This window comes from Lissotriton vulgaris, chromosome 5 (assembly GCF_964263255.1).
Source record: "Lissotriton vulgaris chromosome 5, aLisVul1.2, whole genome shotgun sequence".
NCBI classification, from domain to species: domain Eukaryota; kingdom Metazoa; phylum Chordata; class Amphibia; order Caudata; family Salamandridae; genus Lissotriton; species Lissotriton vulgaris.
Genome location: NC_141693.1, coordinates 793,924,412 through 793,996,500, shown reverse-complemented (window position 1 = coordinate 793,996,500; position 72,089 = coordinate 793,924,412).

Sequence of the window (72,089 nt, the reverse complement as noted above, 5' to 3'; positions counted from 1 at the left end):
TCTGTATCAGTGTGTCTGTTGTTGTGTAAGCTGGTACATGGGTTGGTAAGTAGCTACTTAACAGTTTTTATGGGTTATTGATTATTTGCCTGAGTATTTGTACGGGTGCCTGAGTGTGTGTGGATGGGTTGGAAGCTCGTGACTCTGTGCACAGATGTGTGACTAGTTGATTCACTGGGTGTATGGGTTCAAGATTGCATGTGGAAACAGCTATATTACTGGGTGAGTGTGTATATGGGTGTGTTGGTGAGTGAATGGAGGTCTCAGTGGTACATGTAAGTAGCTACATATGTATAAGGCAGTTTATGTGTATATAGATATTTGTATGTGACAGTGAGTGATTACGAGAGTGGCTGTATGGATGAGTTTGTACTTGTATCAGTGATTATATAAGAGAATAAGTATGCTCTACTATCTTTATGAATCAGTGAACTGGTGTGTGTATAACTGTATAAGTGAGTAAATGGGAATATGATTGATTCTTTACATGACTATCTAGACGTGTGGTGGTATATGAATGTCAGAATAGGTTTATGGATGCACATGATAGTGTTGTATTGATGAGTGATTAAATGTGTAAATGATTGTATGGGTGAATGAGTAGATGTGTGTGGAGAATCAGTGAATGGGTATGTAGTAATAGGTGTCTATGGTTTAAAAAATGGTAATCTGTGTTTTAGAATGGGTGTGTCCATAGTTATATTAGGGTGTGAGGAGGTGTGTCATATTATCACATGGATGATGTAATTTGTGATGTCATCAGTGATGTCATTTGAGATGTCCTCAGTGATGTCACTGACCATGCCATAAATGACGTAATGTGTGACATTATGAGCAGTGCATTGTGGGGGCGCAAGTTATAGTTAGCTGAACTAACTATAACAGTGGAATTTCTATGTTTTTGTGCGAGTATAATGTTCAGCTAACTATAACGCCCCTGAAACCTATGGGTTTTTCATTGAATTTCTAAGGTTTTTTAAATGAAAATGTCTAACTATAACTTCTGTAAACCCTATGGTTTTTTCAGTGAATTTCAAAGGTTTTTTAAATGCTGATTTCTAACTACAATTTCCCTAAAACCTATAACGTTTTTAAGTAAATTTTAAATAGACGTGAATACTTTTTGTGGTGAAAACTAACTGTAACAGTAGTCTTTTATAACTTATAATTATGGCTCTCAGTTTTATGGTATTTTCTTTTTGGGCATTTCCTTCTGTATTTATCCATATATATTTTTAATAATTGTATCTGTATATACCTATATATATTTTGGGTTTGTGAAAAAATTAATCTGAAATGAGTATATTTCCACATTTATTTGTCTGATAAATATGCAATCATGCCTGAAGGACCGACGGTTTTCAGTCATATTAACACACTCAGATAAAATATGCACAACCTTAATATTAAAATGTGCATGTTTTCTTATCGAGCATATATATTGCTGTTTAAGGCTCTTTACTAAAATTCTTTTATTGATTTAACCCTCTTACTTTTAGAACGACAGAGCTATTGGCCTGGTAGTCATTATTGACAGCATTTAGAATCACTCAAAAAAGAACCCAATTTCAGTTTTTATCCATATTTTAAAATAAATACAGAAAAGAAAATAAAAAAATTTCTGTCTGTATTTATCTGTAAAAGTCTGTAAACACAGAAAACAGGGAGCCCTATTTATAATTTAACAATGTTTATAACTTTAATAACAGTATTTAACATATAAGTGTAGGAAAAGTGTGATGCAGCACCTATGATACCTTACTTCGAACAACAGCGTTCATGGTTCGATTCCCGGCTCTAGCGGCATGTCAGCCCACCACTATGTCACTGTGGGCAACACCTTGCTTAATCGTGCCGATGCACCCGAGCACCAGAACACCTTTCCGGGGATAGCTGTACGCTTTACAAATGCTGGCATTTTTTTTACTTTAACAGCATAGTGATGACAAATATTAGCACATATTTTTTTTCTTCTATTGTGAACAATATTTTTTTTATGTCTTCTATTTAGATGTTTTTAGTCATGAGAATGGAAATGACACGGTTTGCCGGATAACAGTTTTGAAGCTCTCCAACGTATGTACATATTAAGAAACTAATACGTGTTACGATCAAAATCGAAACCTTTACAGCTTCACATTTTGTAAAGTTTCCCAACACGTGCACAAGTTAAACAGTTAAAACGTGAGCACAAGTAAACTGTAAAACATGACATCTAAATGGGTGGAGCCGCATCTTCCTTCCATAGAGAACACAATAACCAAAAAGTATATAAACCACACCCGTTGTTAGTTTACTTTCGTTTTCGTGAGTTATTTACCCGTGTCCATTCTGTGATGCAGGTTCCCTTTTCTAACGTCAGATTCTTCTTTTGCTGCAACAAAACATATTCCGGAGTTGTAAGTTGTTTGATTATGGCAGAGTAGATATTTATAATACGTAGATATTTGTCAATACTGAAACATCTATATTTAGAAAAAAGTGTTATTGTTTTCAGAATCAGACAGACATTGCTTATTTTCTGGCTCCTTTGAGCTTATATATTGTGACTTTGTATATTATAATATTGACACTGTACTTCACCTCATAGGTGTTGGTGACCTGTAGGCACAAATCCTAAAGACTTATAATTAACATCACCAGCTTCCCGTTGTTACTCTGTTTTTCCCTGGGAATCATATACTGTCAATGTGTACATTATAATATTGTCAGTCACTGTATTCTCATAGGAGTTCATGACCTGTTGGCTCAAGGAGTAAAGGTATACAAGCAGCGTCACCAGCTTCTGGTTTTTAGTTTGTTTCCCCCTTGGGATCATAAAAAATCTGAACATCTTCACCGCTAGAAAGTATTTCATTATTGATCTTCTGTTTTATTCATAACTTTATTTTCCTTTTCTTTTTACTGTAACAACAGTGTCACTCTTTATATTGTAAAAGAGTGTAATTTTGTTACTGAAGAGGAATTGGAGATTTGTGGGTGCCATCTGAAATACAGCTTACTAACTATTATAACTTACTTGATTAGATATTTTTTTAGCGAGCATATTTTACGAAATTGCAGTCTAAAAAAATATAGCTTTTATACATACCATATTTTCTGGCGTATAAGACGACCTTTTAACCCTTGAAAATCTTTTCAAAAGTAGGGGGTTGTCTTATACGCCGGGGTCATTTTATAAGCAAGCGAATATAGCCCAAACCCTATATTTTAAAAGGAAAAGTAGGGGGTCATCTTATACGCCCAGTCGTCTTATACGTCAGAAAATACGGTACTTTCTTACTTTAAACATTTGATAAACCCTACATTTCTGAATGTTATTTTCTAATTTCTATTTTTCTCAGTTGAGGTTCCTACATACCTTCTCCCTATAGAATATATATTATCAGTGCTGTATATTATAATAGTACTGGCCTATATATTCTTTAAAGAGTACGTGATTTGTTAGCGGAAAAGTGTGCAATCTCTAAGCACTATGACAGAAGGTTCCTGAATTCTATAGAATACAAATTTCAAAAAATGAATATGCGTACATTTCTATGTAATATGAAGTAATTTGTGTTTAACTGTTTTTTACTTGTTCTCCTAACCTCAGATGATGTAGTGCGGGAGTGTTTGTTGTAGCACTTCTTTTCTACTTTATCTAAAAGTAACACATACCCTCTTATATTATCAAGAATATGGGGCAACACTTTTACAACCTATAGCAGAAAAAAGGAGGGTGTGGCCACACTTAAGTGGTATTTTAGGAAATTTCATTTTTTTTGTCATCCTTTTGATATATACAGCGTCAGTTTCCGAAGAAAGTTTATTTGTAATTGCTAAATGAAACCTGTTTGAAACCTAGAGTGAAATTTTTGCTGCACAACCACACCTCCCCCTCAGAAAAGTAAACAACACATTATAAGTAAACAGTGCTCCTGGGAAGTATCCCACCTGCAACCTTAATAAAAAGAAGACCACAAGACACTCTGTTATTTTTCTGCTGTGATTTGTACACCCCATGGCAATTATACAAATGGTCCTTAAAATATATAAAAAACTATTGTTACCTTCACAATCCCTGTCCATCACCTTGTGACCACTGTACAGAGTGAATAGTGTTCCTCCCCTCCCCTCTACTACTTTGTTTCTTCATTCTCCTTTGAAGTGCGTCACAAAATGGCTGACCAGAGTAAACCGTTCCCACCTTATAAAAAGCAAACTTGTACTCTGAACAATAAAATGTCCAAGTTGTTCTGCAGAGGAGGAGGGAATGGCTGCCAACACTTCTACTTTTAATGCTTCACAGCCAATGAACATTAAGCTTGGGAAGATCCCGCTTGGAACACGTTACCCAATGAGATGTCCCTAAAACTCTGCGGAGGGGGAAGGAATCACTGACAACACCTCTAATTTCAATGGTTTACAGCCAATCAACATTAAGCTTGGGTAAGTCCTCATTGGAACACGTCAGCCAATCAGATGTTTCACCTACTCCTCAAAGGGGAAGTGATTAGCTGGCAACACTTCTACTTTCAATAGTTCGCAACCAATCAACATTAAGCTCTGGAACCTCCTTCTTAGAACATGTCAGACAATCAGATGTCCCTACTACTCCATGTAGGAGAAGGAAATAGCTATTAACACTTCAACTTTCAATGGTTCGCAACCAATGAACATTAAGCTCTGGAAGGTCCTCCTTAGAACATGCGAGCCAATCAGATGTCCTTGCTACTCTGCGGAGGGGAAGTGAATAGCTGGAAGCTCTTCTACTTTCAATGGTTCACAGCCAATGAACACTAAGCTTGTTGTTAGAACACCTCAGCCAATTAAACATTAATTTTGTTCCACGCACTGATAGAGAACGCGCCCTCCCACATAATATTAAATTTCCTGTAACAAAGTGACACTATCAGTGAAAAAAGTGAACACTGCATTATAAGTAGACCTGGGCTGTAAATTCCGTTCCGCTCACGGAATTTGCAGAATTTGGGTAATTTCGCGTTCCGCAGAGAACTCGGAATTGCCCAAAATTCTATGTTTCGCGTTTTGCAGAATCTTTTGCTTGTTCACGTTCTCAAAATGCGTTTTTGCAAGATATTTCCACCGAGCATGCAAACAGCGTTTGCAAACAGGAAAAAAGCATTGCGAACAAGCAATTCCACGTGTTTGTGGAATTTCTGCATGTTTGCTGAGGTTTTTTACCGTTTTGCGGAGGTTTGCGTAGCACAACTACGCAAATTCCGCCCACCCCTAATTATAAGTAAACATTATTACGCATTATGTTAAAGGAAGGCCGCAATACAACGCATTGTTGTTTTCCCAATATAATTTCCACAGCCTACTGAACCCCCCTCCCAACATGAGTGAAGCCCTGGGGCTGCAGGGGCCCCTGTTATTACTTTTTAAAGAAATACCCCCGGGACCTAGCCCACCCAGGGGCCTCATGAAAATAAAACACAGAAACCTGCAACCCCAGTGCGAATTGCGCCAAAAAGTTTTTTTTTAAAATGCCTTTTTTGGCCTGATGGTCCTTCTGGGACCCCATGAGCAGGCCTAGGGGGTCACGGTGTTTCAACCCTGCCCCTTCTATTGTTTTATATCTTTGTTTCTCTGTTTTCTGGTGACCCGCTTCTACTGAGTCACAAGATGGCTGCCAACACTTCCTGGTTTGGAGTGTTGGCAGCCAATCACAGTGAAGCTTGTGCTTGGGACTTAGGCTCCGCCCAGATATCGAAACTTTTATTTTTTTAATTTCTCAGCAACTACTGAACTGATTCACACCATTTAAAAAAAAAGCTTGCTTTCTGCTCCAAGCACTACCTTTTTGCCAAATTTGGGATAATTTTGTTTAGTAGTTTTGGCTGTAGCCTTGCCCAAAGTTTCCTATAGGAAATTGTTTTTTGACTCTTATTTTTTGATTTTCTCAAAAACTACAGAACGGATTTACACCATTTAAGAAAAAGGTCGCTTTCCGAACTAAGCACTACCGTTTTGCCAAATTTTGGGTAATTCAGTTCAGTAGTTCGGGCTATAGCCCGTCGCAAAATTTCCTATTGATATTACCATGGGCTAAATGCGTTTTGGGACCCCCCTATTTACTCAGCCCCCGCTTGACGAATCAGCCCCAAACTTCCAGGATAGGAGCTGATCCGAATAGACATTTGTTTGGGAGAATTTTGCGAACATTCTTAACGGGCACAAAAGTTATTAGCAAATCAACAAATGCTGTTCCTATGGAAACTAGGTTATAACTATAACCACCTACTGCTGACCGCCAGTATGTAATATATACTTAGTGGGGGCGGTCAGTGTGCATGCTTGCAGAGTAGTTTTTTTTGCATACGTGTGTGTTTTACAGTGATGATGGTGAGGTGGTACGCGCATGCACGGAGAGCAATCTGTTGGTTACAGCGATCTTCGTTTTTCCTTTTAATGCATATGCTGATTATGTGTGACACCATGCAGAATTGTCAGTGAGACATTCAAAAATTAAAAATCTAACAATCTTAAACAAGCCAGTTGGACTCATGTCATGTAGGGGGCAAGATGGGAGGCCTCAAATGCTAAGCAAAGTGAACCCAATGGAAGCATTGGCGATTCTCATGTGTGTGTCCCCCTCCCCCGGCGAGGTATTAGTGTCGAAGGTTGTCACTGTGTCGGATATTAGATCCTTTCTTTTCTTTTATTTTATTTAGGACAATCTATGATTCAAGATTTCAACCACAATAGCATAAGCATTAGCCCTGTGGTTAATCCTTTAGTACCTGTAATTCCAGTGGGTTACCATCTTCTTTGGAACCCCACCACTCACAGTCACCATCACACCTCACTCTAGGTCCTGAAGAAATGCCACTGATCCAGCAGTCGACATACAAAGCGTGAAACTTGTCGACCTTTTAACAGTTACTTGGGCACATTAAGCCCCATAGTGACCCACTAACCCGTGTGGTTTATTATTCTACCAAGGTTACCGCACTATTAAAGTCTCCCAGTGGATACCCTTAGGTATTTTAATATTTTTACATATTTTCACAGCACGTATTTCACTTCCTCCACCCCAGGTTCTAGCCCACATACCCGCACTCACCTGTTCACATTTCTCTTAAAAGATCTCTGTGAAAGTGACCCTTTGAATAGGTGTCCAGTCGGGCATTGCAGCGCTGGCCGGACGAAGAGCATAAGCCCAGTGATGAAACATGAATTCCTTCGGGAAGTGTGAGGGCTAACAAAAGAGGCAAGACCTTACCCTCCCCTTCGGGACTAGTTCCTTGAGACCGGGGATGCACATCTGCCTCTCTTTTTATTCTTTTTTCGAAAACTCTCCCTCTCACTCCTACTCTCCCCTCTTGATGAGTGGGTGATAATATACACCCTACTCTTGGAACAGTGTTCCCCCTTGTAATAGGTATAAGCAGATCAACAAGAGCAGCAAGCATTTCCTTTATATCCCCCTTCACAATGTAATTACACTCAGGTGAGTATTTAGCCAGTGCTATGCTTCGTGGGAAAGGAAGGCTAAAAATGTACCCATGTGGGTTTTTGTCAACAACCTGTGTGCTAAAAACAATTCATCCTGTACTTGCAGCTTACACCAAAATATGCCCCCAAACGAGAATGACTCAATGAATCCGCTGGCGCTGCCCTCAATAAAGCTGCTGTGGCTCGCAAGGGTCCCGCGGTGGTGCACTTAACGGCCGGGCCTTACAAAAATATCAAGAGAGTTGCCCCCTAGGCGAAGTGGACTCCTTCACAGGTACTTGATTTTCAGAGGGAGGTCTTGGTGAGCTATGTAAAACAGTCCATTGCCTGATGCGTTTTCGGATCAAATCCCTTTCTCAAAGGCAGCACGTCAACAGGAGCAGCGAGCACTTCCTTTATATACCCCTTCAAGATGTAATTACACTCAGGTGAGTATTAAGCCAGTGCTGTGCTTTGCGGGAAAGGATGTCCAAAAGTGAACCCATGTGGGTTCGTCAACAACCTGCGTGCTAAAAACAATTCATCCTGTACTTGCAGCTTACACCAAAATATGCCCCAAACGTGTATGACTCCATGAATCCGCCGACACTGACCTCAATGAATCTGCTGTGGCCCGCAAGGGTCCCGCGGTGGTGAACTTCATGGCCGGGCTGGGCGTTACAAAAATATTAAGAGAGTTGCCCCTTAGGCGAAGTGGACTCCTTCACAGGTACTTGATTTTCAGAGGGAGGTCTTGGTGAGCTACGTAAAAACAGTCCATTGCCTGACGCGTTTCGGGATCAAATCCCTTTCTCAAAGGCAGCACGTCAACAGCACTTCCTATATATACCCCTTCAAGATGTAATTACACTCAGGTGAGTATTTAGCCAGTGCTGTGCTTTGTGGGAAAGGAGGTCCAAAAATGTACCCATGTGGGTTCGTCAACAACCTGTGTGCTAAAAACAATTCATCCTGTACTTGCAGCTTACACCAAAATATGCCACCAAACGAGTATGACTCCATGAATCCGCTGGCACTGCCCTCAATGAAGCTGCTGTGGCCCGCAAGGGTCCCTCTGTGGTGCACTTCACGGCCGGGCCGGTTGTTTCGAAAATATCAAGAGAGTTGCCCCCTAGGCGAAGTGCACTACTTCACAGGTACTTGATTCTCAGAGGGAGGTCTTGGTGAGCTACGTAAAAACAGTCTATTGCCTGACGCGTGTTGGGATCAAATCCCTTTCTCAATGGCAGGACGTCAACAGGGGCAGCGAGCACTTCCTTTATATCCCCCTTCAAGATGAAATTACACGCAGGTGAGTATTTAGCCAGTGCTATTCTATGTGGGAAAGAAAGTCCAAAAATGTACCCATGTGGGTTCGTCAACAACCTGCGTGTTAAAAACAATTAATTCTGTAGTTGCAGCTTACACCAAAATATGTCCCCAAACGAGTATTACTCCATGAATCCGCTGGCACTGCCCTCAATGAAGCTGCTGTGGCTTGCAAGGGTCCCTCTGTGGTGCACTTCACGGCCGGGCCGGTCGTTTCGAAAATATCAAGAGAGTTGCCCCCTAGGCGAAGTGCACTACTTCACAGGTACTTGATTTTCAGAGGGAGGTCTTGGTGAGCCTTGTGAAAACAGTCCATTGCCTGACGCGTTTCGGGATCAAATCCCTTTCTCAAAGGCAGCACGTCAACAGCACTTCCTTTATATACCCCTTCAAGATGTAATTACACTCAGGTGAGTATTTAGCCAGTGCTGTGCTTTGTGGGAAAGGAGGTCCAAAAATGTACCCATGTGGGTTCGTCAACAACCTGTGTGCTAAAAACAATTCATCCTGTACTTGCAGCTTACTCCAAAATATGCCACCAAACGAGTATGACTCCATGAATCCACTGGCACTGCCCTCAATGAAGCTGCTGTGGCTTGCAAGGGTCCCTCTGTGGTGCACTTCACGGCCGGGCCGGCCGTTACGAAAATATCAAGAGAGTTGCCCCCTAGGCGAAGTGCACTCCTTCACAGATACTTGATTCTCGGAGGGAGGTCTTTGTGAGCCTCGTGAAAACAGGCCATTGCCTGACGCGTTTCAGGATCAAATCCCTTTCTCAAAGGCAACACGTCAACCCATGTGGGTTCATCAGCAACCTGCGTGCTAAAAACAATTCATCCTGTACTTGCAGCTTACACCAAAACATGATTGGATGTGGGGATTTCTTCTCCTGTTGTCCATTTTAGGTCAACAAAACCAAAGCTGGATCAATGGACCTGAAGATCTCAGGTTGGCAGGCCACAAATATTAGAAAATGTTTTGGCTGCCATTAAAGGATGCCGTAACTCTATCCCTGCAACCACAAAAAAAACGAGCATTTGCAATGCAATAGGTCTCGCATTAGGAAAGTTTGAGCTATTGGTATTGTAAATGACTAATATTTTATGTATGTGTTGGTTTTGAAAATAGCAAAATTAATAGCTTTGTCATTCACAATGCCAATAGTTTTAACTTTCGCAAATGTGACACCTATAGCATTTGTAATGCAATATGTGTTGTATTTACGTGACTTAAATGAATTAATATTACAAATAACAATGTCTTCATTTTTTTAACAATTATTACTTAAATAAAAGTTATTGTGATTTATAATTGCAATTGCTTAAACTTTTGTAAATAACTTTTGTAAAGATTATGTTCAGTGTATTTTATTGTGATGAAAATCCAAGAACAGAAGTGAAATATTAACATCTTTTTGTGACATTTGTAATAAAGCTTGAAACATTGAGAGAACATATTTGAACTAGTTGTTGGTGAATGGTTGCACAGATTGATGTTGTGGTGGCGACGAGTGATGCTGTGGCATTCAGTGATGCTGTGGTAGCGTATAGTGATGTTTTGGTGCCCCGGAGTGATTCTAAGTTGGGGCTGAGTGATTCTGTGGTGGTGCTGAGTTTTTCTGTGGTGGTGCTGAGTGATTCTGTGGTGGTGCTGAGTGGTTCTGTGGTGGTGCTGAGTGATGCCGTGGGGATGCGATAGATAGAGTGAGGGCGATAGATAGAGTGAGGGCGATAGATAGAGGGAGGGCTATAGATAGATAGAGGGAGGGCGATGGATAGATAGAGCGAGGGCGATGGATAGATAGAGGGAGGGCGATGGATAGATAGAGGGAGGGCGATGGATAGATAGAGGGAGGGCGATGGATAGATAGAGGGAGGACGATGGATAGATAGAGGGAGGGCGATAGTTAGAGTGAGGGCGTAGGGTACTGCCCCTAGAGTACCCTATTCCTGCTACAAGCAGCACACAGCATTGATGACACATGAGCTGTCCTGCAAAAAGTGTACATTTGTTGTTCATGAGGATCAGTTTTTGCCCCTTTTCTCTAAGGTAGCAAAAGTGAGAAAGAATGAGAAATAATTAGAGATAGAGAATGTAAGAGAAAAATTAGAAGAGAGAAAGAGACAGAGAGGGAAGGATGACAGAGTGCAGAAAAATATGTAAGAGAGAAAGAAAGAAAAATAAGGCAGAGAAAGATAGGATATGAAAATAGAAGAAATAAATGAGGATAAATAGATATAGAAAGGAGCAAAAGAAAGGCAGTGAAGGAAAAAGATACATTAGAAGAAAATTAAAGGAAGAAAAAACGAAACAGTGAAATGAATGAATGAAAGGAGAAGAAAAAAGAATGACAGAGAACGGCATAAAGAGACAAATAAGGAAATCAGAATTGAGAAAGAGGACAGAAGGCAAGAGAAAAAAGACAACAAGAAAAGGATGTGGTGTAAGGCAAGAAGAAAATGAGTGGTACAAAGGCAAATAGAGAAGAAGTTAAAATAAAATGGGAAAGAAAAAAAGGATATATTATATTTTGTGAGTTATTAATGTCTTGAGTAGATGTTGTTTCTTGCAGTTATTGTAATGATTTAAATAAATCTGTTATATGTATGTGTTAAACAACATCCTATATAGAAGACATGGCCATGATATAAATATCAAAAGATGATGCAGATATTCAAAATACCACTAGTTACATTAATCACCGATACAAGAATATTGATACATTAAAAAAGCGTAATAGGTTATTGTTGTTGGATAGCTAGGAATGTAATTAAAATAAGAATGAACCCGGGCTAAAAAGCATAAAAAGTCAACATTTTTTAAATGTCAGTGTCTTTTACTCTGCATCATGTTTGAAACTGCAGAAAGTGAGAGGTGTCTGCCTTATAGTGTAGAGTCTGCAGCAATTATGATGGTTTTGTCATAAACAGCTTTGCATTTAAAATATACAAGTCCAGACCAGCAGTGCGCAACAACTTTTAACTCCTTACAGAGTCAATAGATTTCACGCTAACAATTTTTTTAAAAGGTCAAAAGAAAAGCCGAGCGCAAACATTTCCTGAGCCTATTATATATTGGGGTACTTTGCGCATCGGGGTTGAATGATGGGGTAAAAATGCGTGAGCTAAGTAGTACTATGCACAAAGTGGAACGAAAGTGTCTATTGTCTATGTCCTTTTCCCATTCAACAGACACGTAATGGGTGTGAAAACTGTGGTGTGGTGAACGTAACCCCAATGATCGGATTGCAACACAAGTATATCTCATGTTACATGAAATGACAAGTTTCACATAAATACGTTCACCATTACATTTTCTTACACAGCCCAAAGAAATTAAATCTCAAATACTGATTATCCACGACAGATTAACAAAATACATATGTCAGTTAATACGTTCCTATTAATACACATTTGCGGGGGGGGTTTGTGTTGGGGCGCGCAGCCGCTGCCCTGTTTGGATTTCACGGTTTGCTGGCCTGGGGGCAGAACGGCTGGTGGGGGTGCTGAGGGCTGCAGGGTGCGTGCCGCAGTGAGTGCATGGGGATAGGATTCGCATGTCCGTAGGGTTGGGTTGTCTTTGGTAAGGGGAGGGGTGAGGAAGCGGCGGTGGAGTAGCGCGCTTTGGGGGCGCTCCTTGCTCCGGCAGGCTGCAGGCATTGTACGGGGGCCTCCGGTTGTTTTGGCGTGTCGGGGTGGGAGGTGTTGCAGGGGTGGCCTTGGGGGGTCCTGGCTTCCGCTTGCGGTTTGCGGGCTGCACGGTTTTGCAAGGACGCTATTTTGTACCTTGTAACATAGATGATGCAGGCCCTTCTTCCACATTCTCGGCAGAAACGCCTCAAATAATTGTACCGGCTTCCGCTTGCAGTTTGTGGGCTGCGCGGGGCTGCGCGCTCTCCGACGGGGCTGTCCTGCTGCTGCAGTTGTCCTCTTGGTAGGCGACCCACGTGCTCGTGGTGCCTTGGCGGGGCTTGCTGGGCTTGCTTGTGTGCTTCCCAGAGAGACAGCAGATTGGGAACGCGTGCGCGCGGCCGGCTCCGAACCCTTTCCTGAGCGTGCGCGTGCCAGTCTCCTGTCTCCTGGGAAGCAGACCCTGCAACTATAGTATCGCGCCTGTGCGATGCATATGGCTTCGCCATATGCATCGCAGGCGCGGTACCTAAAAAGACCAGTGGGGTTACTACAATGTAGTATCAAAAGAAAGCACATTATTTTCACATGTAAATAGATTTTTAATACGTTCAGAGCGCTTTACATAGCACCAATTACGTTACACAAGGACACACAATAATTTTGTGAGGCACGGGGATTTGCCCAGAATCACAGGAGGTTTTCGCGATATTCCCGAGACTCGAACCGTGTTCCCCAGGTCCGAGGTCGAGCGCCCTAGCCGTTAGGCCAACTCCTCTCTTCTTACCACTGAATGCAGGAGCAGGTTAACTGAGTCATGCCTTTCGTTGCAGAAGCAGCATGTACTATCTATGTTTGGGTGATGCTACAATGACCCATGCTTATCACATGTGGTGTACTTGTAGGAAGAAAAAATAAACTTAAGCACTTTCCCTCCCTCGATGCTTTGATGCACCAGAAATGCTTTAATATCAACGGGAGGCAGGCGAGCGTGGGGGAAATAAAAGAGCCAGCGTTTGTCGGGCGATCCGCCCATCCTGCATAAAGAGAAGACTGCGACCTGTTTACTTTTGAGAAGAGGGAGGAACACTACAAGCTGCTCTACCAAGTCGCACAGATGAGAGAGTGCGTGCCCTGGAAGCAGGCGTGAGCACGAGCAGCGTTCTGAGTTGTGGGAGGCTGCTTTCCAGGAGGACAGTACCTGGCCACTGCGAGCGGGTTCGCGCGCGCGTGGCCGGCGCAAATCACCTCCTTCGGCAGAAATGCGCGCGGCCAGGTGCTGTCCTCCTCGGAAGCTGAGCCGGAGACCTAATGAAGGAGTCATACGGGTGCAGGAGGAGCATTGCCTGACCCATGGGTTGTCGAAGGGACGCCCCCTCTCGGCAAAAAAAGTGAAAAAATTGCTGGGTTTGCTGTGCAGCTCAAGGACCCATGTGCTGTGATTGCAGTTGGCCATGCGAGGTGCATGAACTCAGGTTCATAACCTGTGAACCTATTTCAGGATGTCATGGATCCTTATTACACATTCTGTCTGGTTCACTAACCAAATGCTGGGTCCAAGAATACCTGCAGGATTTCCAGCAAGGGCAGATGAGTTTGTCAGGGTCTAAGAAACCCGAACTATGAATGCAAAACTGTAAACTATATAAAAAGGCTGCTTCTTAATGGGCACAGGCTCATCAGCATACCCCCACTGCACACTGCTGAAAGCTTTGCACAAGGAGTTTTGGTCACAGGGAAGAGCATGGCTCTCAACTTTCCTCTTGAAAATGGCAGCAATAGGGAAGTTCTGATACTTCTCTGTAGTGACATGCTTGTGCTACTATACTTTCACAAAATTAAGACAATACACAGAGCAAGGCCATTTTGTTTTATAAAACACTTACTATTTTGTGAATTATCAATAAGTTTTAACCAATTCATCTCTATTGGTTCTTCAAAATGTTTTGAGTCGGTGGACCCAAATTGGAAGGCTGCCAACTCAAAGCTGCGGTTCCACTTCTACCAATGGCATTTCTGTTAAAGAACTTCCTGTTTGGGGCTTACAGACTTATGTTTTGGACCAGATGGCCCACACTTTGAACAAGTATGAGTTCACTACAGACCAATATTTGTGCCACTAGACATCATCTATCACATATAATGAGCATTAAAATGTACGTATTGACATTTGAATCTGTGGAGGAAAAACAGAAAATACAAGCCTAAAAAGAGATTAAAAGAGGTAGAACATCCACTGTTGAGCCTACAAGCTTCTAATTGCACATTGGCAAAACTGACCCAACATAGAATATCATTTAAATGATATAAACACTTGCGTTGCTTATGTGTGCAAGGTGCATTTATAATAGACAGGGAACTTCAAATCCTCAAGTTCCAAAGATGAATTCACACTTGCATTATAAACTGTTGAGAACAACTTTGAGATGCTTGTTGACCTTACCTCAGAGTTTATCAATTTATAAGGCTCAAAAACAACTAGGCACCTTAAAGGGTCTCTGAGACTGGTTAATAACCCTTCCCCAAATATTTTAATAGTCGAAAGGTCAGTTTCTCCTGCTGGGAGCACTTTCTATATTAATTTTTACAATTCATGGAACAAGGATACTGGCACCAATAGTATAGCCACCTTAGATTCCCTCTTAACGTCTGTCAGTCAAAACAAATGTTTTAATCATGAACTTATTCTCATGGGGGACTTTAACATCCACCCATGTAAAGATCTTTGCAGTATAGGCATCCACGAGGGGTGTGTAGGATTAGAAGGCCCACACTTTGAGCACTCCATATCTGTAGAAGAGTTGGAAGACCTGCTGGCCAATTACAACCTCTATGAATCAAACGCCCCTGCAGGAAAACCTAGAACTAATACTTATAAAGGCTCAACTCCAGGGTCTATTATCGATTATATATTTATGACTCCAGGGATCCTGAACAGGGTAATTTCGTATAGAACAATGGTCTATGTGCATAGCGACCATAACCCCATAGTAATTGAGGTGGCATGGTGCAGTATATGGGCCCAAAGCCATGCACCCAGGAGGGAAGGCCCACATTATGTCCGGTGGATCAGGGGAGAAGGCTTAAGTAGTCGAATGTGGTGCCTGACACTTTTTATGTGGAAATCCTACCCAAAATTGATGGACTCATTGAGGTCTGTCAAAATAATACGGCCCCGGACCATGAAATAACGGGGGATTTTGAAGCAATATGTTGCCAAATCTCGGCTGACCTAACGGGCAGTACGAGGCGGGAGTTAACAACCACAGCCGCTGGTTTGACTCAAATTGCTCCAAAGCACACAGATCCTTGATGCTGGCTCTAAAGCATAATCCGAGGGATAAGAAGATCATAGCTTCCCTAAGGAAGCAATATAAGGCAGCCCTTATAACCAGGAAAGAGGAAATTAAGAAAACAGCCTGGGAGAATCTACTGAGTGTGGACATCTTGAGGAACAGTAGACAATTTTGGTCCATTATTAACCAGCCCTTTTTCTCCGAATCGACCATTTCAGATATGGATTGCGTCATTTTGGATGATAAATGGATTACCCACTTTAGTGCAGTATATGGAGGTGGACCCTCGGACTGCACTCTGAGTATACCCGCAGTCCCTGAGGCGCCCCCTCTGAGTTTTAACAAGTGCAAGGTGGAAAAAGCTATTCATGACACTACAAAGATCAATGCCGGAAACCGGTCCTCGGAAGCTTGTTTCCGGTCCAGGGAAGGCATGGCTTGGCAATTCAGGCTGGACTGTTCCCATGAGGCACAGGGTCGGACTGATTTGCATATAGCCATGTCTGAACTGGGGTGGCAGAGTGGGCTAAAGAACGGTGATGGATCAAACCCAGATCTTTTGACTGGGTGTGAGTGTTTGATAGGTTCAGATGCTCTGTCCATCACCACCCCCTTTTGTACCACTACAAAGAACAAAGCGCCGGGCCCCGACGGGGTGCTGGCAGATTTTTATAAACATTCACCAAGCCTCTGGGCAGGAGTCCTGACCAATGTATTCAATGCTGCCAATGGTAACTCTTTCCCAACCACCTGGGCAACTTCCATCATTGTCCCAATTTTTAAGAAGGGCCACTGGGACGACCCAGGGTGTTATAGGCCCATATCTCTCCTGGACTCTGCCATTAAAATCCTAGCTAGAGTCCTATTAGCTAAGTTGAGGGAGAGCATTGAGAACTGCGGCGGGTTGGCAAACATCCAGTATGGGTTTAGGGAGAAGAGGGGAACAATGGAGCAGTGCTCAAATTTGCACCTTTTGATTGCCAAGTACACGGTGGCTAAGGAGGGGTCCTTATTCCTGGCAATATGGACCTCTTCTCAGCCTTCGACCTGGTGAATAGGTCCAAGTGTGGGCCACCCTGTTGAGGATTGGGATAGACGGGGTTTAGTTAGGTTCATGGCTTCCCTTCATCATGATTTGTTTGCTATGGTCAGGGTCACCAGGGAGGGTAGATGTAGCCCCCAGTTTAAGTCTATGTGTGGGGTAAGGCAGGGATGTATATTAGCCCCCCTACGGTTCACCATATATATCAACGGCCTGGGTAGCCACCTGGAGGAGGTGGGGGGAGATGTCCCGCGTGTAGGAGAAGCTAAGATTCCTGCTCTCCTATACGCGGATGACGCAGTCCTCACAGCCCGTACTGGCATTGGCCTCCAGCGCTTGTTGCATGCATTTGGTGCCTTTATGGACGAATTGGACATGAAGGTCAATGCAGGCAATTCTCACACGATGGTGGTCGGAGCCCATAGTCACAAAGGGAAAACAAAAATCTTTAGGTGTAACGGCGAAGTAGTCTCAAGAACAGCGACCTTCCCCTACCTTGGGGTGCTCTTCGATGAGAGGGGTTCGTGGGGCCCACAGGTTAGGGCAAAAATGCCTAGTAGTGGCCAGGTCATCGGCGGCTGTCATGGTCTTCTCAAAGAGACTGGGGGCTAGGCCGATGGAGTCCTTATTGAAGGTATATAGTAGCAAATGTATTCCAATTGCCATGTATGGTGCTTCAATTTGGGGATATGTACGGCTTGAGCCTATACAGAGGGCAGAAAATAGGTTTTTGCTTTCCTTATTGTCAGTCCCAACATCTACTCCAACATACTCAATCCATGCGGAGGTGGGCATGGATTATGTAACAGACAGGCTCAACTTGGCACCGCTGATCTTTTGGTTAAAGACATGGCTCAATAAGGAGTTAACTCTGAATCACTCAATCATGGAGGACGTCATGTCGCTAGACTACTCTAAAAAGATCCCCTGGTTGGAATATCTGAGGAAGTCATTTGCCCAGGTGGGGAGACTGGAACTTTTTGAAACCCCTTCCTGTATTGGAACGTGGATGTGGTCTCAGTTAAGAGGCAGTTTATGATCTTGGCGAGATTAGCCCGCTAGGAAAGGGAACTGCAGAAGCCATCGGTGAGGTCTCATTACATATCAAAAAGCTCGACCTCACTGGAACCCTACCTCAGTATTGTTACAAGGCCTTTCCACAGATTCCTCTTAATTAAGTTTAGATTTAACCTGAACCATTATCATTTGGGCAATTACCAGTCCTGGGCCGACCAGAGTCAGCCCCCCCTGCTCTTGTGACAACTTTTCAACCCAGGATACCATGCATTTTGTCATGTTTTGCCCTTTATTTTCAGTTCCTCACAAAAAACATTTGTTAAAAATTTTGAGGGAGGCTGGTTTCATACAAGCTAGACCAGCTCCTCTTTTCCTCCAGTCTATGAATAATATTTGCACTATATTTTGTATGGGAAATTATTTGGTAGCAGCATCACGTATCAAATCAAGTATTACAACAATAGTCAGTCCCTAATTTCTGTCCATCCCCTGCAGTCCATATTGTTATTTAGTATGTGGTTCTTTGCCTTTTTGCACAAACTTTCTTCTAATAGTTTTTTACTGAACCCCTTGCAGTCCACAATGTTATTTAGTATGTGGAACTTTGCCTTTTTGCACAAACTCTTTTTAATAGTTTTTTACTGAATATACTGTGTTGTAACAATCTTTGTAAATGTATTTTAAAATGTTTAATATGTATGGAATGTATGTCTTGTTATGATTTTATTTAAAATTAAATAAAGTATTTTGACTGACTGACTAACTAGGCATTGTCTATATCTCAGATATGCTTGGCATCAAACCTTAGATGTATCTCAGTTTGGTTCAAATGAGAAAGTGAGTTAAACAGGACAATTGTGAGGGATTGTATAAACCTTGAGGGGGCGGCAAGAATTCAAAGTTTAAACTATGTAAAGTCTGGATTAAAAGCTTTATGATGCCTGTAACTCGTTGACACCCTAGACCTCATTATGAAATCGGATTTGATTTGGAACAAAAACTATTTTTGTCACATAATCAGGAATCAAAAGAAACGAATTGAGCAAACCCTCTACATGTGCTCACAGCCTACTGTAAACTACATTGTGTATTGAACCACGCTTGATTTTTTTAACAAACATGAACCATTGAGTTTTATTAACCAAGTTTATGTTAAACTCCATTCACTGTTTACTCACTGCCCCTAGTGGGTGGCTTCAAGGTAAAAGTCTGGGCCGATGTTTGTGACTATTTTACCGGACAAGATAAGATGCACTTTATAATGTTCTATGGATTTCATGTACATTTGCACAACAAGTTTATTTTACCCAAGCTAAAACTTTGGCCTTGTACTCAGACCAAATAAATATACTTGAGTAAAAACTGGGTTTCTGAATTAAGCTATCCTGGCTGATGAGGCAGGTCTATACAGGGGTGGCATGGTGAGTAAAAGAATGATAGATTTAACCAGATCTCTTGACTGAGGTGAATGTTTTGATTTGTTCAACATTCCGTCTATCAATTGTGTGTCTTTTGCTTTCGCACCTTAAGTGCTCTGGGTATGCCCAGACGTGGGTCCCGGGCTCACTGTGCTACTGGAATCAAGCTATCCTGGCTGATGAGGGCTGAACGCCCAAAACCAGTCCTAGGATGCTTGTTTCCGGGCCAGATAAGACCTGGCTTGGCAGTTAGGGATGGACTGTTCCCATGAGACACACAGTCAAGGCTGATTTGCATATGGCCAGGTCTAAACTGAGGTGGCATGGTGAGCAAAAGAATGATGGCTTTAACCCAGATCTCTTGACTGGGGTGAATATTTTGATTTGTTCAGCATTCCGTCCATCAATTGTGTTTCTTCTGATTTCTGGCCCTAAGTGCTCTGGGTATGCCCAGACGTGGGTCCCGGGCTCACTGTGCCACTGGAATCAAGGTATACTGGCTGATGAGGGCAGAAAGCCAGAAACCATTCCCAGGTATCTTGTTTCCGGTCCGGGGAGAACCTGGTTTGGCACCTTCGGCTGGACTGTTCCCATGAGGCACAGGGTCAAGCCTGATTTGCAAATGGCCAGGTCTAAACTGGGGGGTGGCATGGTGAGCAAAAGAATGATAGATTTAACCCAGATCTCTTGACTGGGGCTGAATGTTTTGATTTGTTCAGCATTCCGTCCATCCCTTGTGTGTCTTTTGCTTTCTCACCCTAAGTGTTCCGGGTGTAGACAGACGTAGGTCCCGGGCTCACTGTGCTACTGGAATCAAGCTATCCTGGCTGTTGAGGGTTGAAAGCCCAAAACCGCTCCTAGGATACTTGTTTCGGGTTCAGAAAGGACCTGGCTTGGCAGTTCTGGATGGGCTGTTCCCATGAGGCACAGGGTCAAGGCTGATTTGCAGATGGCCATGTCTAAACTGGGGTGGCATGGAAAGCAAAAGAATAATGGATTTAACCCAAATCTCTTGACTGGGGGTGAATGTTTTGATTTGTTCAGCATTCCGTCAATCAATTGTGTGTCTTTTGAAACCCTACTCAAACAGCAACCACAATCCTTGTCAGGGCAAGGGACAAGCAAACCCCAAAATAACCTTTGCTCAACCCTCTGGTAACTTGGTACAGATCAGTCAGCCTTAACTTATGTGTAAAGTATTTATGCAGTACTTTAAACAGCAATAAAGTGAAAACAAGAAAACTCCCACACCTATAAAAAAAGTACAATTTAATAAATAAAACAAGACCAAAAGTACAAAAATCCAATCAAAAGAAGTGTAGATATGAATAATTTATTTTAAAGATTTCAGTAAATATAGAGCCAAAAAAGCACCTAGCGTGTATATCTCGTTGTGACGGACTGGGACACAGTTACAAGTTCAGGCTGACCATGATGGAGTGTGGGCTGGCTATAGGGACACAAGAAGACCCGCTGAACAAGAGAACCTTACACTCTGGTTGCGAGCGTTGCACAGTCCCACGTGAAGGATCCATCATGCAGCCAAGGTGATGCATCAGTTCCGAGGAGCTGTGATGCTGGGTCCTTTGTTGTTGTTGAGGATCCCCTCTACGAGGGCTTGTGATACAAAGTCGGGAGTTGATGATGCATTGCGCATAAGAGGTGATGCATCGGTTGAAAACAGCTGAATGTCTGCGATGCAAGAACCTGCTTCATTGTCAAGGCTCACATTGACAAGAGATTTGTGGGTCTACATCAGGGAAACTCTGCACTGCGAGGTCGATATGGAGTCCATGCGCTGGAAGAAACCTTGAAGCAGAGAGAAGGCATCAGTTCTACTCGGGTTGCACCGTACAGCAAAGGTGATGTGTCGGTTCTGTTGGATCCACAGACGGACTAGCAGAGCACCTTCAGCCCACTTCCAATGGTCCAGGACTGGGATGGCACCAATTGGCAGGGGAGGACAGATGGCAATGTCCACTCAATCAATCAATCAAGTCGTATTTGTAGAGCATGACTTGTCACCCGAAAGGGTATCCAGGCATTTGCTGCAGGTCTCAGCTGAAGAGCCAGGTCTTGAGTCCCTTCCTGAAGTCAGTCAGTGACGGTGCGTGTGGAGGTGGAGGGGGGGTTTCCAGGCTTTGGAGGAGAGGTGGGAGAAGGAGCGTTCTCCGTAGCGGCAGCAGTATATGTGAGGGTGAGGTGCGAGGATGAGGTGCACGTAGCGGAGGCTCCATGGGGCTGGTAAAAGTGTAAGCGGTGGTTTATTTATGTAGGCTCTTGGTCATAGAGGGCTTTGTAGGAATATGTCAGCAGCTCAAAGAGGCAATTCTTCATGTCCGGGAGCCAGTGGAGGTGTTTCAGGTGCTGGGTGATGTGGGTTCTCTTGAGCAGGGTGACGATCAGTCTGGCAGTTGTGTTCTGGATCGTCTGGAGTCATAGCATGAGTTTGGTGGTTGTGCTTGCATTGAGTGCGCTGCCGTATTCCAGTTGGCTGGTGATGAGGGCCTGTGTTATGATCTTCTTGGTGCTGATGGAGAGCCACTTGAAAATTGTGCTGAGCATGTGGAAGCAGGCTGACGAGATGGCGTTGACATGATGCTTCATTGAGAGTTTGCAGTTGGGGATGATGCTGAGGTTGTGGGTGTGGTCTTTCAGCATGAGGGTGGGTTTGAGTTATGACGGCCATGGGGAGTCATTCAAGGAGTTGTCCAGGTGCTAGGTTCAAGGTTGTTGGAGCCTTCTTTCCCGGAGGCTCCAGTCATGGGGCCAGCCCTTGGAGTCACTCTGGGGTCCGCGGTTAAACAGATGCAGGTGAAGTCCTTCTCACCCAGGCATGAAGGCAACAAACAGCAGGTCAGCACAGCAGGTCAGCAGTCCTTCAGAGAAGCAGTCAAGCAGGGTGGCAGTCCTTTCAGCAGCACAGCAGTCCGTGTACCTGTCAGAATATCCACAGATCTGGAAATTTACTGAAGAGTCCAGTATTTATACTTGTGCCTTCCTTTTGAATTGGGAAAAGCGACTAGAGGTTTCCCTTTGAACGCCACAGACATCTGACCTTCCCTGTCCTGACTCTAAACTAACTACAGGGGAAATGGAGCCTTTTATTTGGAGGCAGGACACAGCCTATACAAGTGTAAGTAAGGCTGTGCCCAGCTCCACCCTCACATCCTAACAGTGATGGCCCATCCAGGTATATCAAAGCTATCTATTGTGTGTGGCTGTCCAGGAGGAAGACCTAAATCCCAACTGTCAGCTACACCCATTCATGTGACCCGGAGAAGGCGCAGGCAGTAAACGTCTAAGGCATTAAAATGCCAACTTTCTAACAGTTAACAGGCCATTGTTTGACTTTTGAAGAGTATTTAGAGAAACTGAAAATGTATAGTTTCTTTGAAAATACAGTGTGGAAAGAAATTGGTGCAGGATTGCATTATTGTACATTTAAATGTTCACATGTTTCAGTTTAGAGTCTATTGTCTATTTGTATGTCAAATGTTTTCCTTTGTTCTTTGAATTTATCAAAGAGAAAAATGTTATCCTTAATTTGAGACTGTCCAAAAACCTAAACAATTTTGAAAATTCAAAAAAAAGAAACAAGTTAAATAAATAACTTGATCCAAGCATTATGCAGGGGTGGATTTTTTGTGGAGACTTTTAAATAAAAGGGTGGGTTTTCAAACCAGTAGCCAGGCAATTTCGGCTATTCTTACTTGTCTAAAAAGGCCCTACCTGGATACAGTCCCAGGCCCTAATCTCCTTCTTCAACTTTCTTAAAGTGGCATTATCAAAATTATAATTTAAAATCTGACTTCACCATTGGAGAGGGTTTTTCCTTACAATTCAAAGGCACGAAACTTAAACTGATTCCCTGTTCCCATTTGGAAATTATCACTTATTAAATATAATAAGGTAACTCCAATCTTATCCTGTGGGAGAGGCAGGCTTTACAGTAGTGAAAAACAAATTTAAAGGTTTTTCTCTACCAGGATATGTAAAACTTAAAAGTAGATGTCCAACTTTTTAAATACACTGCACCCTGCCCACTGGGCTGTCCAGGGCCTACCCTAGGGGTGACTTACATATATTAAAAAAGAGGTTTTGGTCATAGCAAAGTTGTATTTTTCTGAGTCATAATTACAGTTTAAAACTGCACACAAGCTGCAATGGCAGACCTGAGACATGTTTAAACACCTACTTAAGTGTGTGTCCCCATAGTAGCATTTCATTTACAGCCCAGGGGCACAGGTAGTGTCACTATACTAAGTAAATATATTAAATATGCCAATTGGGTATACGCCCCTTCTAACATGTTTTAAGGAGAGCAAGCACTTAAGCACTACGTAGCCGTGGTAAAGGGACCATGATTCTCAAGCCAGCAAAATTTAAATCAGAAAAACAGGAGGATGGAAATCTAAACATTAGGGGGGAACAGCACCAATGATGGCAGGTATGACACCTTGTTTTTATGTTGCTAGCTTTTTAAATTATGCTGCCAAAAAGGGAAATTGATTTATGTGCAATTGATTCACATTAGATTATTGTTTTGATCAAATGTTCGTGTATGGTTTTCTTTCAAAGCAAAATGAAGATATTATGAACATGATGATGTTTCACATTGCCTTGTCATGAGAAGGCTTCCCGTACCATCACAGGATCGAAATACAAGTTTAGATGCAACAATCTTTACAGTCCTTTTTATTGTTCAAGTTAAATGTTCAGAAATAGTGCAAAGATTTTTTCCCACCATGACATAATTTTCTGAATTCTTAATTGCATTCCCAAATGTCCTCCAAAACAGTCCACAGTAAGCAACTGCAATTTACAAAAGGAAATGTGTAACAAAGACCTGACTGCAACAATGATGTATGACACATACCTAGCAAGGATTCTGTGAAACAAGAGGATAGTTATATCCTCTTGTTTGCCCCCCACCATCTACAAACAATATGAGTGTTCAGGGAATACTGAGAAATGTAATTTGTCATCAGAACGCTGTCAGATAATGCATTCTCTTGATATCATACTGAAAAAGGGTTTTGGATAACCAAAGCAGAGTGTATAACATTTATACCACATGCTAAAACAGTGTACAAAATCTTTTTATTTATATGACTAAATATTTTGTCTCATAATACATTCAGGTCTTCCGATGGATCAGAGATTTGACAGGGATTTGGAAAAAAGATTTAGATGAAATATCCCCCTTATGAGGACCTAGAACAAAAGGAATACTTATATACCTTTCTATATACAACCATATATATATATATATAAACATTCATCATTATTTACAATTATTAATAATGACAAACTCAGTTTCTCTATTACTTTGCTTTATCTAATTTTCTTTGAAAGCATACGAAGTGGCCAAACAAAGGTACAGTTTTGAATCTGAGTTCCCACACAAGATCACAATTCAGTTAATTAAAATACCATCTTAATTAAGGAGCATGAGTTGAGTGGATAGTGTAAGAGACAAAAGAGCATCTTATATAAGATCAATGCAAATACAGAATTTTATACGAACCTAAGAAAATATAGCACAGCGTGCTACCAGTTGAAATGCTAACCCTCCGGCCAAAAGGGAACACTGGGGCTATCCTCACAAAGTATGAGGAGCAAAGTTAAGAAAGCAGCTCACAGGTAGCATCGGCCAAAAAATCTCAAAGAAACAGCTCACACGAATGCCTCTTACAGTAGTCTTGTTCTAACAACCCACAACATAGATCTATCACTAATAATTATACCCTAATGTTAATCAGTCCAAGCCTATTCTTGTAACAAAATCCGGGAAAGTCTCTCTCCTCATTAGTCCAGTAGTAGAGGGCGTTGAGTCACACCACTTCTGTCGCTTTTTCCATTCAAAAGTTCTTTTGTTTTGTGCAGTCATCATCGTCCTTCAACGTAGGAAAGCAAATCTTCTCCTTCTTCGACACACACGTATTCAAACAATCATGGCAACATTTTACTAGCACTGTGATCCACAAAAACAAATGTTTCCTCGGACGGTAGGAAGTATTACTGATGCACCGAAAACCTAGCAGCCATCGACGAGAACCAAAACAGTAGTCATTTGGGAAGAATAATTAAAACACATTTTCTGCATTACTACATTTTAAAGCAAAATTATCCGTAACATCAGTTCTAAGACCTTCTTTTGCAAATCGTGCAATGTTCTCAAGGAGAAATAAACAGATTCAGTTATTTGCTCGAAATAAAAGCTCCATTACATAATTTCAGTTCAATTTTTCATTAGTATAATTAAACGGAATCTATTTAAACTATTATTTCAATGTAATTAATATTGCTTAGTTAAATCGATAAACGATAACCACAATTTCCCATATTTGCTCATGGCACAGGAATCAATTGTGGCCTATTTAAACATAGTGTCATTTTCCTGCACCTTCCTAATTTCTTTTTCCCAAACCACAAATAATACATTGTTTCGGTTAATCCCCAAAGTTTGTTAATGATTTTCACACCATGGAAGGTTTAATCCGAGAAGGTTTATTTATGGAAAATCCTGCTCCATCAATCCTCCCTTTGATGGCTACCTAAGAAATCATAAAATCCAAAAATCTGATTACAATCAGATTGTATCAAAACACACTTGCTCCCATTTGTTTCAACCTAACCCCATCCACATATTTTATTACTTCATAGTAATTTATCTTCCTTTCTTCCATTTCAATCTCTTCTCTTCTCTATTTCTTTTCTTTTCTCTTTATTTTGTTTCTGGTGTTTTTCCCTTAATTTTCAGTAGTTATATATTAGATACAGCATTAGTATTCCAGTAGCAGTAGCAGTAATAGGCATTATCATCTTACCTAACAAGCTATTACCAAATGTTAAAAACAAGTCTCCCATAGAAGAGAAACCCTTACCAAGTTTCTCTCAAGCACCGTCAACCTTCAGTTCAGTTGAATCTTCTCTTAAATGTGTAATATTAACAATATATCCCTCATAATTCTTACTTTTGTCTGGAATATATGTACAGCATTGTTGAATTTTCAACATGCTACAGACTTCACCCTCTTTTGCCAATAATACATTGAGAGCAAGTCTATTTTGGAAAACCATAGATCCAATAGCCACCGTTTCAATGTCAACCATGCAAAATCCACCAGCAGTATCTGTTGATAAACGATCAACTGCCGTGGACAATTGTCTAATTTTGTGCGAATTTAAAAGGACTCCAACTGAAGGTATAAATGCTCACAAAATATCACCCACAATTTCAGCAGTACTAATTCTCCTTTTGTTACAAGTTCAGGCTGACCATGATGGAGTGTGGGCTGGCTATAGGGACACAAGAAGACCCGCTGAACAAGAGAACCTTACACTCTGGTTGCGAGCGTTGCACAGTCCCACGTGAAGGATCCATCATGCAGCCAAGGTGATGCATCAGTTCCGAGGAGCTGTGATGCTGGGTCCTTTGTTGTTGTTGAGGATCCCCTCTACGAGGGCTTGTGATACAAAGTCGGGAGTTGATGATGCATTGCGCATAAGAGGTGATGCATCGGTTGAAAACAGCTGAATGTCTGCGATGCAAGAACCTGCTTCATTGTCAAGGCTCACATTGACAAGAGATTTGTGGGTCTACATCAGGGAAACTCTGCACTGCGAGGTCGATATGGAGTCCATGCGCTGGAAGAACCCTTGAAGCAGAGAGAAGGCATCAGTTCTACTCGGGTTGCACCGTACAGCAAAGGTGGTGTGCCGGTTCTGTTGGATCCACAGACGGACTAGCAGAGCACCTTCAGCCCACTTCCAATGGTCCAGGACTGGGATGGCTCCACTTGGCAGGGGAGGACAGATGGCAATGTCCACTCAATCAATCAATCAATCAATCAAGTCGCATTTGTAGAGCATGACTTGTCACCCGAAAGGGTATCCAGGCATTTGCTGCAGAACTCAGCTGAAGAGCCAGGTCTTGAGTCCCTTCCTGAAGTCAGTCAGTGATGGTGCATGTGGAGGTAGAGGGGGGGTTTCCAGGCTTTGGAGGAGAGGTGGGAGAAGGAGTGTTCTCCGTAGCGGCAGCAGCATATGTGAGGGTGAGGTGCGAGGATGAGGTGCACGTAGGGGAGGCTCCAGGGGGCTGGTAAAAGTGTAAGCGGAGGTTTATTTAAGTGGGCTCTTGGTCATATAGGGCTTTGTAGGAATATGTCAGCAGCTCGAAGAGGCAATTCCTCATGTCCGGGAGCCAGTGGAGGTGTTTCAGGTGCTGGGTGATGTGGGTTCTCTTGAGCAGGCTGACGATCAGTCTGGAAGTTGCGTTCTGGATCGTCTGGAGTCATAGTATGAGTTTGGTGGGTGTGCTTGCATTGAGTGCGCTGCCGTATTCCAGTTGGCTGGTGATGAGGGCCTGTGTTATGATGTTCTTGGCGCTGATGGGGAGCCACTTGAAAATTGTGCAGAGCATGTGGAAGCAGGCTGACGAGATGGCGTTGACCTGATGTTTCATGGAGAGTTTGCAGTTGGGGATGATGCTGAGGTTGTGGGTGTGGTCTTACAGCATGAGGGTGGGTTTGAGTTATGACGGCCATCGGGAGTCATTCAAGGAGTTGTCCGGGTGCTAGGTTCAAGGTTGTTGGAGCCTTCTGTCCCGGAGGCTCTAGTCATGGGGCCAGCCCTTGGAGTCACTCTGGGGTCCTGGGTTAAACAGATGCAGGTGAAGTCCTTCTCACCCAGGCATGAAGGCAACAAGCAGCAGGTCAGCACAGCAGGTCAGCAGTCCTTCAGAGAAGCAGTCAAGCAGAGTGGCAGTCCTTTCAGCAGCACAGCAGTCCGTGTACCTGTCAGAATATCCACAGATCTGGAAATATACTGAAGAGTCCAGTATTTATACTTGGGCCTTCCTTTTGAATTGGGAAAAGCTTCTAGAGGTTTCCCTTTGAACGCCACAGACATCTGACCTTCCCTGTCCTGACTCTAGACTAACTACAGGGGAAATTGAGTCTTTTGTTTGGAGGCAGGACACAGCCTATACAAGTGTAAGTAAGGCTGTGCCCAGCTCCACTTTCCCATCCGGACAGTGATGGCCCATCCAGGTATATTTAAGCTATCTATTGTGTGTGGCTGTCCAGGAGGAAGACATAAATCCCAACTGTCAGCTACACCAATTCATGTGACCAAGAGAAGGTGCAGGCAGTAAACGTCTAAGGCATTAAAATGCCAACTTTTTAACAGTTAACAGGCCATTGTTTGACTTTTGAAGAGTATTTAGAGAAACTGAAAATGTATAGTTTCTTTGAAAATACAGTGTGGAAAGAAATTGGTGCAGGATTGCATTATTGTACATTTAAATGTTCACATGTTTCAGTTTAGAGTCTATTGTCTATTTGTATGTCAAATGTTTTCCTTTGTTCTTTGAATTCATCAAAGAGAAAAATGTTATCCTTATTTTGAGACTGTCCAAAAACCTAAACAATTTTGAAAATTAAAAAAAAGAAACAAGTTAAATAAATAACTTGATCCAAGCATTATGCAGGGGTGGATTTTTTGTGGAGACTGTTAAATAAAAGAGTGGGTTCTCAAACCAGTAGCCAGGCAATTTCGGCTATTCTTACTTGTCTAAAAAGGCCCTACCTGGATACAGTCCCAGGCCCTTATCTCCTTCTTCTTCAACTTTCTAAAAGTGGCATTATCAAAATTATAATTTGAAATCTGACTTCACCATTAGAGAGGGTTTTTCCTTACAATTCAAAGGCACGAAACATAAACTGATTCCCTGTTCCCATTTGGAAATTATCACTTATTAAATATAATAATGTAATTCCAATCTTATCCTGTGGGAGAGGCAGGCTTTACAGTAGTGAAAAACAAATTTAAAAGTTTTTCTCTACCAGGATATGTAAAACCTAAAAGTAGATGTCCAACTTTTTAAATACACTGCACCCTGCCCACTGGTCTGTCCAGGGCCTACCGTAGGGGTTACTTACATGTATTAAAAAAGAGGTTTTGGTCATAGCAAAGTTGTATTTTTCTGAGTCATAATTACAGTTTAAAACTGCACACAAGCTGCAATGGCAGACCTGAGACATGTTTAAACACCTACTTAAGTGTGTGGCCCCATAGTAGCATTTCATTTACAGCCCAGGGGCACAGGTAGTGTCACTATACTAAGTACATAAATTAAATATTTTGAAATTTTTTGAAATGTAAACTTTATTGTTTAGTTAATTAAAACCATAACAATTTGATGAATGTCACACACAAGTATAAAATTTACAAATTTGTCACTAAAAAAAAATAAAAATGTTACAATGTTAAAAAAAGTTCGAAGCATTAATTGTTCATATTGTTTTTATACGTTTCTCAAATGCCTGCAAGAACTTCACCAGCTTACAGTGTATTCTTGGAGCAGTAGTATCCAGGCTTCCAATAATGGCTGATCTACATGTTCGTAGTTTCATGGACCGATAACTTTCCTTTAGGTGTGACCGTTCCATGGATAGCATCTTACAGTGACAAATTATGTGTATTAGGTCCTCTTTAGGGCTACCACACAGTCGACAAGAAACGTTGTCAAGCAATTTCCAGGCAGGTTCATTTGCTCGTGTGGGAAAGTCACCAAGTCTCAACGCCATCAACTTTTTCTTAATAAAAATAGAGTAAGTTGTTTCCAGGTATTTTGCAGCTGTCAATGTCTTATAGCCATTTATCACAACCCATGAGTGCGAACGATGGGAGAACTTTTCTTTGTCCAAGATTAACGAATGAAGTTTGGCCACTTTATTTAGGGTCTGTTTTAGGACAACAAATGACAGATTATTATCCCATAGGGTTTTTGAGCAGGTTGTCTCCAAAGCTTGCATGAGAAATTGATTTGCTTTGGAATTCTTTTGGGAAATAAACTCTTGCCATAGGTAGGTATTCAGATTGTTGTTACTTGCTTTTTGCTTGATCTGATACCAGACCTTAATATAAGAGTATTGTCTCCCTGGTATTTCATTTTTTAGTCCAAATTCAAGTCGTAATTGCGCTGGTGATGTTGTGCGTGGGAGACGTAATACTTTTTTGTATATTTTAGTTGTCAGGATGTTTAGTAGGTCAATTGGGTATACGCCCCTTCTAACATGTTTTAAGGAGAGCAAGCACTTAAGCACTACGTAGCAGTGGTAAAGGGACCATGGTTCTCAAGCCAGCAAAATTGAAATCAGAAACACAGGAGGATGGAAATCTAAACATTAGGGGGGAACAGCACCAATGATGGCAGGTATGACACCTTGTTTTTATGTTGCTAGCTTTTTAAATTATGCTGTCAAAAAAGGAAATTGATTTATGTGCAATTGATTCACACTAGATTATGTTTTTGATCAAATGTTCGTGTATGGTTTTCTTTCAAAGCAAAATGAAGATATTATGAACATGATGATGTGTCACATTGCCTTGTCATGAGAAGGCTTCCCGTACCATCACAGGATTGAAATACAAGTTTAGATGCAACAATCTTTACAGTCCTTTATATTGTTCAAGTTAAATGTTCAGAAATAGTGCAAAGATTTTTTCCCACCATGACATAATTTTCTGAATTCTTAATTGCATTCCCAAATGTCCTCCAAAACAGTCCACTGTAAGCAACTGCAATTTACAAAAGGAAATGTGTAACAAAGACCTGACTGCAACAATGATGTATGACACATACCTAGCAAGGATTCTGTGAAACAAGAGGATAGTTATATCATGTAACTGAAGAGAGGGCCCCCACCATCTCCAAACAATATGAGTGTTCAGGGAATACTGAGAAATGTAATTTGTCATCAGAATGCTGTCACATAATGCATTCTCTTGATATCATACTGAAAAAGGGTTTCGGATAACCAAAGCAGAGTGTATAACATTTATACCTCATGCTGAAACAGTGTACAAAATCTTTTTATTTATATGACTAAATATTTTGTCTCATAATACTTCAGGTCTTCCGATAGATCAGAGATTTGACAGGGATTTGGAAAAAAGATTTAGATGAAATATCCCCCTTATGAGGACCTAGAACAAAAGGAATACTTATATACCTTTCTATATACAACCATATATATATATATATAAACATTCATCATTATTTACAATTATTAATAATGACAAACTCAGTTTCTCTATTACTTTGCTTTATCTAATTTTCTTTGAAAGCATACGAAGTGGACAAACAAAGGTACAGTTTTGAATCTGAGTTCCCACACAAGATCACAATTCAGTTAATTAAAATAACATCTTAATTAAGGAGAATGAGTTGAGTGGATAGTGTAAGAGACAAAAGAGCATCTTATATAAGATCAATGCAAATACAGAATTTTATACGAACCTAAGAAAATATAGCACAGCATGCTACTAGTTGAAATGCTAGCCCTTCGGCCAAAAGGGAACACTGGGGCTATCCTCACAAAGTATGAGGAGCAAAGTTAAGGAAGCATCTCACAGGTAGCATCGGCCAAAAAATCTCAAAGAAACAGCTCACACGAATGCCTCTTACAGTAGTCTTGTTGTAACAACCCACAACATAGATCTATCACTAATAATTATATCCTAATGTTAATCAGTCCAAGCCTATTCTTGTAACAAAATCCGGGAAAGTCTCTCTCCTCATTAGTCCAGTAATAGAGGGCGTTGAGTCACACCACTTCTGTCGCTTTTTCCATTCAAAAGTTCTTTTGTTTTGTGCAGTCATCATCGTCCTTCAACGTAGGAAGGCAAATCTTCTCCTTCTTCGACACACACATATTCAAACAAACATGGCAACATTTTACTAGCACTGTGATCCACAAAAACAAATGTTTCCTCGGACGGTAGGTAGTATTACTGATGCACCGAAAACCTAGCAGCCATCGACGAGATCGAAAACAATAGTCATTTGGGAGGAATAATTAAAACACATTTTCTGCATTGCTACATTTTAAAGCAAAATTATCCGTAACATCAGCTCTGAGGCCTTCTTTTGCAAATCGTGCAATGTTCTCAAGGAGAAATAAACAGATTCCGTTATTTGCTTGAAATAAAAGCTCCATTACATAATTTCATTTCAATTTTTCATTAGTATAATAAAACGGAATCTATTGAAACTATTATTTCTATGTAATTAATATTGCTTAGTTAAATCGATAAACGATAACCACAATTTCCCATATTTGCTCATGGTACAGGAATCAATTGTGGCCTATTTAAACATAGTGTCATTTTCCTGCACCTTCCTTATTTCTTTTTCCCAAACCACAATTAATAAGTTGTTTCTGTTAATCCCCAAAGTTTGTTAATGATTTTCACACCATGGAAGGTTTAATCCGAGCAGGTTTATTTATGGAAAATCCTGCTCCATCAATCCTCCCTTTGATGGCTACCTAAGAAATCATAAAATCCAAAAATATGATTACAATCAGATTGTATCAAAAGACACTTGCTCCCATTTGTTTCAACCTAACCCCATCCACATCTTTTATTACTTCATAGTAATTTATCTTCCTTTCTTCCATTTCAATCTCTTCTCTTCTCTCTTTCTTTTCTTTTCTCTTTATTTTGTTTCTGGTGTTTTCCCCTTAATTTGCAGTAGTTATATATTAGATACAGCATTAGTATTCCAGTAGCAGTAGCATTAATAGGCATTATTATCTTACCTAACAAGCTATTACCAAATGTTAAAAACAAGTCTCCCATAGAAGAGAAACCCTTACCAAGTTTCTCCCAAGCACCGTCAACCTTCAGTTCAGTTGAATCTTCTCTTAAATGTGTAATATTAACAATATATCCCTCATAATTCTTACTTTTGTCTGGAATATATGTACAGCATTGTTGAATTTTCAACATGCTACAGACTTCAACCTCTTTTGCCAATAATACATTGGGAGCAAGTCTATTTTGGAAAACCATAGATCCAATAGCCACCGTTTCAATGTCAATCATGCAAAATCCACCAGCAGTATCTGTTGATAAATGATCAACTGCCGTTGACAATTGTCTAATTTTGTGCGAATTTAAAAGGATTCCAACTGAAGGTATCAAAGCTCACAAAAAATCACCCACAATTTCAGCAGTACTAATTCTCCTTTTGTTATGTATTACTTCACTCTTACTCCTTTCATTGGTTTCATGATTCTTATCAATATGATAAACTTTTGGAAAGACTATGCCCATATAACAACACCTATAACAATGTGCTGGTAACCTATAATAGGCATTCTTAAAACACACACATAATAAATTCCAGGGAAAACAACCTTTTAATCCCCAACCCCCTGTGATTAGGAAGGTATGATCATATTAATTAGGTCCAGTGAAATAGGTATTATAATCTGGCTTTAGTCTTAATAAGCAAAGCTTTCTTTTATGATACCAATCCAGGGTCATTGCAGCATATGTCTCACCTTTCTTGTAATCTCCCTCTATGAGCCCAAGGAGGAATATGACTCTTTTCCTCCACCCCTTTCTTCTAAAACTTCTCACTTCTATCTTCTACAACATTAATGAATTCAATTTCTTCACTTCGTTAACAACATGTCAAGTTATTTCTATGGGCATATACAGTATTTTTTGCCCTAGTAGTATGGAAAAACTCCCCCATGTACTCAGCATTCTTAGCATTACTTACTACATTCATATTCTTTTGAATAGGTAGTTCAGGAAATACTAACTGTATATTCAAGTAAAAATATTGAAGCTGACCTTTTTCATTGAAAAACTTGTTGGTACACTACACAAAATGCCATGTGTTACGGGAAGGGGGTGATACATCACCCCTTCTGACAGAGAATACGGTAGTTGCATGCACACATAACAATCTCAAGCATCCATAGTATTTACATACCCATTAAGAAGCTTAGTAAAAACATTTAATGAAAAATAATTAATAGAAGTATCTTGATGTAAGTCATTCGCAGTTAATATTAGTATGCAAGTCTTTTCTAAGAGTTTCTCCTACATCCATTTTTATTTTTTACTAAATTATTATTAGTAGTATTCTTAGTATGAAACATAAAACAAGGCACATCAACTATTAGTATTAAACAAACAATCATTATTAGTTAAACACATACACAACAAACATTAATACATTCACGCCTAATTGATCCCTGAATCTGATAACCAGTCTCTTAAATCTTAGCCATTTTAAGCAAAATAAAACTAAAAGGAAAAAATACTAAAACATGACATACATATGTGTATGCAAGCATTTTTAAGCCTTAGGTCTTCCTTTTTCTCACTTCTCCAAGACGTTCTCCAATCCCCTCTCTTTTTAATTTATTTTAATATATATTCTTCTTCTTTCAGTCTTCTGGCACAGTTCCAGTCTCAATTCCAGTTTATTTTCTGTATTTTTCTTTTCTCAAAACAATCTCCGATTTTCTGCGCCCAAATTTTTAACAGTTCATTTAAGGTGGCTCAAAGTAATTTCTCTCCACTGTTATCTTCTAGATCAACTGTTTCAGCAACCAAGTATGTGCATTCAGGTGCTGTGTATTTCTTGTTTGGTATTCTTGCACTCTTTTGTTTCCGAACTGTATTCTCTTCTGTATCACTTTGTTCGTAAATTTCAAGTATTGTACTTGGAACACTCTCATCCAAAGAATATTTCAGTATTTTCACTCCTCTTGGCCATACATCTCCTTGTCTTGCTTTCTTCTTTTGAATTTCTTCAGTTTCTTTTTGTTCAAGACTTATTTCAATATTTCTTTTAATTGAGTCCATTTCCCCCCTATACTGTATTGTTCTGGAATCAATTTCTTTTTTGTATCGACATTGGCAGTCTAATGAGACCCAGTAGATGGTGACCACTCTACTCAACTCTCAGTCTGTTCAGGTTCTTTTTGGCAACTTTCTAGCATAAACCCAATTTGGCAAGTCACCACACTTTGCTGCTGTCGTTGGCACCAATATCACTTGATATGCTTCATGCCAAGGAGATTTCAAACACGACTTCCTTGCCTGCTTTTTGACAAGAACCTCCTCTCAAGGTCTCAGATTGTGTGCCTTTTCTTGGGATGTTTTAGGTGTGACTTCTCCAACCTGATGGGACACGGACCGCACCACATCAGTCAATCCTTTGCAATAATCGAGTACCAAATCATCAGTTATATTCATTAGTCGATTCACTGGAACTACTGACGGCCTCATGGTTCTGCTCATGATGATCTCATGCATAGACAATCCAGTTTTTCTATCTGGAATACTTCTCAGACTCATCTGAACTAAGGGTAATGCATCTGGCCATTTCAATACAGTAGACGCACATGCCTTTGCAAGTCTTTATTTGAGTGTTCCATTGACCTGCTCAACTACACCTGTTGCTTCTGGTCGATAAACATAATGCAATTTTTGTTCAATTTGTAATGCTGAACAAATCATCTAAATAATTCAATTATTAAAATGTGTTCCCCTATCAGATTATAAAGAGAATGGAAATCCAAATCTTGGGATGATCTCTCTAAGAAGTAATTTTACCAACTGTCAGACTTTCATTCCATCTCATTAGTTAGGCTTCCACCCACCGAGAAAACAAACAGACAATAACATCTTGGCAACTCTATGACATCAGCTTGTAACTGAGTCAAAGGACCTGGTGGTTTTCCAATTCATCTCAAACTGACAACTGTCTTTTACCCTGCATTTTGTTGCTGACAAGTCACACAACTCTTGCAAAGACTTTCTACAATTACTATGAACTTAGGGTTGAACCGGGATTCCTTGAACATTATAATCATAGAATCTCTACCAATATGTGTAGGTCCGTGATAAACCCTAGCCATTTGGGACAACAATCTATCTGGCATTATTGGTCTTCCATCATGATAAATCCACACCTCATCTCCTTACCTACGTGAACAACCTACCTTGTTCCAAATCTCCTATGGGCTGGGATGCCCGCCACCCCTTCCACAACCAATCCCCATGGGAGGAGACAGACACAGTTTGAACCTTTGGAAGGCAGGGGGGCCTCACGACCCCCCCGGCCGCATTTATTAAAATATGAAACAAAATTTAAAACTTTAAATTAAAACGTTTCATGTATCATGTACAAATTCAACTTCCATTACATTTGATGAAGACAGGTATTCAATCTAACCTTAACAAATCTCTAATACAAAGATTTCCTAACCGAGTCTAACATCATGACATAATACATTGCATATGAATTTGTACATCCTAACGTTAGGGGCCAACGGCAAGGTCTTAACCGGTGTCAGGTCCCTATCACCAAATTCCCACCCTCACGTGTAAGTGGCGCATGCGCAGAGGACTTTACCCACGTAGCCAACTGTAACTTCCCTTGTCGTGGGGGCCCCCTTTCACTCGACGCCGTCTTAAGGTCGTCCGAGTTCCCGTGCGGGGTATCCGTAAGGACAGCGTGTACTCCCCCCCTTTCCCCGCACTCTCTTCTGCCAGAGCGGATATCCGCCCCCCGGGAAATTCTGGGGAGGGGCATATAACCGTCTCCCCCTGGGAGGGGCCTATGGCCGTCTCCCCCTGGGCGACCCATCCGTAATGGGTGCTGCCCCCTGTGGGAGGGGCCAATGGCCGCCTCCCCCCGGGCGCTCCCATCCATAATGGGTGGCGCCCCCCTAGGGACCTTGAAATCACTGCTCACCGATCATGACCTTACGGCCACAGGCCAGATAGTTGACCGACTATCTGGCCCCCCCACACCTCCTAAAGGCCATGTCTCCTCAACCCCACTAGCCAGGCTATCATGTCCCCTATTAATAAGTCATTCCCCTCCCTGGACAGGTGTACCCCATCATTAGAATAACAGTGGTCGCCCCAGATGCACCCATGAGATATGCTTTGAAGATGATCCGAGCGAAACAATTTCCCCATTTTATTGTTGACCCTCTTTACCGAATGGTTTAACGCTGTTGTGGACCGACCACCCCGCCATACCTTCCTCGGAATCATGTGAGACCACGCTATTGTACATCCCGGGAGCGTCTTTGCTAACCAACTAACTGCAGAAAGTATGTGCTCGATTAAAGCTCGTCTGCCCAACCTTACCAAGTCATTGCCCCCAATGTGGATTATGACTACAGATGGCGGTGACCTGTGCCGCCCTAATAATTCTTCCACAAAACTTTGCAGTCAGTCAATACACAGGCCGCCCTTCCCATGGAAGGACACCCTGAAACCATATTCCTCAGATGTGTGGATCGCATCACCTGTCTTGAATATGTCCCCGGCACGCCTCACGTATGAGTGGCCCATGACCCAGACCACTCATCTTCCATTCCTTGTTCCTGAAGTGGTGGTTAGCTGACACTGGGTCGGTCCCAATTTCCGCCCTGCGTCACAGGCTCATGAAACTGTAATCAAAACAAAAGATAACAAGCGTGAGTGCACTTCTTCAGTAAATTACAACATGTGCAGCCGCACGTACCGTTTGAAACAATTTGAGGTCCAGCGGCCTAATTGTTTAACATTGTCTGCCCGCAGACCCCCAGCCGTTGCTTCTGTTGCGGCCCCTATCCTGAATGAATGGGTCCCAAAATCACTTGGGTTCAAGCCCACAGCTGCAATCGTGATTGCCAGCACCCTCTGAAACTGAAACTTGGTTAACGGGGTGCCGTCCGCATGTCATAGCAAGGCCCCCCCACGTTGTCAACCTCTGTTTTAGGTAGGCCTCAACATGCCTCACTGGACAACAGGGACTACCTGGAGCGCGCTGCAACACAATGCTATTCCCATGGGCCTCCTGATCCTTCTTTGCCCTGGCTATCGTGATCAGCAGAGAATCCCCCCTCACCTGGATGTGATCCCTGCGCAGACCCCCCTCCGTGACTCTTTTGTTAGCAGCCACTAGTTCGCTCACCCGCAGGGCCCCATAAAAAGCCAAGGAGAACGCTGCCCGGAATAGTAATACCTCGCTAGGTGAGGAGCATGTCTCCTCCAGTTTGGCCAACAAAGAGGTCAATCTCTCAAATCCTATCAGGTGCCTGGTATCCTTCTTGCGCCCTTCTAAGCACTGCCAGTCGCGCAGCGCCTTCCTGACCATGAAGGAGTCCGTCGGGTCCCTGATACCATGGAGCTGAGCCATAAATGATATGGCGGCCTTATACCGACTGGCGGTTGCCGCCGACCGGCCCTCCTCATGAAGTGCCACTAAGAATTGGGTAAAGGACCCTTCCTGACCCCAACTATGCTCCCATGCCGGACCCAAAAAGGCGCAGTATGCGCGGAACGCCCCTTCATAAGCTTTCCTTGTCTTGGGCGCTAAACTGGCTCCCACGAGGTTTTGTAGTCCGGGGCACCGATTTGCCATAATGCTTCGGGAAATGGCGCTGCCAATAGCTCCGCTGAGGGTAAACACTCCCTGAAAGCCTGCATTTTGAAATGAGAGAGCCCATCAGCAGCATTATTCAGTACACCCGGCATATGTTTTGCCCTGAATTGTACGTTTAATCTCAAACATTTCAACACAATTTCTTTCAGCAATCGCAATATCCATTTGCAGCGTGCTGCCTGCTGATTAATGCACTCAACCACAGTCATGTTATTGGACCAAAATACCACTGAGCGGTCTCTGAACTCCTCCGGCCATGCCGACAGAGCCACCCAGATGGGGAATAGCTCTAGGAAACCAATGTTATTCATCAAACCGCTGGTTTCCCACCATGCTGGCCATCTTTGGGCCGACCAACGGTTTCCCAGGATCGCGCCGAACCCCACGCTGCCCGCAGAGTCAGTCCACAAGCCTAGTTCCACAGATGAGGCCGGGGGTTTGCTCCAGACCACTCGGCCGTTGAAATCCGTCAGAAATGCCATCCAAATGAGCATGTCCTGGCGAACCTCTGCCGACAGTCTCGTGCGATGGTGCCCTTCCTTGAGGCCAACCATAGCCAGGGCAATAGATCGTGAGAAAGGGCGAGCCATCAGCATAACCCTTAATGCAAAGTTAAGCTGACCTACTGTTTGCTGTAATTGGTGCAGTGTCACTTTCTCGTTCCAGAGACACTGCAACAAGGAAGCCCTGAATTTGGCGATCTTTTCCGCCGGCAAGCGGAAGCAACCCTCCACGGAGTCTAGTTCGATACCCAGAAACTCCAGGGCGGTAGTCGGCCCACCATCTTTCCCGGCACCAATGGTACCCCGAAACCCTGCATGAGCACGCAGAAATCCCGCAATGCCCGTGCACAGTCCCGAGAGCCCACTGGGCCGAGAAACAGGAAATCATCAAGATAATGCATCACATGTTGGTGCCCTGTGGCCTTCGAGAACACCCACTCAAGGAATGAGCTAAACATTTCAAAATAGGCACACAAAATTGAACAACCCATTGGCATGCACATATCCATGTAATATTTCCCCTGAAATGTAAAACCCAGCAAACGCTGATCTTGGGGATGCACCGGAGCAACCTAAATGCAGATTCAATATCTGATTTTGCCAACAATGCACCGGGGCCGAAGCGATTCAACATTACCACTGCGTCATCGAAAGATGCGTATCTCACACTGCAAATGTCTGGATCGATCGCCTCATTGACGGAAGACCCCCTTGGTGCCGACAAATTTTCGATGAGCCTGTATTCCCCCGGGTCCTTTTTAGGTACTACACCTAGTGGGGAACACACAAAATCGGCCGTTGGTGGGTCACAAAAAGGTCCTGCAACCCGCCCCAAGCCAACCTCTTTGGCGATCTTCGTGGTGGCAACCGCCGGGTTGTGCTGAACTGACAGTTGGTTCTTACATGAGGGGGCCCCCCCGAAAGTTGCCCACCAGGATCCTGAAGCCATACGTGAAGCCATCTCGCAGGATCCCGGCGGACACATGATCAGGGTATTTGTTCAGCCACAGGGTCAAAGTCAGAATATCTACGGGCGATTGTTTGGACTTCCGCAGCACCGTATCAATCCTGCTTAGTGCCCCCTTTCCCTCCGGTACCATTGGCTCTGGATTGGCAGCTAGTTTCAGGGTGGGAGGTATTACCGCAACTAGAGCATGCATGCCTGAACGTACACGTTCCTTGCGGCCTGCTACACGTTCCTTTGTTGAAAACCCCAACTGACTCCTCGCTTATTTCCGTTCCCGCCCGATCTAGGCTGAGACTCCTCCCCGTAGGTCGGTCGAAAGGTCTGAGGATGTTTCTGTTGAAAAGCCCTGGAGCCGTTTGTGCTCGACCCTGATCCACCCGCTGATCCTGTCAAAAACTGTGCATTCCATGATACAGTATCCAAACAATCCCAAGTCAATGATTCATTAATCTCTTTCGCTTTTCTAAAAGCCATGTCACATCCTTTCCATTCCTCTCCACCATACTTCTCATGGAAACCCGTGATCCTGCTCTGGTTGCAAGCCAGGTCACTCAACAGTTCAGGTGTTCGTTCTGCGATAATTGCTACAAAAATCGAAAAAGCCCTGATCCAGTTCATCATGGACACTTCAACCCTGAATTCTGCCATCTTTGCCCGCCATACACTGGGGTGCCATAAATCCTTCTGAGTCTTGGCATATTCTAACTCTCGATTATCAGTCAACAATGAAAACATATTTATGTACTTATTAGCCCACACCGGCTCCTTGGTTGCCATAGGAATGTGTTGCGCCAAGCTTTCCCGCCTTGAAGGTATAGCGCCCTCCCCCATCATTGGGAGTGATCTCTTACCGGCTTCCGCAGCACCTCCAGCCGTGTCCGTCGACTTATTCCGGTTTTTGCCTGCAACCAGATTCGCCACCTGTGGGGGAATAGAAGGCGCGTTCGCTGTCCCAGCACCCCTTGTCTGCCTTAGCTGCTCGATAATCTGCCTGGCTTCTTCGGCCGGGTCTTCCACGGCCACGGATCCCCCCACTCCCTTTTTTAACCAGGATAACACAGCGGCCAACTGAAGCGCTAGTTCGGGAGGCATTTGGTCGTTATCCAGCGGTGTGATAACCACAGGGATTGGCAATCCCCCATCCGGTGCAGGTACCGGGCTGGTCGCTGGTGCTACGGGGACCATCGGGACCTCCATCGGGACTGGGGCCTCACTAGGACCCGCTTTCCCCTTCCTCTTTTTCCCCTTATCCCCCCCTGGGGTAATGTTTGGTAAAGCAGGCCCCACAATCCTCTTAGGTCGCCCTGAGGGCCCCGCTTGGGCCTCTACTTGTTTCCGGAGGGCCGCTAGGCCGCGACCCAGCTGGTCTACTTTACCGAATTTCCTGTCCATCACCGACACTTGGTTCACCAGTGTGCGCAGCATTCTTTCCATCTCGGAGCTCTTTCCACTCTTCTTGCCAGGCATGTCCGCATTCTGCTTTCTCTCTGCCTGATACCCAGTAGTGACTCGAACTCCAGCTACACCTTGACGACTGAAACAGAAAAAACAATGATTACTCGTTCAAAAAACTGCAGCTTGTTCCCTTGAGGGCTCACGAGCGACGAGTGGTGCATCCTTCAGAGCGCAGGAACAAGAGGACGCTTCCCTGGATTCCTGCGCCTTTATCCAGCAGCGGGAAGGCGGGGCTGTGACCCCATCCCGCCCATAGGTGCACGGACTTCCGGGCGGGTGTTTAGGACAACCATTTTAGGCAGTGAGGGCGTGCTCTGACCACGCCGCTATGGGCATACCGGTCAGAACACGCCCCCCGCCCGCAACGGTTTCCCGGGGGATCGGGGGGACCCGGCCATAAGTTCGGGGTGACCGAGTGGTCTCCCCTTTCCATTTTCTTCTGCAATTGCTTCTTCTTTTATCTGTCTAAGTTCTTCCCATCTTTCAACAGATGAGAACATCTGATTGCATTATTTTTCATCAGATTTCTGGATCTTTTTATTTATTTAAATCAAATTTAGTGCACAAAAATGTGCATCTTCATCAGCATACCTATTTCCGACCGTGATATAATCACTGCCAGATCTGTGTACTGAACATTTTACAACCTCAATTTCTTTGGGTAATTGTAATGCCAACAATGGTTCTTTTGCATATTATCCATTTTAAATTGGTGAACCTGATGAGGTCAAGACACCACATTGAGACCACAATTGTCCAAAGTCATGGACTACTCCGAAACCATATTGACTATCAGTAAGTATGGTTACTCTACAATCCTTTCCAAAATAGCATGCTTTAGTCAGAGTGATTAGCTCCATAATTTGGGTAGATTTTAATCCTTTCAAGCAAGAAGGTTCAAGGATGTTAGCCACTGAACAAATTGCATAGGAAGCTCACAAGGTACCCTTTTCATCTCTCAAACAAGATCCATCCACAAACATCACACAATCTGTATCTTTTATATCAGGTCTTGGTTTTGTAAACAATTGAGTCACATTCAGACAATCATGATCTGCTTCATCCACCATTTCACAATCTGGATTTGGCAACAAAGTAGCTGGATTTAGATTTGTCATTGTCACATTTTCAGCTCCCAGTATCACTTGTTCATATTTTGTTAACCAACTACTCGTAAGATGCTGTGTTTGAGTTCTTGTTAACAAAATGTCAACAGAATGCGGGACGTACACCCTCAAAGGATGTCCCATCACAATTGCCTCACTTTATTCCAAACTGACACAAGTAGCAGCAGCTGCTTTCAAACAACCAGGTAAAGCTGCAGCTACACAATCCAGTGTTGCTGAAAAATATGCCACAGGACAATGTGCAGTTCCATGCATTTGCGTTAGAACTGAAAGTGCACAATTGTCTCATTCGTAACAGAATAATGCAAAATCCTTATTAAAATCTGGCATTCCTAATGCTGTTGTACGACAATCACACTGGGTCTGACAACCTTTATGAGTCTGTTTCTGTAATGGCTTAACTATCAATGAAAATCCATTGTCCACTGTCAGCAGTATCCAACCATACCCAAGAAAATAAAAATTTATTTCTGTGTCATGGGAGGTTTTATTTGTAAAATATAATTTATTAGATAGTGAGACACTTTTCTGACTCATTTTTCAATTTTGTGCCCCAAATAGATAACTTCTTTTTGGCAGAATTGCAATTTTACTGGAGGCACTTTATTCCGACCTCCTGCCGAATGGTTCAGTAGAACAATGGTGTCTGTCACACAATCTTCTCTTGTCTTTGATGCAACAAGCAGATCGTTGATATGCTGAACTAACGATGAGTTATTGGACATTAAGAATGACTCAAAGCACCTTTTCAAAATCTGATTGAAAATTGAAGGGCTTTGAGTATTCCCCTAAGGAACCAGGCACCATGCAAAGACACGGTCTCTGAACCGGAAAGCAAACACATATTTGCTATCCGGATGTAAGGGTATCGAGTAAAACGCTTGACACAAATCGATCAATGTGAACCGTTCTGCATCACATGGAATTTGATAAATATTTACTGCTGGGTTTGGCACTACTGGACAAGGTACTATTATTTGATTTATTTTCTTTAAATTCTGGACAATCCAATATTTTCAACTCTGTTTCATAATTCCAATAATAGGTGAATTACAAGGACTGATTAGTATTTCTTTCAAAACAGCTTGTTCAGTCATCATTTCAATCACAGGCGTTACTCCTTCAGGACTCATTTTATAAAGTGGAATTTTGGAAATTCTGCACCTTGTTTTACTGTAATTTGAATAGGATTAACTCCTCTTAATAATCTGATGTCTTTTCCTGTAAAATCCCACATATCATTCAACACAGTTTCTCTCAATTCAACTGGCAAATCCTTCGCTGTAAGTAAAGGATACAAATCATTCACTTTTGTCCCTTGCCTTGCCATTTTAATCTGTCATCTTCATCCTTGATATGGAATACTAATCCATCTTGTGTACAATAGATGGTGCAATTCATTTTGCCCCAAAAGTCTAAAAGGTCAACTGGACTTGTATCACACACCACAAATCGATGTAAATCTTTGAAGTCTCCTTTCTGCACTTTCATTGGTTTTGTTACTGGAGTTTTGATAAATTGATTTGAAACACCTACAACTTGGATATTGTCTCCTGAGAGGGGTAGGTTAGGAATTTCCACTGTTCTCATGGTAGAACGGGTAGCTCCAGTGTCTATAAGGAATCTAATCACATTACCTTCTACTTTTCCATCCACAAAAGGACCTCACTGATCTACCTCTAGGGATGCACCAAGCACACACTCCTCCTTCCCCTCCGGTACCATCATTGAGATGTATTTGAATCACTCCCTTGGGTCTGTAACCAATATTGTGAAACCACTTGTACATTTTGCTTTGTTGGTTCATCTGTGTAAAAACCCATATTCGCACTGCATCTCTGTACTTGACCACTCATATTCTGATTTGGCATAGGAGCTTGAGGTATTTGAAGTTGAGGTATTTGTACACCCTGTCCTCTTAGATCTATTAAATTCTGATTTTGCAACTGGTTCTGCATTTGATTTAGCTGATTCTGATTCCGATCACTAACACCTTCTCCACCACCTGTATTTGCAAATAAACTCCTATGCTTGCATTTCCAATGTTAACATTTTCCACGAATGTGGCATGACACGGACATTTCTTCTTCGTATCCTCTTTATTATAGTTACCTTTTGCACCACCGCTTTTTATAACAAGGCATTTTGATTATTGATGTAATCAAAAGGAAGATGGATACTTCATGTTAGATTATTCAAGTTACTTTATTAAGATAAGTTGTTAGGATAGAAATGATAACCCCATCAGGAGCAGCTGTCCTTCTGCTCAGCCCTCACCCAACTGACATTCACAAACCACTAACATTCCATTCATCCAACATTCCACATCACATGCATTCTAGCTGAGCAGCAGGAAGATATAAGATACAACATATCTCCCTTCATTGGGGAATTAAAAATTTTAAACACAGCACAAATAAAATAAAATGTGCAATATCATTAATAAACGATAGACTCTCTCATACCTCGCATCACAACCAGTGACACGATCATTAAACTGACACAAGAAGACACATCCTGTCACTTCCCATACTGATACACACACACTACAGTCTGAACAGGCATCACATTACTTCCTGAAATAAACCACAATCCTACGTCCTACATCCATGTGCCACAAATCATACTAGTTGGCCAGACCAGAACAACAAGCAGCACCCACAGGAACAAACCATAACACCAAATATAACAGGAATCAAAGTGTACGCTACAGACAAATAAACAAGCCCTTACATAACTCATTCATACACCAGAACGAGCACTTACATAACTCACTCATACACCAGAACGAGCACTTACAAAACTCATCCATACACCATTTACCAACGTGCACAACTCAAACACAGAACAAGCACTCACATAACTCATTCATGGAGCATTTACCAACATGCACACCTCAGACACATAGCGTGCACTCCCATAACTCATTAATGCGCCAGGAAACATATGCACACTTCAGACGCGTGCATACACGAGCTAATGAGTGTGCAAACCACTCATACACAAACACCTACAACCAAACTACACAACCAATGGGTGACCATACCCAACACAGTCACCTCATACACGAGCTAGTGAGTGGCCTAACACCCTGACATCAACTCACACCCAACACTAGTTGTGGGACAGCTCTTCTTGAATTAAACAACTTCCCAAACCAAACTAAAAATGAGACCAGACCCTACAGCAGTCACCTCATACATAACACCAACCAAAGAGTGACCTAACATCACAACACCACACATACACAACACTTTATGGATCCTAGACCCTGTTGTAGTAAAGTTCAGCGACAAGTGTCCAAACGAAATGACCCCACGTGGGCTCCTCGATCTTCTTCCATCGCCGGGACATTTGTCCAGTTACAACTTCTTCTTGCTACACAGAACTTCCATGAGTGGAAGTTTTCCCAGCATTAACAGTGCTTCATATGTTTAACTTTTGTCTTAATGCAGCATCAATGGTGCTCTCGTACAGACTTGACAATACCAAAAAACTGTCTTATTTGATCTTCTTCAGAGTTTTTTTAACGTATTAATTACACGAACTCAGAACCCACTGCTGATATTCCCTGGCAGTAATCCAAATTAATTGTGGATGACAAACTTAGGCCAGAAAAAAACATAAAACAAAATCAGTACCTGGTACGCTTCATAAGGCAGTAACATTCACGGCAAACCTAACAGTGACCACATCAATATCAATAACGCTGCTTGACGATGTATTCCAATTTTCCCATTTCGCAAAATGGAGGCACGCAGATCGACGTAGCGTCGGCTGGTTCACGGCACACACAAGCACTAAAAAATGCCGCGCCACGCTAAAATCAGACGTGGAGTGCTGTTTCGTCACAGAGGCCACTGGTGAGTAATCAGTCTCGTCTCGTGGTAAATTTAAATGAAAACAGCAACAGATATAAAAACCAGTGAAAAACCAGTGACAGAAGTACATATTATTTTCCTTTTATTTTCCATTCCTGGTATCTTGCAAAAAAAAAATCACAACGCCGTTTCGACACTTAATCCCATCACGTAGGCTCACATATCCTCGCTGTTCAATTCTAATTTTAATTAATCCCAGAAGACAAACAACACATCAGCACCACCCAGTGGCTGGTATTCAAGTACTTCCCTCCCCAAGGCTCGATTTTTGCCTCCGGACACAAACAAACCAGGTAGCTGTTGGTTTTCATGTACTTCACACTCCGAGGCTCGTATTTTTCATCGGCATCCCATCCTCGTCACCAAATGATGTAATCAAAAGGAAGATGGATACTTCATGTTAGATTATTCAAGTTACTTTTTTAAGGTAAGTTGTTAAGATAGAAATGATAACCCCATCAGGAGCAGCTGTCCTGCTGCTCAGCCCTCACCCAACTGACATTCACAAACCACTAACATTCCATTCGTCCAACATTCCACATCACATTCATTCTAGCTGAGCAGCAGGAAGATATAAGATACAACAAATATCTTGGACAACCTGATCCTTGCCTTGAAAACCTGATGAGAAGAGTCTACAAATCCACCTTTCTGTGCTGCTTTCATCTGTGCCCACAGTAGTTTCTCTTTCAACTTTTTATGTCTTGATTCAATATCATCACTACAATATTTTGCTTAACACCACATCTCGTCATCTATAGACTTACTCAGCCAACAGATCAAATGCTGTTGAATCCTCATGCTAATCTCTGGTCTCAATCCAAACACAAACCTGTATACAAAATGACCCATGTACTTGTCAGTATTATTCACAATACCACTATATTGTTTAAACACTTGAAGACACCTTTCATAGTAAGCATGCACTGTTTCTTTAGTTTCTTGTGTAGTTCTGTCTATCTTAACCAAATCTATTTCTTTTGGTGAAATTTTTCCATTTGAATAGGTAATGGCCTGATTATAATTTTTCATCACCTTATCAGATGGTGCTTCAGTTTTTTGCATCTCTTGGGCACTCTTCTTTTGGCCAATCCACAGCAATCTTACACTCTACCCACAAATCAGCTGGAACTACAATATCAAACAAACCATCTAAGTCTTTCCACAAAACCTTTGAAACTTTCACAAACCTCTCTACTTGTCAGTACTAATCTACTGGTTTTCCTTTCAGTCTCCGAAACTCATTTGTAAAAGACAATATATCCTGTCATGACCACGGAACATGAACATATCCACCTACAGGTACCTCTCTCATGGGATATATCATTTCAATCATTTCTATTCTTGTTTCTTTCACTGGATTAATTGGTAAAACATGCGCATTTACAACTGTTGCTTCCTTCTTTTTATACCATCTTCCTTTCCAACGATTTAATTCACCCCATCATCTCAATGTGATAATTAACTCTTTCTTTAATCTGCAACCACTTCCCTGAAGCATTAAAACTCTCTAAATCTTTGTCACTGAAATCCAATCGGTATGTTTTTGGTAAAGCCCTTGACTTCTCTATATCCACCCCATACTTCTGTGCAACGTCAGCAAATTTCTTTTGCAGATTTCTCGCTCTCATTGTGATTTTTTTACACAAGAATAATATTTACTCAATCTCTCTGTACAAATCGTACCCGATATAATTTCTTCCAAATCCGCTTCTAATTTACTGACATACATGTTCACTTTATTCGAGGTTGCCCTCTAATCAACTCATCCAATTCCTCGGGGGAAGGTCCTAAAGACCCTCTTGATGTAGGTGTCACTGTCACTTCCTTGGTATTCTGTGACCATCTCCTTGGATTAATCTGTACATCACGCTTTGGAGTTTCTACTGATCTTTCGGAAATATCAATCAAGGATTCTGATTCACTTGCACCATTACTAATTCTGTCATTTTGAACTATATGAACTGTTAAAGCATGCACCTGTGAATCATTTTGTTCACTATTATATATTGGAACTATAGGACCAATAGTCACTGGAACTGACAAAGCATCTGTATTTAAATGTAATTGATTCATTCATCTAGTTAAATCTCCCTTTCCCCAATTTACTACACTTGCATTTTTTTGAGGATCTGATATCTGAATCAATGGAGTACTTGGTGATGGTCTCTCTTGCTCTTCCTGTTACAGTGGAGGTCTATTCATTAATACCTCTTCCAACAATTCATCATCTACCTCATTTAGATCTGATTCTGTCTCTGGAATATTCTTTTTCTTTTCTTCAAATGTTTCTCCTTCATTATTCTCCACTAATACAACTGGATACATTCATTTAACTAATGCCACAATATCCCTTCTCCATTTCTTCATCTGTGCATCCCATTTTGCTTCTGAATATCTACTCACGGTGTTTCTGTATCTATTCTCAGTCGTATCCTACTCTCTCTTGTATGTCTCATGTTCCCACTTTTCAAGTCCATTATACTACATAGGTCTCGGACTTGGTTTTAACGTATTCATTTGATAGCTCAAATTCTCTAAAATCCTAGTTTTGAAAGTACCATACTCTGGAAATGCCAAATTACTATCCCTTTCAATATATTTCACCCTATTTTCCAACCATGTACAAGTGTGATAACCACTGCTTAATTTGTAAAATATTAAGTCCAGGTGCTAAAAAAAAATTAGGAGGGCACACCCACTTCCCCCGACTCCACCCCCTTCTTCCACTTGCCCCATCCACTCTATTGGCTTCACACACATCCTCAACTGGCACTGCTAAAAGCCAGATGTAATACCAACACATAGGTACAGTGGGTACCAGCACCTCAAGGTGCATGTAGTGCTTCCACGCCAGTCTGCCTGATGAACAGTAAGTAACAGTTCACAACACTCTAAACACACTTTTACCCAGTGGGACCCTGCAGCACAAGGGAGATCTTTTATCCAAATGAACATTTATCACATGGAGGAAACCATGCATCACGCAAGACATTTTAATACACTGTACTCAGCTGTTTAACACACAATCACAACGCAGAATCATCTTGACCCAGTGAATTACTTTACCACACAGACATTTGCCACATGTCAGCCTCTTTACCACACGTACGGAACTAAACCCTTCCACTTGGAACTTTACCACAGTGGCATTTGTCAGCTTTTCACACATGTGTGTCTTATCACAAGACCCTTACCAGAAGAATTAATCACACATTCCTTGGCCCTGTTGGACTTTGATCATACACACCATGTAACATTCAGAAAGCTTCTTTTAGATTGAAACAGACCTCACATATTCAAAACAGGAAATAGTCACAGAGATCATTTACAATACTTTTAGTCAGCTGTTGTATTACAGTATTGAAAACACACGTCACTATCCCTGAATATGTTATGAAAACACATTTATATTTTGCAGAGTGTGCTTGTGCACTGTCAGTGACTTGGCCAAGGAGGGCAGGAAAGAGCTGAAACTGGATCATAATTTCAAACTTGTTCTCAACAGTATCCCACAAAATACGTTTGGCCAGGGGATCACAAAATCCTTAACCGCATCGCTGCAGCGGTTATTTTTCCGCTACGCGGCTTTTTTCTAAAAGCTGCGTTAGATGACGAGCTCAGCTCGCATCCGCACACGCCCACCGTGGCTGATGACGAGCTCAGCTCGTCATCAGCATCGAAGGGGTTAAGATTTCCCTGATCTGTCCTTCTAAAACTCACGCCTTCTCCCATCATTTGTATATGTATTAAGGACAAGTGTCAAGTTGAATGCAGCTGGGAGTCTCTGTGTTTTGTCTGACACATTCAATCACTCCTGGCTTTGTACACAACATCACTTTGTATTTTATTTATTTTATTTATTTTATATGCTTCTATAGCGCCTGAATAGATCCCCGAAGGGATATCTCCGCGCTCATGCTGGAAGGGAAGATAAGACCTGTACCTGAACACTACAGAGATGAGAATCATGAACTAAAATTAATTAGTGGTGAATAAATGGGTCTTAAGTGTTTTGCGAAAGGATAAGTGGTTGGTAATGAGTTTAAGTTTAAGGGGAAGGGAGTTCCAGAGAGCGGGACCTGTATGTGCAAGAGCACGACCACCCAGGCGAGATTTTTTTATTTTGGGGACCTGAAGTAAATGAAGGTTACTCGATCGAAGTGATCGGCCTGGCACATAGGGTTGAAAAGCTTTAGTCAGATATTTGGGGCCCTTTCCTGTCAGGCATCTATGAATGGTACAGAGAATTTTGAACTTCGTGCGTTGCCGCACTGGCAACCAATGGAGCTTAGCTAGTAGAGGACGGGAGGGAGTTCTAGATGGAACATTGAGAACTAGCCTTGCCGCCGTATTCTGGACTACTTGTAATTTGTTTAGTTGGCCTTCATTAGTTGACAATAGAAGGCCATTACAGTAGTCCAGTCTACTGATCACAAGTGCCTGGACTAGGGTTTTCCTGTGACTATCAGGAATATAAGGGAACACCCTTTTCAATAGTCCGATGGCCCTAAAGCATGTGCCCGCAACTTGGTTGACATGTTGTTTGAAAGTCAGGGCTTGATCGAACAACACCCCCAAGTTTTTGACAGTCTGCTTTGGGACAGGGACTGGTCCTAGTTCTGTGGGCCACCACTCCCCCGGCCATAATGTTGCCGCCTCTCCAAACAGTAAGACTTCCGTTTTGCCCACATTGCATTGAAGGCAATTCTCGGCCATCCAATTTGCGACGGCTCTCATGCCTTGAGCAAAAGATTTTTGCAGGGCAGGAGTGAAAGTCTTAAAGGGGAACATCAGCTGGGTGTCATCAGCGTAGGATATCGGGGTAAACCCATATGGCCTCACTAAGTCGGCTAGGGGGGCCACATACACATTAAATAATGTGGGGCTTAGGCATGAGCCCTGTGGCACACCCCTGGTGAGCTCCCTGGAGGTGGATTTATGGGAGCCCAGCCTGACTTCTTGAGAGCGGCCGGAAAGGAAACTTTCCACCCAGGGCTTGTAGTTGTGTGCAACACACTTGGGCTTAAAAAACAACATAAAAAGGCATGCTGATTGCAAAGCTAGTACTGGCTGAAGCTGCAACTTGCCCCCTAGCCCAAGTCTTCATAACACCTACCAAACACCTTAAACAAAGAGGATATGCTGACTTTTGTCATTTAGGTAACCTGGAGGTCACAAAAAAGCAGCTCCTAGCAACCATGGAACTGCGCAAAAATAAAACTGTTGTCTGTTAAACTGAATACATTTACAACTCAGATTTTAAAAATACAAAGAAAAACAGTTTTGAAATTAAAATGCACTAGTCCTGAAAAAGAAATTAAGAGGCCGATTCCGATCCTGGAAAAAGCACTCCGATTAGCCGTACGGAGCGTTTTTCCCATACGAATCGTACCCTGCAACGTCCCCCGTACGTACGACGAAGTACGATTGGTACCAGGAGCAGGACTCCGTACGAATCATACAAAGACAACACAACTAGATTCTCTGCACAATTCTCCCTCAGAACCCGCTGTACGTGACATCTGTATGGATCGCGGCTGCTTTTTCCGACCCGGCAAGTACGATTCCTGTCGGGTATGCACCGTCGACCCTTTTCCTACGAGAGCTGAAAACAGCCGTAAAAGCGAAGTTCGCCCCGAAACAGGTGCGGAACGGCCCGCCTGGGTAAGGCACATACCCCCCATGATCGCAGGGGTACGGTGCGTACAACCCTGCGATCATGGGGGGTACGCGCCGTACCCTGCGATCTCGGGGTGTACGTACCATACCCCATGTTCGCTGGGTGTACGGTGCGTACACCCTGCGATCGCGGGGTATGATCGCAAGGGTACGCGCCATACCCCTGCGATCATGAGGGGTACTCGCTGTACAGTGTGTATGTGATTGTGCGCTTTTCCGTATGAATCGCCCTTACCTGACGTGGACCGCATGAATCCTGATTCCCTGGTCCGGATCGTACTCGTCGGGTCGTACGGCATGTGTACGAGTCGTACGGTTCACGGTTTCAGCCTTGCAATACGTACGGATCGCGACGATTCGGATGGATTCACGGAATGCGGATCGTACTACGCTACTCGGACGGACAGGTACGATTCGTACGGAAAGGGTTCCGGATACGAATCGTACGGATGGTTTTTTACCAGGATCCGAATCGACCCCAATATGTACTGCTTTGTAAAAGATCAGTGGTAGATTGTGGCCACATACAGATTATATACAAGAAATAATTATGGTGTTCGGAGCCTTTTTAAAAGTATGTGAGCTGTAAAAATTTTCCCAATGTGTGTATGTTGTTGGAAGGAATGGCATTCTCATTTTACCTTACATTTTGTGATAGTATCTTTATTTTCAGGTACGCCTCGGTTGATAGAAATAACAAACTTTGCAGTGAATGTTGCCTAAAGGGCAGCGCTGCCCTCTTTTGAGCTGGGGTACCAGGACTTGGTGTGTGTGGGATCAACAACCTGTGAATCTAGGCATATTACTTAATCTCCCCTTACCTAACAAAGAATGAATGTGTCCCTGCGAAAAAGTAACCTTCGGGTTGTTAAGTTTGTGCTACTTCAATCTCCACAAAAAAATATATATTCTTCTACCGTTTCAGCTGTACTGATGACTGCTGCAGCAAGACAAGAAAGGAAATGTTGATTATCGGTTTTTGAACAGATGGCAGCATTGGTGCAGACAGAAGGACACAGTGCCTCACTTCAGAAAAGCGTGGGTGAACTCGAGCATTAAATGGGCGAAAGTGAAGACAGCTTCATGTTCTGCGGAAACATCTATCTGTGGGCCATGATGTCCTCGAGCGATCCTCTCCCTCTCTCTGCAGCTGACATGGATGATCTTCCCCACTAGATGTCCTGGGCCGTTACAAAGCAGAGCAACCTCTCACAAGAAACAATCTCCAGCGGGCGGCTGATTTCAACACGTGTGGCAGAACAGACGCTAGCAAATTGGTCCTATCCTATGCACGATGCACAAGCCATTTACATTGACTTTGCATGACTGCGTCACAACCTCGATTGTTCCTGGACCTGGGTGGGCCACTGTAGACATACAGGCAGACATGCAGCCAAAGCAGAACAGGTAGGTACATTTATTTTGAGTAATTTCTGGGTCCATCGCATATGGGAGCATAATTTAATAGCCCCGGCCCTGTCAAATAAGTGCCGGTGCTAAGCACCGGAAAGCACCGGCACAAAGTAGGCAATCGTGGTAACCCCTTTCTAATGTAATAAAAGATGCAGGAGTACCCTCAGGAGCTATTGGAATTCCTTCTCTAATGGGTATGGGTTCATCTTTTCTAAACAAGGTTGTCAACAGTTTTAACTATTTAATTTTCCTGTCTCGATCACTAACCCCCTTTTTCGAGAACCTCTTCTTTTTTTCTAACAAATCCGATTAGTTCACCTGACCAATACCAGCACGATTCACACCAACCAATTAATAACAGCACAACACTCCTGTGACGATTCACACTAGCTAACCAATAGCAGCGCAGTTCTTCTGCGATGACTCATGCCAACTATCCAAATGCGATACAGAAAGGGGGTGGTGATGAACAGAGTGTCTGAATTAAGCAGACCACTCTTACCCAGTCCAAAGATCAGGGCTTGATCCATCACCGTTATTTATCTCACTGCCCCATCCCAGCTCAGAACCTGGCTATATGCAAATTAGTCTGTCCCTGGCCCAGTGCATCATGGGAACAGGGCAGACCAAACTACCAAGCCAATTCTTCACCAGAAAGGAGACAAGCTACCGGGGACCGGTTTCTGGCATTTCAGCCTCTTCGGCCCGGCTTGCTTGAATCCTGATGGAGCAGTGAGAAAAGGACTCATGTCTGAGTATACCCTGCCACACCTATAGTGGCCAAAAACGATACCGAAAGGGGGTGGTGATGAACAGAGTGTCTGAATTAAGCAGACCACTCTTACCCAGTCCAAAGATCAGGGCTTGATCCATCACCGTTATTTATCTCACTGCCCCATCCCAGCTCAGAACCTGGCTATATGCAAATTAGTCTGTCCCTGGCCCAGTGCATCATGGGAACAGGGCAGACCAAACTACCAAGCCAATTCTTCACCAGAAAGGAGACAAGCTACCGGGGACCGGTTTCTGGCATTTCAGCCTCTTCGGCCCGGCTTGCTTGAATCCTGATGGAGCAGTGAGAAAGGGACTCATGTCTGAGTATACCCTGCCACACCTATAGTGGCCAAAAACGATACAGAAAGGGGGTGGTGATGAACAGAGTGTCTGAATTAAGCAGACCACTCTTACCCAGTCCAAAGATCAGGGCTTGATCCATCACCGTTATTTATCTCACTGCCCCATCCCAGCTCAGAACCTGGCTATATGCAAATTAGTCTGTCCCTGGCCCAGTGCATCATGGGAACAGGGCAGACAAAACTACCAAGCCAATTCTTCACCAGAAAGGAGACAAGCTACCGGGGACCGGTTTCTGGCATTTCAGCCTCTTCGGCCCGGCTTGCTTGAATCCTGATGGAGCAGTGAGAAAGGGACTCATGTCTGAGTATACCCTGCCACACCTATAGTGGCCAAAAACGATACAGAAAGGGGGTGGTGATGAACAGAGTGTCTGAATTAAGCAGACCACTCTTACCCAGTCCAAAGATCAGGGCTTGATCCATCACCGTTATTTATCTCACTGCCCCATCCCAGCTCAGAACCTGGCTATATGCAAATTAGTCTGTCCCTGGCCCAGTGCATCATGGGAACAGGGCAGACCAAACTACCAAGCCAATTGTTCACCAGAAAGGAGACAAGCTACCGGGGACCGGTTTCTGGCATTTCAGCCTCTTCGGCCCGGCTTGCTTGAATCCTGATGGAGCAGTGAGAAAGGGACTCATGTCTGAGTATACCCTGCCACACCTATAGTGGCCAAAAACGATACAGAAAGGGGGTGGTGATGAACAGAGTGTCTGAATTAAGCAGACCACTCTTACCCAGTCCAAAGATCAGGGCTTGATCCATCACCGTTATTTATCTCACTGCCCCATCCCAGCTCAGAACCTGGCTATATGCAAATTAGTCTGTCCCTGGCCCAGTGCATCATGGGAACAGGGCAGACCAAACTACCAAGCCAATTCTTCACCAGAAAGGAGACAAGCTACCGGGGACCGGTTTCTGGCATTTCAGCCTCTTCGGCCCGGCTTGCTTGAATCCTGATGGAGCAGTGAGAAAGGGACTCATGTCTGAGTATACCCTGCCACACCTATAGTGGCCAAAAACGATACAGAAAGGGGGTGGTGATGAACAGAGTGTCTGAATTAAGCAGACCACTCTTACCCAGTCCAAAGATCAGGGCTTGATCCATCACCGTTATTTATCTCACTGCCCCATCCCAGCTCAGAACCTGGCTATATGCAAATTAGTCTGTCCCTTGCCCAGTGCATCATGGGAACAGGGCAGACCAAACTACCAAGCCAATTCTTCACCAGAAAGGAGACAAGCTACCGGGGACCGGTTTCTGGCATTTCAGCCTCTTCGGCCCATTGCACCATCAGGATTCAAGCAAACCGGGCCGAAGACGGCTGTAATGCCAGAAACCGGTCCCCGGGAGCTTGTTTCCTTCCCAGTGTAAGAATTGGCTTTTGTAGTTTGGTTTGCCCTGTTCCCATCATGCACTGGGACAGGAACAGACTAATTTGCATACAGCCAGGTTCTGAAACTGGGATGGTGCAGTGAGCTAAAAAACGGTGTTGGATCTAGCCCTGATCTCTTGACTGGGTGAGAGCTTTCTGCTTAATTCAGAGACTCTGTCCCTCACCACCCCCTGTTGTAAATATTTTTGTCCACCCTAAGCGTGGAAGGGTATTCTCAGATGTGAGACCCTTGCTCATTGCACCATCAGGATTCAAGCAAACCGGGCCGAAGACGGCTGTAATGCCAGAAACCGGTCCCCGGGAGCTTGTTTCCTTCCCAGTGTAAGAATTGGCTTTTGTAGTTTGGTTTGCCCTGTTCCCATCATGCACTGGGACAGGAACAGACTAATTTGCATACAGCCAGGTTCTGAAACTGGGATGGTGCAGTGAGCTAAAAAACGGTGTTGGATCTAGCCCTGATCTCTTGACTGGGTGAGAGCTTTCTGCTTAATTCAGAGACTCTGTCCCTCACCACCCCCTAATGTAAATATTTTTGTCCACCCTAAGCGTGGAAGGGTATTCTCAGATGTGAGACCCTTGCTCATTGCACCATCAGGTTTCAAGCAAACCGGGCCGAAGACGACTGTAATGCCAGAAACCGGTCCCCGGGAGCTTGTTTCCTTCCCAGTGTAAGAATTGGCTTTTGTAGTTTGGTTTGCCCTGTTCCCATCATGCACTGGGACAGGAACAGACTAATTTGCATACAGCCAGGTTCTGAAACTGGGATGGTGCAGTGAGCTAAAAAACGGTGTTGGATCTAGCCCTGATCTCTTGACTGGGTGAGAGCTTTCTGCTTAATTCAGAGACTCTGTCCCTCACCACCCCCTGTTGTAAATATTTTTGTCCACCCTAAGCGTGGAAGGGTATTCTCAGATGTGAGACCCTTGCTCATTGCACCATCAGGATTCAAGCAAACCGGGCCGAAGACGGCTGTAATGCCAGAAACCGGTCCCCGGGAGCTTGTTTCCTTCCCAGTGTAAGAATTGGCTTTTGTAGTTTGGTTTGCCCTGTTCCCATCATGCACTGGGACAGGAACAGACTAATTTGCATACAGCCAGGTTCTGAAACTAGGATGGTGCAGTGAGCTAAAAAACGGTGTTGGATCTAGCCCTGATCTCTTGACTGGGTGAGAGCTTTCTGCTTAATTCAGAGACTCTGTCCCTCACCACCCCCTGTTGTAAATATTTTTGTCCACCCTAAGCGTGGAAGGGTATTCTCAGATGTGAGACCCTTGCTCATTGCACCATCAGGATTCAAGCAAACCGGGCCGAAGACGGCTGTAATGCCAGAAACCGGTCCCCGGGAGCTTGTTTCCTTCCCAGTGTAAGAATTGGCTTTTGTAGTTTGGTTTGCCCTGTTCCCATCATGCACTGGGACAGGAACAGACTAATTTGCATACAGCCAGGTTCTGAAACTGGGATGGTGCAGTGAGCTAAAAAACTGTGTTGGATCTAGCCCTGATCTCTTGACTGGGTGAGAGCTTTCTGCTTAATTCAGAGACTCTGTCCCTCACCACCCCCTGTTGTAAATATTTTTGTCCACCCTAAGCGTGGAAGGGTATTCTCAGATGTGAGACCCTTGCTCATTGCACCATCAGGATTCAAGCAAACCGGGCCGAAGACGGATGTAATGCCAGAAACCGGTCCCCGGGAGCTTGTATCCTTCCCAGTGTAAGAATTGGCTTTTGTAGTTTGGTTTGCCCTGTTCCCATCATGCACTGGGACAGGAACAGACTAATTTGCATACAGCCAGGTTCTGAAACTGGGATGGTGCAGTGAGCTAAAAAACGGTGTTGGATCTAGCCCTGATCTCTTGACTGGGTGAGAGCTTTCTGCTTAATTCAGAGACTCTGTCCCTCACCACCCCCTGTTGTAAATATTTTTGTCCACCCTAAGCGTGGAAGGGTATTCTCAGATGTGAGACCCTTGCTCATTGCACCATCAGGATTCAAGCAAACCGGGCCGAAGACGGCTGTAATGCCAGAAACCGGTCCCCGGGAGCTTGTTTCCTTCCCAGTGTAAGAATTGGCTTTTGTAGTTTGGTTTGCCCTGTTCCCATCATGGACTGGGACAGGAACAGACTAATTTGCATACAGCCAGGTTCTGAAACTGGGATGGTGCAGTGAGCTAAAAAACGGTGTTGGATCTAGCCCTGATCTCTTGACTGGGTGAGAGCTTTCTGCTTAATTCAGAGACTCTGTCCCTCACCACCCCCTGTTGTAAATATTTTTGTCCACCCTAAGCGTGGAAGGGTATTCTCAGATGTGAGACCCTTGCTCATTGCACCATCAGGTTTCAAGCAAACCGGGCCGAAGACGGCTGTAATGCCAGAAACCGGTCCCCGGGAGCTTGTTTCCTTCCCAGTGTAAGAATTGGCTTTTGTAGTTTGGTTTGCCCTGTTCCCATCATGCACTGGGACAGGAACAGACTAATTTGCATACAGCCAGGTTCTGAAACTGGGATGGTGCAGTGAGCTAAAAAACGGTGTTGGATCTAGCCCTGATCTCTTGACTGGGTGAGAGCTTTCTGCTTAATTCAGAGACTCTGTCCCTCACCACCCCCTGTTGTAAATATTTTTGTCCACCCTAAGCGTGGAAGGGTATTCTCAGATGTGAGACCCTTGCTCATTGCACCATCAGGATTCAAGCAAACCGGGCCGAAGACGGCTGTAATGCCAGAAACCGGTCCCTGGGAGCTTGTTTCCTTCCCAGTGTAAGAATTGGCTTTTGTAGTTTGGTTTGCCCTGTTCCCATCATGCACTGGGACAGGAACAGGCTAATTTGCATACAGCCAGGTTCTGAAACTGGGATGGTGCAGTGAGCTAAAAAACTGTGTTGGATCTAGCCCTGATCTCTTGACTGGGTGAGAGCTTTCTGCTTAATTCAGAGACTCTGTCCCTCACCACCCCCTGTTGTAAATATTTTTGTCCACCCTAAGCGTGGAAGGGTATTCTCAGATGTGAGACCCTTGCTCATTGCACCATCAGGATTCAAGCAAACCGGGCCGAAGACGGCTGTAATGCCAGAAACCGGTCCCCGGGAGCTTGTTTCCTTCCCAGTGTAAGAATTGGCTTTTGTAGTTTGGTTTGCCCTGTTCCCATCATGCACTGGGACAGGAACAGACTAATTTGCATACAGCCAGGTTCTGAAACTGGGATGGTGCAGTGAGCTAAAAAACGGTGTTGGATCTAGCCCTGATCTCTTGACTGGGTGAGAGCTTTCTGCTTAATTCAGAGACTCTGTCCCTCACCACCCCCTGTTGTAAATATTTTTGTCCACCCTAAGCGTGGAAGGGTATTCTCAGATGTGAGACCCTTGCTCATTGCACCATCAGGATTCAAGCAAACCGGGCCGAAGACGGCTGTAATGCCAGAAACCGGTCCCCGGGAGCTTGTTTCCTTCCCAGTGTAAGAATTGGCTTTTGTAGTTTGGTTTGCCCTGTTCCCATCATGCACTGGGACAGGAACAGACTAATTTGCATACAGCCAGGTTCTGAAACTGGGATGGTGCAGTGAGCTAAAAAACGGTGTTGGATCTAGCCCTGATCTCTTGACTGGGTGAGAGCGTTCTGCTTAATTCAGAGACTCTGTCCCTCACCACCCCCTGTTGTAAATATTTTTGTCCACCCTAAGCGTGGAAGGGTATTCTCAGATGTGAGACCCTTGCTCATTGCACCATCAGGATTCAAGCAAACCGGGCCGAAGACGGCTGTAATGCCAGAAACCGGTCCCTGGGAGCTTGTTTCCTTCCCAGTGTAAGAACTGGCTTTTGTAGTTTGGTTTGCCCTGTTCCCATCATGCACTGGGACAGGAACAGACTAATTTGCATACAGCCAGGTTCTGAAACTGGGATGGTGCAGTGAGCTAAAAAACGGTGTTGGATCTAGCCCTGATCTCTTGACTGGGTGAGAGCTTTCTGCTTAATTCAGAGACTCTGTCCCTCACCACCCCCTGTTGTAAATATTTTTGTCCACCCTAAGCGTGGAAGGGTATTCTCAGATGTGAGACCCTTGCTCATTGCACCATCAGGATTCAAGCAAACCGGGCCGAAGACGGCTGTAATGCCAGAAACCGGTCCCCGGGAGCTTGTTTCCTTCCCAGTGTAAGAATTGGCTTTTGTAGTTTGGTTTGCCCTGTTCCCATCATGCACTGGGACAGGAACAGACTAATTTGCATACAGCCAGGTTCTGAAACTGGGATGGTGCAGTGAGCTAAAAAACGGTGTTGGATCTAGCCCTGATCTCTTGACTGGGTGAGAGCTTTCTGCTTAATTCAGAGACTCTGTCCCTCACCACCCCCTGTTGTAAATATTTTTGTCCACCCTAAGCGTGGAAGGGTATTCTCAGATGTGAGACCCTTGCTCATTGCACCATCAGGATTCAAGCAAACCGGGCCGAAGACGGCTGTAATGCCAGAAACCGGTCCCCGGGAGCTTGTTTCCTTCCCAGTGTAAGAATTGGCTTTTGTAGTTTGGTTTGCCCTGTTCCCATCATGCACTGGGACAGGAACAGACTAATTTGCATACAGCCAGGTTCTGAAACTGGGATGGTGCAGTGAGCTAAAAAACGGTGTTGGATCTAGCCCTGATCTCTTGACTGGGTGAGAGCTTTCTGCTTAATTCAGAGACTCTGTCCCTCACCACCCCCTGTTGTAACTATCCAAATGCAGCGCGGCTTTCCATGATGTCAGAAAAACTCCTGCAACTGACCATCCCTTTACAAAAATTATCAGCAACTATTTACAGACTTAGTTAGAACACATAAATATTACAGCTTGTCTACTATACTAAAATAAAATAGATACAAACTCTCCAAGAATACTCTCGCTACTAGTAAAATCTCGGAACATTGTGACTCTACTCTCATTCAAGTGTATACTTTCAGGACTTCTCAAGATGCACTTTCTAAAGGTACCCAAATAAGTCTCTACTATACTAACTCCAAAGTTTCCTGTGCAACATTGACAATGCAACTATTGCTCAATACTTGCATCAACATCGGACAAAGCAATATTTAGTGTATGCCGCACTAAGACACACCCTAGGGCTTATCCCGGGATTGGTATACCGACAAAATATTGAATCTAAAATATAGAATAGCACTAATATCGAAGTGAAAATATAGAATGAACAAAATATCGAATGGATAGAATATAGTCAACAAAAATGTCGAATTTAAGGTAAGTAATTTAATATTGATTTTCATAAATATAGAAAGTCAAAATATTGAAGTAAATAATATAGGTATTAAATATATCGAATTTTTAATAATTTTGAATTTTTTAAAGTGTTTTGTATGTTAGTATACGTGTGAAAAGTGTATATTTATTTTAAGCAATGAATTTTATGTTATTTAATTTTTGCGTAATTTAATTCTGAAGCGGGTTGTGGGTTTATAGGGGGAATAGGGTGGGAAGTAATTTAATTATAATTAATTAAATATTCAAATGTTTTTATTGGTATTTATTTTGAATTAATTGTTAATTAATTTTTAATTGGTAATTAATCAAATGTTAATTGGCAATTAATTTTACTAAATTGATTTATTGATAATTAGGTTAATTTTATACATTTATTTTCCATAGCGGGTTGTGGGTTTATAGAGGAATATGGTGGGAAGTAATTTAATTGTAATTAATTAAATATTTTAATGTACTAATTGGTATTTAATTTGAATTAATTGTTAATTAATTTTTATTTGCTAAATAATTAATTGGTAATTGGTAATTAATTTGTATTAATAGGTAATGAATTTTAATAAATGTTTATTTGTATTTTAATTGATTAATTATTATACTATATTAAATTGGTAATTACTTTTAATTAATTTGTTATTGGTATTAATATTTCATTTCTTTTTTTTGTGAAAGTTGGTTTTATTGATATCTCAAAAAATGGAACCACAACAGCGACATTCCCGCTATACTTCCCTCGCAGGGGGCATGGCATCAGGCATACGGCTTCCCAATTAGTGATTAAGCATTAAGATCTGGGCCAAGGATCACAGTTCGTAGTTAGCCGAAGGGCCCAGTCCAGATCTGACTCAGAGGCCAGGGTCCGCTGCAGGGATCAGGCCAATGCGGCTTAACGCTGGTACATTATGTAGAAAGCTAGAAGTTCTAGCCATTGCCTGCCCCCAACCGTGATTACTTAGTGCTGGCTGGTCGCTAAACTACCCCCCCAACACCCCAGCCCACCCATCCGCCCTACCTCCACCCCACCCCCCAGTGGTGGTAACGCACATTCATACATAAGTTAGGCAATTAAAGTAGTTCAGGTCTGGAAGAGATGCAGGTCTCGCATGGAGGGAGGGCAAACCGCAGAAGGCAAGCCGCTAGATAGAAACCGGACCAGAGGTCCCCAGCGGAAAGAAAAGTTCTTGAAGTCATTCCGGAAAATATCCGCCAATCTTTTCTATACTGAGTAGCCTCCAAAGCCTGGCGTGCCATGGGGCGAGTGCCGTGGCCTCCTTCTTTTTCCAGGCTGCGGCTAATGTCAACTTGGCCACTCCGGTACAGAGCCACAGAATCTTTTTATCTGCTCGTGTCTGGTGTTCGAGCTCTGGGTCACGAAGGCCGAGCAGAACATGGTCTAGTGTAGTTTTGACAGGGTAACCCAAGATCTCCTTGATGTGGGACAGGATTTCCTCCCAGTAGGGGCGAATGATTGGGCAGTCCCACCAAATGTGGCAGAAATCACCCAGCGCTTCACAGCCCCTCCAGCATATATAAGAGGAGTCCGGGAAGATCCTCTTTAACTTGGCTGGGTACATATATCAATGAATAGTGGTTTAAGGTGGGCCTCCCGGAGGTCCAGGGAATGATTGTGCTTTGCGATATCGTGCCACAGGCGGGACCACTCAGCATCCTTAATTGGACAGCCCAGGAGATCCTCCCATAGGCTCATATAGCGTGGTCTCGGAGATATCGCGGTGGAGAGCAAGAGGTCGTATAGGAAGGAGATGGTCCCCCGCATGCCGGAAGTTTTTGCGAGGAATGCCACGAAGACAGTGGGCGGTCTAGTAGCTGCATCTCTAACTGGTGGCAACAGTGCCCAGTGCAGCATCTGAACATGCCGGAATCGTTCCAACGGAGGGACCGAGTAGTCTCTCATGCAGTTCGTGAACGTGAGGGGCGCATCCCCATGAAAGAGGTGAGTAAGGGCGTAACAACCCCCGGCCCGCCAAGCATCGAAGGGGCCTTCGCGCACTGCTGGAGGAAAGGCGGTGTTAAAATGGATTGGGTATAAGGGGACAGAAAGGACGTCCAGCGTTCGTCATGGGAGACCGAGTCCCAGACCCTTAAAGTAGTACCCGTGGGGGTGCTAGCATATGCATTCCGAGGTCTATCCTTCTTTGGCTTCCACACTAGATCCCAAATCATCCTCCCTGCCACCGATCGGTCCATGTGGAGCCAGTGCTTCTCAGACTCTGGTTGCGACCATTCCACCAATACCCGGAGCTTTGCCGCCGTATAATACAGGGGCATATCTGGGAGGCCCAGTCCACCCTTTTTCTGAGGGCGTCGAAGAGTAGCGAAGTAGAATCGGGCCCGACCCCCCTGCCAGATGTACCGGAGCATGATGGTCCGGAGGCGGCCAAAGAAATCCCCTTTGGGAGTGATGGGAAGGGCCTGAAAAAGGTACAGCAGTTTGGGTAACAGAGACATCTTGATTGCGTGTACTCGCCCCAGCCATGAGATAAACATAGGTTTCCAACGGTTCAGATCACTCTGGATCTTCGTCAGAAGTGGTGGAAAGTTAGCAGCATACAGTGTCCTAACAGTGGGGGTCAAGTGGATCCCCAAATACACCAAAGAGGTGTAAGACCATGGAAGCGGCGTCAAGAGCCGAAGGCGATCGGCCTCCGCCGCAGGAATTGTAAGGTTAAGAACGTATGATTTGTGTAAATTGACCTTGAATCCCGCGACCATCTCAAAACCGTCCAGGGCGTCCTGGACTACAGGATGGGAGCGGGCGGGGTCCGTTAGGGATAGCAGTACATCATTCACGAAGAGAGAGATCTTATGCTTTTTCCCCGTGAAGGGGATGCCCCGGATGTCCGGGTTCTCCCGAATCGCGAGCGCGAATGGCTCAATGCTCAGGGCAAAGAGCAAGGGGGAGAGAGGGCATCCCTGTCTAGTGCCGCGAGAGTGCGGAAAGAAAGTGGAGCGATGGCCGTTTACCACGACTCTCAATCGGACTGTTGTAATTCACCCTAATCTTCCTAATAAACTTGGGAGAGAATCCAAATGCCTCAAGGGTCTGCAATAGAAAGTTCCAGTCCACCCAGTCGAAGGCCTTCTCGGCGTCGAGACCCACTAAAACTGCTGGGATTTTAAAGCGGGAGGCCTTCTCTATGAGGTGGACCACCCTCCTGGTGTTGTCATGCGTCTGGCGGCCTTTGATAAAGCCGGACTGATCCGGGTGGATCAGGGCCGGCATTAAATCCTGTAGTCTGCGCGCTAAGATGGAAGAATATAATTTGGCATCAATACTAAGCAGGGCGATGGGCCTGTACGAGGAACAGACCTCAGGGTCCTTTCCAGGTTTTGGAATAACCAAGATAACTGCCTCTGCCATGGATTCTGAAGTCGTCCCTGTGTCACCAATGGAGTTAAACAAACATGTCAGGAAACCACTAATATCCGAGGTGAAAGTTTGAAAGAACAGCGCCGTGAAGCCATCTGGGCCCGGTGCTTTAAGAAGCTTCAGAGCCCTGATTGCCTCCTTAACCTCTTCCTCCGCAATGGGGGATGCCTGGAGATCATTCCATTCTGCAGAAACCTGAGGGAGCGGGTACGCTCATAGGTACTCCTCCTGGGCGTCCGGTGACAGCACCTCCCCGAGTAAAGAGCGGCGTAGTATTCTCCAAAGAGGTTTGCTTTGTCCCCATCCTGGTGTACCAGAGTGCCCCCGAGTCCCGGATACCCCCGATATACTCCTTCTCTCTTTTGTCCCTAAGCTGGCGAGCTAGATGTTTCCCCACCTTGTTCCCCTGGGAGTAGGATAGCCGCCGTAGCCTAAGTAGGGTAAGTTCCACCCGGTTGTTATAGTGGGCTTTAAGTTTACCCCGAACGGCCGTCAAAGGACATAGTGTTACTCTAGAGGGGTTCTGTTTGTGCGTATGCTTGAGTCCCGCCAATTCCCGTTCCAGTTCCTCCCGCTCAGTACGTCTCCTCTTGTTGAGCACAGAGTTAAGTGCAATACATTTACCTCGCATGGTAGCTTTGAAAGCGTCCCAAGTCGTGAGGATAGAAGTGTCCTCCACTGGGTTGAGTTCAAAGAAATCGCAGATTCTCTTCCGCATCTCTTTGCAATAGGTGTCGTCTCGGGTTATGGATGCTGGGAAGTACCACCTGCGAAAGGTTGCGGCCCTGGGGGACCAGGTCAGACCAAGCACCAACAGGCTGTGGTCCGAAACAGATAATGGAAATATACTGCCTTCTCGGAGATCACCCTGTAAAGACTGACTTACAAAAATGTTGTCCAATCGAGAGTACAACTGATGGACGTGGGAGAAAAAGACGTAGTCCCTCACCTGTGGGTGGAGGGCACGCCAACCATCAAGAAGTCCCAGGTCACCGATTCTGTCCTGGGTCTCCGCGACAAAAACTCAGGCGTCAGACCTCAGGCGCTGTGAGCAGTCCAGGTCTCTGTCCCACACCAAATTGAAGTCCCCCAGGACCACAAGCTCACCCTCCACAAAGCCCTCCGCCTCTCGGAGGAGGTCCCGTAGGAAGCCATTTTGGCCGACATTGGGGGCGTAGAGGACCAAAAACGTGCATGGTCTGCCCTGTAACACTCCCTTGACCATCAACCAGCTTCCTTCCCTATCGTTTCGGACCCCTGTCGGTTGAAAATGTAGTGTGGAGCGAAACATCAGAGCCACCCTCCTGTGCTTCATGGCCGCGGAGGATCGATAGATGAGAGGGAATTGTTTATGTTTCAGCCTAGATTCATCCTTGCGGGCCAGATGTGTCTCTTGGAGGCCTACCACAACTAAGTGATGGTCGACCACATATTTCCAAATTTTCTGGCGTTTCTGTGGGGAGTTCAGACCTTTAACATTCCACGTGCCAATGATCACAGGCACTTCAGAGGCAACAACCCCTCACGCACATCCAGGAGGCCCGCATCGGCCCATCTTTGTTCTTCCCATGCATAGCGGGTCAGCCACACATCCCCCACCCGCAGGCCAGGCCCAATCTCATTAACCTCCCCGATAGAGGTGGCCGGGGGCAGCTCTCGCAATGTAGCTCCTGTCCCCTCCCGCATCCCTTCCCACGGACCCCCCCTAGTACCGGGCAACCAACCAATAGCCCCAACCCCTCTCCTCCCACCTCCCGGCATCCCAGGACCTAAAATAGCTGAGGTCATCAGCGGAGGGGACCTACCAATAAAGCCCGCAGGATATGCAAGGATCCGTCTCATGGCTCGTTCCCACCGCCCATCACACATCAAGTCGAATCGCACACACACGCTTCCCTCACCGTTACCACCACTCCCTCCCTCTCCCCCCCTGCTCCCCACCTCGACTCCCAAGACCCTAGAAAACAAACCACCCCAACCAGAAAGAAAAAGAACACAATCAGAAAGAAAAGGAACTCAATTGGAAAGGATATCATGTAGAGTGGCGCCGCCTTCAGCTGCGAACTCGACAAGTCCAGTCCACAGTTCTCGGAGCTCCGGACTCCCTTTCCGCGGAATAGCCTCAGAAACAGTACATTGTCCATAGTACCTGCAAGGAGAAAGAGAAAAGAAGGGGGGGGGACCCCCGGCGCTCTATGAGGTCACTCTCGGGATCAGGCCGCTGATGAGCTGTGCAGTGAGGGGTTCACCATTGCCGAAGCCACCGCCGCCACCGCCGCCCCCGCCGCCCCCCTCTCTTGCTGCTCCGACGTGGGGTCCAGTCTCGTCACGCCGTCGGCCTCCCCACTCTCTGCCAGGACGAAGATCGTCGCCGACGCCTCCGTCGTGGCTCCCATCTCTCGAGGCGGGAGCAGTATCACTCAGGCCAAGCAGGTCCATGGCCTCCTGTAAGGACCTGGTCTGGACCAATCTGTTCTGCCATCGGAAGACGATTCTGAACTGGTGACCCCAGGAGTAAGGCACATTTCGCTCACGTAGAAAGGAAGTCACCGGTCGGAACTCTCGCCGCTTTTGGAGTTTAGAGGCTGCCAGGTCCTGGAAAAGCTGGGGTCGATGGTCCCAGAATTGTAGAGAGGCGATTCCCCTGGCCTTTCGCAATATTCTCTCCTTGAGCTGGAAATCGTGGACGCACACCAAGATGTCCGGTGGTGGCGCCCCAGCTCCCCCCGGTAGGCCCACTCTATGAACCCTGTCCATGCAGATTTCACTCAAGTCCGATTCATCTAGAATCTGCAGGAAAAAGGCCTCCATGTAGCCCCTTAGGTCCCCGGACTCTCCTCTACTTGGCACCGCCCGGATTTGGATGTTATTCCGGCGGGAGCGATTTTCCAAATCCTCAGGGTGGGACTGGAGATCCAAGTTCTGTTCCTAAGCCTGAGGACGTCTTGCTGCAATTGGTGGACATCACCTGCCAGGCCCAAGTCGTGCTCTTCGAGCGTCGCCACCCTTTCGCCTATGCCATCCACGTCCCTACGGACCTCGCCGAGGTCCGAGGCCAGCTGGGTGCGCAGTTCGATTATATCTTCTTTGATAACTGCAAATAGTTCCATCATAAAGGCCTTGGTAGCCGGGGCATCGCCTTCCTTCTGTTTGGGGGAGCCACTGGGGCCCGGCGGCGTCGACGAGGAGCCCCCTCCCGGAGGGCAGTCTTTGCCCTGTTTCTCTTGCGCCTTGTGGAGTCTGCCCGCCATTTTGTTGAGACAGTTCCACTGCCTTGGCTGGCCGCCTCGTTCACCCCTCAGTGTATTCTCGCCAGGGGAGGGCCCCGGGCACTTCACCACCTGTCCCGGGGAGTCCAGTCTAGATCCTTCGCAGTTCGGGCGAGCCGTGTCCCGAAGTCAATCCCTCGGGGCTCCACAGGCGGTCGGGGGACGGGCAGCGCCACTGCTACAGGCAGTGCAGTAGGGCCTCGGTCACGATCGTAGGCCCCGTCCCGGCCAGCCCCTCCCAGTAGCCTCGGCCCAGCTTCCTCAGGTGGACCAGGGGGGGCCCACCACCGATCTCGTGTCTCACCTGTGGGGCAACTCCAGGCCTCCTCTGTACTCGGTGGGGGACCTTGGGGGCAAGCGCACAAGTCTCCAGTGGTCCGTGGCCTCTCTGGAGTCCACCGTTCTGCCTCGCAGGCGTCCCGTCAGCCAGGCCCCAAATCCCCGGCCTCGCTTAGGTCAGGCCTCCGGGCTGCGCCTCTCGCCGCCAGATACGGCACCTTGTCAGCTTGTCCTCGGGGGTCCGTCCGCTATGCCGCCACTACAGTGTCTCGGGGGCCGGGTGGAAATCCTTTGAGAGCTCGATTGGGCGGGTACTACAACTGCCAGGTCGCCCAGCCCCGAACTCGGCTGTCGCTCTCCGCCGGTGGCCTCTGCCGCATCGGCGGCCGTCCTCTCTGTCCTCCGGCGCCCCAGGTGCCCTAAATGCTGCACCTACGCTGTCTGACCCGGGGCAGGGAGATCCCCGCAGCCCTACCAGCAGCGCTCGTGGGCACGGTCGCGGCACCTCTGACGTCTCCTGGCCCGCTCGACCGGACCCAGGCCCGGTGTCCAGCGGCTCTCGGCGGGACCTCCGCTATCTCAGCTTCCCCGGCAGCTAGAGACCTCGCAGGCACCTCGTTCGGGTCTGAATCACCTCGCGAGACTCCCTCGGGCAGCCTGAAGGCCAGATGGGCTCCCAAGAGGACGCTGGTCTATGCTGTGGAAATCGTGGCACCGGAGGGACCTGAAAACATGTCCTACTCCGCCGCCATCTTGGACACGCCCCATTTAATTTCTTTTTATTAATATATGAAGTATTTACTTTCCCTACCGATGCACTCACTGGAGTGGGAATAGTAATTTTTACCCCTATGCTATCCAATGCTTTCTCTACTGTTGCACTCTCTGGAGCGGGAATAGTAATTTGTACCCCTACGCTATCCAACGCTTTCCCTACTGTTGCACTCTCTGGAGTGGGAATAGTAATTTGTACCCCTACGCTATCCAACACCGTCTCTACTGTTGCACTCACTCAAGTGGGAATAGTAATTTTCACCCCTACGTTATCTAACGCTTTCCCTACTGCTGCACTCTGTGGAGTGCGAATAGTAATTTTTACCCCTACGCTATCCAACGCTTTCCCTACTGTTGCACTCTCTGGAGTGGGAATAGTAATTTTTACCATCCTGTTATCCAACGCTTTCTCTACTGTTGGACTCTCTGGAGTGGGAATAGTAATTTTTACCCTTACGCTATCCAACGCTTTCCCTACTGTTGCACTCTCTGGAGTGGGAATAGTGATTTTTACCCCTACGCTATCCAATGCCTTCCCTACTGTTGCACTCTCTGGAGTGGTAATAGTCATTTTTACCCCTACGCTATCCAACGCTTTCCCTACTGTTCACTGTCTGGAGTGGGAATAGTAATTTTTACCTCTACGCTATCCAACGCTTTCCCTACTGTTCCACTCTCTCGAGAGGGAATTGTAATTTTTACCCCTACGCTATCCAACGCTTTCCCTACTGTTGCACTCACTGGAGTGGGAATAGTAATTTTTTCCCCTACACTATCCAACGCTTTCCCTACTGTTGCACTCTCTCGAGTGGGAATTGTAATTTTTACCCCTACGCTACCCTACGCTTTCCCTAATGTTGCACTCACTGGAGTAGGAATAGAAATTTTTACCCCTACGCTATCCAACGCTTTCCCTACTGTTGCACTCACTGGAGTGGGAATAGTAATTTTTACCCCTACGCTATCGAACATTTACCCTACTGTTGCAGTTGCTGGAGTGGTAATAGTAAATTTTACCATCCGGCTATCCTACAGTAAAAATATTATATATTATTCATTAATATTACGTTATTATATATATGTGTTAAAAAATTAAATTGTATGTTTTTTTTAACTTAAGTTAATTATTTAATACTTTTAAAGTTATTGAAGTATTTTTAAGTATGTTTTAGTTAATTATTGGTATTATCTCATTAATTTTAAATTACTTTTAAGACATTTAAAAAATTCGATATTTTGACTATATATATTTTTTCGATATTTTTGATTCGATATTTTTATTCTTACCTGTTTGTAGATAGGACTTTGATATTTTTGCTTTCAATATTTTTACTTCGATATTTTTAGTATTCTATATTTTTGTATTCTATATTTTGTCAGTGGTCCCCAGGGATCTAAGGCCTCTTCTGACCTGCTACAAATTTCCTTTAAGGTTAAAACCAGTGTGACCACTACATGTAACAAAGAGTACTAAAAGCTAACAGCAAACAATAATTTTCATCTTAATCAATTGCCAATATAATCAATCTACACTAAGCATCCTAATATGAATACCAAAAACTGATAGCGCACGGCACAGCATAAAAAGGGTTTCAGGTAACCAAAGCAGAACGTACAACATTTAGACCACGTGCTAAAACAGTGTTCAAAATCTTTCTATTTACTTCAGGCTTCCGATATATCGGAGATTTGACAGGGATTTGCCAAAAATATTTAAATGAAATATTCCCCTTATGAGGAGCTAGACAAAAGGAATATTTATATACCTCTCTATATACAACCATATATATATTCATACATCATTATTTACAATAATGAATAACGACAAATTCAGTTTCTCTATTACTTTGCTTTATCTAATTTTCTTTGAAAGCATATGAAATGGTCAACAAAGATACAGTATTTAATTTGAGTTCCCACGCAAGATCACAGTTCAGTTTATTACAATAACATCTCTCACATCCATCGCGCTCCAACACAACCTCAACCTCATCTCCTACGCTGACGACACCCAGCTGATCCTTTCCCTCACCAAAGACCCAAACACCGCCAAAACCAGCCTACACGAAGGAATAAAAGAAGTTGCCGAATGGATGAAAAACAGCCGTTTGAAACTCAACTCGGACAAAACGGAAGTCCTCATCTTAGGATCATCCCCCTATGCCTGGGACGACTCATGGTGGCCACCTGCCCTAGGTACAGCACCCATACCTACTGATCACACACGTAACCTGGGCTTCATCCTAGAGTCCTCCCGCTCAATGACCAGACAAGTCAACGCCGTCTCATCTTCATGCTTCAACATCCTACGCATGCTCAAAAAAATCTTCCGCTGGATCCCGACCGAAACAAGAAAGACAGTCACCCACGCACTGGTCACCAGCCGACTGGACTATGGAAGTACCCTGTACGCCGGGACCACAGCCAAACTACAGAAAAATCTCCAACGCATCCAAAACGCCTCAGCCAGACTGATACTGGACATTCCCTGTCATGCTCACATTTCCGTCCACCTGAAGGATCTCCACTGGCTCCCCGTCAACAAGAGAATAACGTTCCGCCTCCTCACCCACGCACACAAGGCCATCTACGACCTAGGAGCCAAATGCCTCAACACAAGACTGTCCTTCTACACACCCACCCGCCAACTATTATCATCCAATCAAGCCCTCGCCGCAATTCCGCGCATCCACAAATCCACCATGGGAGGAAGATCCTTCTCCTACTTAGCGGCCAAAACCTGGAATTCTCTCCCCACTCACCTCCGACATACACAGAACCACCTCTCCTTCAGAAAGCAACTCAAAACCTGGCTATTCGATAAGTAACGCACCCACCCTCCCTCAAGCGCCTTGAGACCATCTGGGTGAGTTGTGCGCTGTACAAATCCCTGAACTTGAACTTGAACTATTTAAGGAGCATGAGTTCAGGGGATAATGTAAGAGACAAAAGAGCATCTTATATAAGATCCCTGCAAATACAGAATTTCATCAGAACCTAAGAAACTATAGCACATCCTGCTAATAATTGACATGCTAACCCTCCGGCTGGAAAGGAAAGCTGGGGCTATCCTCACAAGGTATGAGGAGCAAAGTTAAGGAGTCAGCTCACAGGCAGCATCAGCCAACAAATCTCAAAGAAACA